Source organism: Podarcis raffonei, chromosome 2, assembly GCF_027172205.1.
Source record: "Podarcis raffonei isolate rPodRaf1 chromosome 2, rPodRaf1.pri, whole genome shotgun sequence".
NCBI lineage: Eukaryota > Metazoa > Chordata > Lepidosauria > Squamata > Lacertidae > Podarcis > Podarcis raffonei.
In genome coordinates this window covers 52979716-53040663 of record NC_070603.1, presented here as the reverse complement: position 1 = coordinate 53040663, position 60948 = coordinate 52979716, and the positions used below count along the sequence as shown (strand labels likewise).

Below are 60948 nucleotides of genomic sequence, written 5' to 3'. Positions count from 1 at the left end.
CATATTTATAACAGGTTGTGAGGTGAGAACCCCGTTGGGAGATGGCTAGTATGTTGCAAATCAGCAATTCCATGTGTTTCAGTAAATGTCCGAGCAATTTCTGTTGCCAATAAAGTTGCAAAACCCGCAATAACCTACTAAAAGGGTGTGGCCCTTTCCAGGACTGGTCCTCATCCTCATTGTGAAGGGACAGGGTTGCGGACAGCTCAGAAGAGATATATTCACTATACACTAGAAGCAGGTATGCAGAAAATAGATGCATTTAAAATAGCAAATGACTGCTTCCTGCTGTGACAGGATAAAGGCCATTTCACCATTATGTTTCAAATGTGTACACCTACGATTCTTTTAAATGTATGGTGAAATATGTAAAGTGTGGATTTGACACCCACCCACACTAACATGTTTATTATACTTAATTCAGCTATTTGGGGAAACATTTTTTATTGCAGAAAACGAAAGGCTGGTCTCGTGTCAACCAGTTTACATTATTTCAACTTCAGAATCCAAAATGCTGTGTCTCAGTAATATCTTCCAAAACTTCGGGAAATGGAGGTTGCAAAAATGAAAGACCTTGCTAGATTGTTTCTTATACAGCAACTCTATTCTAATAATGATGGGAAAACTTGAACTGGTTTATGGGCTATCTGCCAATGTTTCTATCAAGAGAGTAAAGCAAGGTTGTATTTTAACACCTGTTGTTTAAACTTTGCACAAACGATACAGTTCAGGAGCTTTTCTCTCTCTCCCCGCCCCCACTGGTGATCAAAAAACCCCAGTGCTTCTTTTTGCAGCTGATATAGCTCATTATCTCAAGTATGGCAAGGCTACTTTCCAAGTTTGGAAACTTCAATCAATTATAGTAAGGCCAAAGTGATGCACAGTTTGCCAAAAGGCATAAGCAGCATAAATGTTTCTTGGTCATTTAATCAAACATCAGTAAATTAAAATTTTAGGGCTTTTTGGGGGGGAAATACAGCATACCCATTTAGACACAAATAAAAGTTTCATCTGCCCATTCATTGGGGGCCTTTTGTTTGCTACAATCATGTTTTTGCTGATAAAATGGTATCTCATCTGGGCAGCAAAATTTGCTGGGCAGATGAATTTGATACAATTCCCATTGGTTTTGTGTATCTTGTGGTCTCATATAGTCTACTTGGTGCATTACCTAGAAGCAGCTCTTCCTTCTGTAAAAGGACACATAAATAATTCAGCCTAAACTAGGTGGGGGGGGGGGACAACTTCCAGTAGTATCATGTCAATGCCTATTTTAAAAATTCAATTTTTAGATCTGCAGCATTAAGAAGGCTGGGCATAATTTGGGGACTGTTTGATGCTATTTAAATTCTCTTGTAAAATAATCTCAGGATGTGTCTGCTCACAAGATCTATGAAGAAGATGCCCAAATAGATTGTGAATACATGAAGCATTCAAAGTCTGCAGTTTCATATGCCTCTTGCAGATACCATCAGGAGGCATCTTCCACATGATGTAAAAGTCAGGCACTTATTGTAATGACACCTACCCTTTGCAACTTTCTGTATTAGGCAAGCACCATCTCGGTTGTCTTTCTGGAATACATTCAAGGCTTTCCTTTTTAAACAAGTCTTTTAAGGGGAGATTATTATCTTAGTCTGTATTCATAGTGGATTTGAAATGGTTTTTATATTTTGCTTTGGGATGTTTCATAAATGAAAAGAAATTGCAGGGGGGGGGATGTACTCACTTCACATTTCAAACAATGGCCAAATAATATCTGACTGGCCTTTTTTAAAAAAAAAACAGGCGAAGAATAATCTTTGTGTATGCACACCAGGTTGACGATATCACTGTATTTTGTATTGCTATTTCTGTAACTCACATAACAAAACATAGGGATAGGGTTTTTGTTTTCCTTTTTAGTTTCCTAGAAGGTAAATCAGATTATTTTAGAACTAAATATGTTGCTGTAAACATGCTGATTACCTGTAAGGGTAGCTCTATTAAGAAGAAGCAATAAAATTGGGAGCCATCTTTCTAATTCAAAACAGTGATTGATTTTGTTTTCAACGCCTTGGCAAACAAGTGACATTTGCAACATTAGCTTTAGTGATCTGAATTTTGAAATTTTGGGTAGCTTTGTTTACATGTATCACGTATGGGATTTAGATTGTAAAGGGGCACTGGCTATAAAAACACAGATGGCTTGGCATTGTAATATAGAATACCACGTAGCTCAAAGCCTCAGCTGTGAACATTCCATAAAAGCTTTCCACTTTCTCCCTAGAGCAGCTTCCAAGTGTGCTTGGGGGATGAAGGAGAAAACCACAAGAACCCAGGCCGGCCTCACCCAGACTTGGCAAAGCTGGCCGAGCTTTTTTCTGCCCCGCCTGCCAAGTCACTCCAGTTTCTGATGCTTTGCATTCTTCTCCTCCGACACGTTGCCACCCCAATTGTCTCACCGCTCATCCAACATTCCATTATTTCGGCATCACACACTGGGCTTCCCTTTGTCCTGATGATTAAGTAGCAGAAGACCAGTAAGTGGAAGCAGGTGACTGAACACTTGGCTGTTTGTTTTTGGCCTAGCTGACATACCGAAGGCTGGCTGTTTAAAAATAGATGCTAAGATGCTGAGTTTGCTGAAGATTCATGCCAAAGTCACATGAGACTCCTGCCAGAGACAGCAGATCTTCCCCAAGTACCAAATTTACAAAATATAAATAGTCAGTATTTGGCTCTACCCCCAGGGTGACATTTGAGCAGCAGCTGAAGGCTTATCCTAACAGCACACTCTCTGTGATTAGTGATGTCTGAAAACAAAGTTCTTTAGGACTATCCCCTATTGTTGGGCTTGATTATGCCTAGGGCTGAGACATTGAAGCTGACACCACTGGGAGGCCAAACTCTCAAAACCATCTCAGGACAACATGACAAAATACTAGAAGGGTTCTGATCTGACTGAAGATGGCAGATTTGCTTATTAAATATATCAGTATCAACGCCATGGAAGCTGCATCTCAAGTATCCAAGGAAAATGGCCAATTGTATTATGGAATTCAAGAATGACTCAGAAAATTCACTAATAATAATAATAATAATAATAATAATAATAATAATAATAATCACATGTTAAGCATGTTAATCTAAGGTAGTACAGAAGACTGTTCTGGTTAACTAGGGCTCCTTCAGGAGCTGTAAGGATAAATGTGAGCATTTTAGCTTATTTCTTATTTAGCAGGTTTGACCCAAGCAAGAAGCAGGGCTAGATGCCAGAGAGAAAGTAGCAAAAGGAGAGAAGATCTGTTGTAGATAGTTCTTTACTAAAACTATTTCCTGGCTTATGATTATACGGAGAACATTACAGGAGTCATAAGATGTGAAACTCATTGGGCTGGATAAAAGAATCATTGTCTAATTTTTAGTACTTCTTTTGAAGCAGAGAATAAAACACTACTGCAGGTCAGATGTTAGTTGTTTCTAGAACAAAGTGGTTTACAACTGTTATCACTAACAGCAATCACATAAATCTGAGCAATATTGGGATATGGCTGTCCTTCAGGACAACAACTGCACTTCATGGCTGGCCAATGATTTGAATTAGAGACACGTGTAGCAAAATGATTTCCACTCTGCCACACTGTTCCTTCATAAAATAATGAAGTAAAAAAGGAATAGTGGTTATGTCACAATGCTGAAGAGCTCAAAATAACAGCTTGAGTAGTCATTGAGTTAAAAGTTTTATTCATTCAACATCTCACATTACAAATATTTAAAAATTATATGCATACTGGTATAAATAGTCATTTGCAAACTATTTAATAACATTAATTTTCCACTAGCACTTCAACAAATGAACTCTCTTAAAAAAGAAACTTGTGTTATAACTTAGAGTAGAACATACAAAAATATGAACTTAATGTGAAAATGACTTTAATAAAAAATGAATTACCCTTATTTAAAATGCTATAATAAATACTACAACCTCCCCATACACAGTAAAAACTATATGGAAATTCAGCCAAGTAGTACAAGTAACTGACATACTTAAATAACTTTTCCTTCTGATAATATGAGCATTACATCGGGGGAAAACATATTAGGGATTAGTAAAAACTAGACACCCACTTGCTAAAAGTTTCACTTCCAAAAAATATAACAAAAGAATCTGATGAAAATTATAAAAACTAATTATACTTTAAATTTTAAAAATATAAAAAATAAAACAGTTGAATACAATATTGTCCCAATTCTTACAATGCTATCAATCACAGTAGCTTTAAAATAAGATAATAAAATAAAGCAAATGACCAAAACCTCTTTTATTCCTTTTTTTAAAAAATAATCTCAAATTTACATTAGTAGAAAGATTGATTTCTGATTCTTTTCTTTAGAAACACCAGCAAGAAAGAGGATTTACTAGAACAGTAGAAAATGACATTTTTAAATGTCTGCAATTAAAAACAAAGAATTACACTGCAAAGATCTTCCAGAAGTCTGAAATAAGTATTGCACATAACTTGAAGTTAACTTGCCACAATTCATCACATTCAAGTTTTAAATCACCTTTTAAAACAGAAGGCTTTAACTCTTCAAGAAACAAAAAAGGGGTGAATTATCAAGTCTTTCCAACAGCATCCTTATAAAACACTAAAGTCATTCACTGCAAGTTTTAGATTTGCTTTCTGCAGAGGTCTGTGTATGGAGAAGTAGATACTATATACCAAAAAAGCACGGGGCAGTGGGGGTTCCTTTACATATAAAATAATCAGAAACACTTTATTTTACATTGCAAAAATAACCATGTAATTACTCTGTAACTACATTGTAAGTACATGGCCAGTGCCATGCTTGTGAGAGAAAATGACATGCTTGTTTACACCCCTTTAAATAAAGTGATACCCTAAGATTTTAAAACTAATTACATGTTAGTTATGCTTGGAGCGACATGGCAACTCCACCCTCCCATGTAATCAGAAGGACATATTATATTAGCACTATCTAGAGTACAGAGTAATATAGATAATCATTTATGCCCTGTAAATTGAAGTGTAACCAAATAATCTGTAAACACGCTTTTCACACAATCACCACAAGTGAATATTAGTAGAATAACATTTTTCTTTTAATATTAGTCATGCATACTAACATTACATGCCCACCACTGGGCAGGCTTGGGTTTATTTCCTTACATATGATTTAAAAGAGCAGACACATCTCTGCAAACACCTAACATCAATTTGTTAAGATTAAAAATGGCTAAACATTCACCAAAAAACATCTGCATTTGTGTATTACTTTTAAAAACCTATTAAGAAGCGGTAGACAATTTGGGATGTTACTTTTAAACTTCTACTCTATGCTTATGCATTAAATTTCAAGGGTCTAAAGACAAACTCTCTCATTTGTCACTTTCATGCTTTTTAAAAATTTCTTTTTAAGTCTCAACTTTACATATAAGTATTTTTTCTTTAAATTATATGTACACCAAATACCTGGTGCTGGGCTAAAGATGTTTAAGCAACATGCTTTCTTTTCTCTGCAAATTCTAAAATAGCATTGCCAGTGCACAACATCCATAATTCAAAATGTATGCAGAGCACTGAAATGTATAAAAAGCAGAATATAAGAAAATAAAATTTATTAAAATTATTTATATTAAAAAATGAAGTATATGAAGATCTCTCAGTAATAAAAGTACAAAAAGCTACTCTTTGCAATATGAAAAATTGAGGTATTGCATAAAGAGATATCCCGTCAGTGAAAAGTGTGCCTAAAAATGCTCACTGTTGGAAAAACAAGATATACAAAAGTAGTGCATAACAAATATACATTATGTGCATGACAAAATAAGTTAGCTACAAAAACACTGTACCGAAATTCAGCAGGTCATGTACAAAGGGAAAAAATTATTATTCAAAGCTACTTCTCAAACAGTGTTATTTCTTGTAATGGTAACCCATCTCACCTGTTCACTGGGTAGGATCGGCACAATAAGACACCCCAAGCCACCTACAAGCATTTAAAAAAATTAAAACGAATATTCCAACTATAATTATGTACTTCAGAGAAAAAGGTCCCTGACAGTCTACAAAAGAGCACTCTCCATTTGCATTTACTGTTGTCAATATTTGCAGGGATTTCATTAAAAGCAGCTCCCTTTCTCTACTTGACGAGTAGACAGCAAATGTCTCCATTTTGACCTTTGGAAAATAACAAGGTATGTTTTATGTGTTGAAAATCAAAACTGCTTCTCAAAGATAATTGGGGAGGGGGAAGGAAAGGGGAGGGAGAGGGCTTACAGAAGAGATTTGCTTTTTTTTGTCTGTAGCTGTGCTAAGGCAAGTCTTTGGTTTAAGAGTCTATGGTGGTACCATGCCAGTTCAGATTGCCAATGGACTGGGTTGTTTTGCACACTGCTACAAAATCATTTCTTAAGAACTGAACTCATTCACTCCTATCAATTTTCTCAGCTTTACAGAGCTCAAGTGACTATATCAAACTAACCAACACCACCCTGTGCTTTAGCTTTAACATCTACTGTGTTCTCACTTATATGGTTCAAACAACCAATGCATTTCTCAGCAAGTTGGTACATTAAAGCCCTGAAATTCTTTATTTTCTTTGCTAAGTTCCAAAAAGAATTATTTATTGAGATTTTCTTACTTGCTCTCTGCTGAAAGACAAGCATATTCTTCTTTGCCAATATGCAATGCATATTCATTCAACCAACAGTGCATAACATTCCTGGAAACAAACTTCACTTTGTCCCTCTTATGCTTTTGATGATCCAATTTCATTCGGAGATTAAAACACATTTACGTCCCAGAGTAAGCCCAGTAAGTAGCCAAATTTTGATTTGTGTGGTTAGAATTAATTACTAGTGTCTTAGAGGTGGGCGGGGGAGGTGGGAATCAAAATCATAATCTTGAGGTATATCTTTAGGTTCTTGTATTTCACGTCAAAATGGAGAGCAAAGGCTGGCCCCTGATTAACATTAGTAAATTAGGATATAGAGTTCTATATAACCATCAAAAATAAAATCTATACATTTGTTCTTCAGGAGAGGACATGCCAGTTCACTAGTTGTCATTACTTTAGCTTTGGTAGGATTTCTAGGGCTGTATTCTGATAATGAAGTTTCTTCTTTAAAAATAATAATAATAATAATAATATAACAACAACATCAACAACAACAAAGAATAAGTGCACTCCCCACCCACCCCCAGTAGTAAATTGACCCAGGATTTACATTCAGGAACTTTTAAAATGTGATTGCTTGGATGAAGAACACAGATCTAAGCTCTGCCTACTCAATTAGTAAAAGTTTGAATGTGGTGGGAAGTCGGAGGCACGGTGAGAAACACGTACTGTGCTAAAAAAATAGCTTCGGAACCCTTAAATAAAACATTTAACTTAATGCTGCTTTAAACCTTGCTCATGCATTTTTGTTGCTTTAAACATGCTCTTTCCTGTTACTAGGTTAACGGCTAACTGTTTCCATTGCTATAAAATCATAGGCGGCAAGAAAACAGGCTTCCCAGAGGTTTGGGCAGGGAAGGGGAGAAGGAAGGGTGGGTTGGACAAAGTGTCAGAATAGATTCATAGTGTTCCTATCTCATGATTACTTTTCATAAAAGTATTCTATTGATTTTGTTATTAGCAATAATTTAATTAAAAAACAAAATACTCTATTGTTTCATTTCTCTTCTCTTAATATTGTTCTCTCTTCCTTCAAGAAAAGATAGCAGGAAAGCAGAGTCCCCCTGGGTAACTAAAGGTAAGAGAACCTGGTTTCCATGCACTGTGTTATCCATATGAATAGCAGTTCCCAATACAGTTTAATGACAAGATTCTACAAAATACCTATATGATTATAGGTCATTCTTTTGTTACACTATTGTTAAGTTACAGACTACAACAGTAGGACATGCTATCTTGAATAAGAGAGAAGAGGAAGGGAGGGCATGGGAATCAGGATAACAGAAGAGTGCACTTATTTTGAGGCCTGCATATGAACACGCTGCAGGAATCACTTAATTCCAGCGGAATGAAATATGTCTCGGGCGATCTCCTCCCTCTTTCACCAGGGGCTTGTGGAATTCCCTGCCAGCGCGTGAATGGATAGCAGCCCAGCAATATTCACAGTAATACTGCAGACAGGTAACGTTAGCACAGAAAAATGGAGCGAATTTTCCACCACAACGGGCCCCCTGACATTCATCACACAGCTGATCATCCAAGACATATGGCTTAACTTCCACCTGTGTTAAAAGAAGGAGAGAGAAAGTTTACACTGCTAGAGTGTCTTCTGTGTAGATTACTGCAATCTAACTGTTAATAAAGATGCCTCAATGAATATTCCACTGTGCCTTAAGAAAACCTCAACTGGAGCAGAGCAAGGATCCAACTAGCCGGGCATCCTGTTGCCAGCAATGGATAACCAGATACCTCCAAGAAACTTACAAACAGGACAGGAAAGCTATAGCTTTCCCTTGTTATATGTCTACCAGTAATTTGGTTTTCATAAGTTGTTTATTAATTATGAAGGTTATTTTATTACTATTATTAAAATTTGTATACTGTCCTATACCTGTAGGTCTCTGAATGTGGAGTGTGACACAGTGGTCAGAGTTCTAGACTAGATCCTCAGAGAGATGGTTTCAAATTTCCACTGAGGCATAAAGCTTACTGAGTAATTGTGCACAAGTCATCTTCTTTGACTCTAACCTAGCTCACAGGGATGCTGTGAGGATAAAATTGAGGGTGTGAGAGAGGAAGCATATATGCTGCCCTGAGATCCTTGGAGGAAGAGCAGGATGAAAATACAACTGCTACTGCTATTATTATTATTATTAATAAAAATATTTTACTAATTGATGCTTAAAGTTATCTATCAATTTGCCGAACCCTCTTTTAAAGCAATCCAGGCTAGTGGTCATCACCATATCTTTGGCAGCATGCTAAGAGACACCATGCAAACCTACAGAAGTCCCCCCCCCCCAGTAATTCTTAGGATGCTTGCACATGTTAAGAATTTGTTTCGTTTTATACAAGACACACCATTATGTAAGTGATGTGTAAGGCAATAATTTGGCAAGGGAGAAAGGAAAGGGGATTTTGATTGTGCTGAAATGTTTGATCGAAGTATCATATTGGGGGAGTTCTGTGTTGCTGGTTAAAAAAGTATTTGTTCCTAACTGGCAGCATGTCAAGTCAATTTTGAACATGTGAAAGTATTTTTTAATTAAAGTTACTGAGGTGCCCCATAAGAACAAGTGATTGAGGAGTTTTGCTGAAATAAAACCATTTAATATTTGCTTAAGCCTCACTACTGGGAAGAGACCATTGAAACAACACAAGAAGGGATATCTGTGATTGGATCTCTTCAGGATTGTTGGTTTTATTTTAAAAGGCCTGATCTGGATCTGAAATACAGCACAGGGAAAAAAGGCTTTAATTCTCCCCCCACCCCCACCCCCATTTTCTTAATAGCTATGGGGTGGAGTGGGGGGGAGCAATTTGGATTATTTGCCATGCAGAGCAAAACATACAGTAACCATATGTCAGGCTGATGGTAGTATTAGGGGGACAATCTGAAGTGGGAAAAGGAAGGAAATTGGTCTTACCATGAATTTCTGTTTGAAGAGTGGACTGGCAGACATTCGGTTAACAGGATAATTCCTCTAGTTAACGAATGTCCACCAGTCCACTCATGCAAATAGGGAGGGGAAGAGATGCTTAAAAAAACCAATGTTCCCTCCACTGCCTGATTCAGTTCCTTCCACCAACTAAATTTACTATTAAAAAGGGAGTCAGTCCAATCATGGATCTTGTGTCATCTTGTCTTTTTGCACCGTTTCAAGGATTTTAAAAATATTTGAATGTTGAACAGCACTGTTTCCTAAACAATGTTAAGAAGTGTGCATAAACAACTCCTTATTTCATTGAATATGTTTTAGACAGAAATATATTTCAGAGGCTGTAGTGATATTTGCTTTAAATTGAGTTTTATAAAAACATGTGTGTGTGTGTGTGTGTGTGTGTGTGTGTGGTTGAGACAGCATTAAATGCTTACAAATGTCAAAGTCTAGATTTTCACACAAAAAGAGAGGCACAACATGATCCAGATATCTTCACTGACTACAGTACACACTGACTGTCTGGATTTGCCAAACAAATGGGTGTCACTGCTATCACCAACTGTGGTAGCCCCCACTGAATGCCCTACTGAAGGGGTCTAAATTTAGATTTCCTCCCTCGGGGGGGGGGGAACTCCTCTTAGATGACTGGTGCTGTTAAAACTGACAGTGGCTGCATCGGAAGCTGTCTTGCAAATCTGGCTTGTTTGGAAGTCATTAGTCATAGTCCCTGCTTCACATGTAACTGGAAACCATGGTCTGTTTTTGCCACTCATGTGAAGAGTAGAACAAAGTGACAGCAAAGGACATATCCTAGTTTATTAAACTGGGATCTGATTGTGCAAAAGTGGCGAGTCTGACTTGCATCTGTGGCTCCATTCCCCAAGGGGGAAGTGCACACACAGATGCAGATTCTGGACATGAAAATCCAGCAAGGGGAACGGCTTTTCTGCAAAGGGGACTCAGTCTAGAAAGGATCTGCATATGCCTAGATCTGCTGGAGGACATGGACAGGAATGTTTTCATTTCCTGCTCAGATTTCAGGTACCTTTTGCTAGCAACAGTAAATCTAACCTGTATGCCATTACTGTGTATGAGAAATTGAAACATGACAGCTCTTCTAAACTCGGAGAAGGACCAGGCACCACAAATCAATATGCACAATATGCACAATTTGCTTTTTCTCCCTAAAAATCCAATCAAGTAAATCATGGTTTTCAAATTGCTGAGTCACAAAACCCCAGAAGAAAACATGTAAAATGGCTAAGAAACAGTAAAACAATACAACAGTGACAGAGCTGGCTCACAAGATCTTACACCACAACAAAATACTGCCTGTTCCTTATTCCTAACTCTTTCTTCCTCACCATGTGAATGACACAGCACAATGAAAATATCAGAAAATATCTGTCTGACATTAACCCGGAAGTAACTGCAAGGGTGGCTGAGTTTTTATAAATAGTATCTCTCAGGGTGGTGAATAGCACTATTTAGCAGGAAGAAACTCCAACGAAAATTCTCATTATTACATATTTTTACATGGCTGTTTATTTGTATATATTTTAAAATTTTATATGTGGATGTTTTATGATGGCCTATATTTGTAATGCCTAATAAAGGTTTGGCGAATGAAGGAAGGATGACAATGAGCTACATACAGGGAAATATGGACATAAGCTATTTTTGCTTTTGTTGGCATGTGCTGTGAACATATGTTATTAAGAAGCCAGCACTAACATCAACATAAAATGATGATTGCATATTGTTGCTGTGTAACCTGCACTGAATTAAAACAGGACTCGGAGAGACTCACACAAATTCTGTAGAAATGAATGCAAATAGTGCAGCAGTTTGCATTCTACTGTCATAAACCAATTGACCATTCTACTTCCAGCACATAGGCAGGGGTGAAAAAGAGGCCAACAGCAAAGCAAGTCATGCAGAGGTAACAGGATAACATTAGGAACACAGGCTTATGCTGTGCTACAGGAAATTTCTCTGAAGGGAACAACAGTTTTAGAAGGTGCCAGAAGGCATTAAAAAGCCAATGTTAAACTAGATCCCCCCACCTCCGGATCTCTGGGATGATGGAGGGGCTTTGTGGTATAGCTTTTTTGTGTGTGGTATGGCTTTTTTATGCATGTATGCTAGGAATACAGGGAAGATAATATTTTCCATTTAATACATTTTCTCCTGCCACACACGGGCACTTATATGGAATTAAACCCATGAAATAATGCTGAGTAATACACAGAATGTGCTCTAGCCCTTACCCGTTTATCTATCTCTCCATGTTGCAGCTGAACAAAGCGGGCACTGATAGCAGCTATGTAACTCTGTTGATTAGAAAATGCAACACGCCCAGCTCCTTTTGGGTACTTCAGCTCAGGATCTGTGTCAATTCCAGCATAGCAAACTCCTCCATACAGCCGGTCCATTATCATTGCAAGCTCCACTAAAATAAAGTAGTAACAAATGATTTACCCAGATATTTTATATACATAACTTCTCTTTCTAGACCCTAGGCAAAAGCATGTTTATTTGTACTCTTCTATCTGGAAATAATTGGAGTGTCAGCAAAAGTTAAATTTAGCAAGCACTGGCATACTTCTACAATAGAAATAAGGACACAATGTTCTCTCACAGCAGTAAGGCAGCTTGGATAGAATCAACGAGCCACTGCACTTGTTTTTGCATACCATACCTGCCCGTAAGGGTCGTGGAACTCCTCCTACAAAAATGGTTTTCCGCGGGTCTAGAGGCTGTGAGCCATCCATCACAAAGTCACTATCACTAAGATTCCAAGGCCGGATTTGAACCTACAAGCAGAAGATGAGACTTTACCACTCACAATTCAAGTTGACAGTCGAATTATCCCACCACCACCCTGCCCTGCAGCATGCACATCATTAAGATGCTACAACAACAGTGTTTCCTGCATGTCACATCCATGGGATTTTAGAGGCTACTTTCCTAGCAATCATTCTTATCTAGTCAAGCAATAACAAAGCCAGGTTTCACATATGGAATTTCTGAAGCAGGAGCGCAATAGGCTACCAGGGTGGAGAGAGGGCACTCCTCAAGGAAGCAGCTTGCACAGTCCACACATCTGTCTAAGAAAGATGAACAACCATGTCCTTTACTCAGATATGGCTCAGTCATCACAACAAGCCTCTGTCCACACATTAAATTATTCAGATGTTAAGGACTGAGGGGAGGGAGATGCACAGTGTGTGCGCGTGTGCGCGCACACACACACAAGTGCATTACTTGTGACAAATGGGCTAGTCCTCAGCGTTTCCCTAGAACAGATAAAGAGCCACATCCAGCCAGTGGCCCCTACTCCTGCCATGCAGACCAACGATTATAGGTGGGTAGGGGTGCCCACCCATCAATCACCTGACATAATATGGCAACTGTAAAGCATCTTGCTGTAACCTCCAGTCAGCTGGTTGATAGTTATAGCAAGGCCCATTGAAGTCTATTTGCAGACATGTTTGGATTCATACTGAAGTGGGAGTTAGATCTCCGCTTGTGAGAAAATAGATTAAGTGGGTCATAGTATAGGAGGGTCTCTTTGGGGATGGGGCTATGCTGGAGATCAGATATGAAACATGTGGGATTTGGCCCCAAATCAGGTTAGTAAAGACTAGCCAAGTTTGGCCTAATGCCTGCTATTCTTTATTCTGGAATAATTATCTCGACACCAACCCAAAGAAAAGTGCACATTTATTGAAAAATAATGGTAGTATGTGCTCACGTAGAAAGAAAGCATGTATTGCCAACCTATGCCTTGTGAAAATGTAGCACTTATGCACCCAATTTCTGTGTACATCTTCTTCCAAATTACACATACCTGACAATTCCACTTACCGGTTTGTCTTTAATTGTGGGACTGGAAACACACAGATAGAGTTTTCCATCCTCTTCAATACATGCATCAATCAAAGCCTGCACAGAGCTTTCATCTTGGAACAGCAAAAATGCATATCCTATGTAGATAAAGAAACAGAGGCAAGTGTTGCAAAAATTCTGTGAGATTCTGAGCATTGAAGTTATCTACTTAGGCTCCACATGACCAAGATGAACGAATCCTTAGCCCATATTTGGGGAATATGAAGATTTTTTGGAGAAGCAGTTGGAAAAGCTCTGATCTAAACAAATTGCTTTTATTAATAAGAGTGGGAGCAGGCTTCAAGAGCCAAAGCTTCCTACATTTCTTGGCCACAACTTCAATGGCAAACTCCCTATACAGTTGTATGTTGTAACACATAAGCTTTTGTCATTCAAAGTGAAAGATTTAAGTGGAACAAGGAACAGGGCGTGAGGGGAGAGAAGTTAAAGCAAAGATGGAGAACCTATGGCTCTCTAGGAATGGTATTCAACTAAGTTTAATTCAAACTGGGCTTGTTAAAATAAATGGGCATAACTTAGTCAAGTTGATTCATTTCAGTGAATCTACTCTGAGTAAAATGTAGCTGAACACCCCCCCCAGATGTTGGGCTACAGCTCCTATTATCCCTGGCCACTGGCTATGCTAACAGGGGGCTAATGACAGTTGGAGTCCAGTAACATTTGGAGGGCCACAGATTCCCTATTTCTGGATTAAATAAACCAAGTAATTTACTGAATGAGAGCAGAAATAAAAATAATCTTAAACTATGACTAAATAGAGCACTCTTATCTACAGCCCATGCAAGAAGATCAAATGCATCCATTCTTAAGGAAATTAGTGCTGAGTGTTCACTGGAAGGACAGATTGTGAAGCTGAGGCTCCAGTACTTTGGCCACCTCATGAGAAGAGAAGACTCCCTGGAGAAGACCCTGATGTTGGGAAAGATTGAGGGCACAAGGAGAAGGGGACGACAGAGAACGAGATGGTTGGACAGTGTTCTCAAAGCTACAAACATGAGTCTGACCAAACTGCGGGAGGCAGTGGAAGACAGGAGTGCCTGGCGTGCTCTGGTCCATGGGGTCACGAAGAGTCGGACACGACTAAACGACTAAACAACAACAAATCTACAGCCCAACTAAAGTATTCAAAGTACAACAGGGTCTTAGAGCAATAGCAGCAATGAAGAACAATTTCAAAAAAACAAAAGGTACAGAGAAGAATACTAAAAAATAAATAAATCCATAATCTGCAACTTTACTGTGCCCACATAATAGTAAAATATTGTGTATGTTAGTGGATTGTGTTGGGCTTGAACCAAGAGAGCCAGGTTCAAATCCCAGCTCAGTTGTGAAGTTCAATAGGTGAAACAAGATGTCACCAGATCACAGTTAACCTGCGCTCTTCTGAGGAAGGACAGGACACAATGTAACATATAAACATATAAACATATATGTAACATATAAAATACTAAGTGTTACCTTTAGGAGGAAAATAGGACTTGCTTTCAGCCTTGTGAGGCCAATCCACAATCAAAGGGCCAAAGCGGCGAAAGCTAGCGGTGATCTCATCTGCAGGTCAGAGGGAAAAGCAAGTATTAAAACACCACATCATACAGTGATTTCAGGTTAAGTTGGTAATAACACTTTGGTCTAGCCTACAAGTATTTTCTGTAACGCTAACAGACAGAGAGCTGATGATATTTTTATTGTTTAAAGGGAAGGTTTGACAAGTCAAAACATATGTCTAATAATGAAGAAAACAGTTCAGATACTGAAGCTGTGTGTTTTAGATTACAAATAAAGATTTGCAGCAAGCCACTCAAAGGAGCGAAATCACTGAACCTAAACAGCTACCAGATCCTAGCTTCAGGCATTCTCCCACAGCTAGCGTGCAGAGTCTGAATCAGAGTGTTGAGCAGTCTGCTCTGCAAGCTGCTTTGCAAAACGCTGGGAGAAAGAGAAAAGAATATCACACGGTCTAGTCATGCCTGCTCACATCACATGTTTATGCCACATCTGTGCACATTATCTGAGCTTGACCTCCGACTAACTTCGGCAGGGCTTCTAGAAAGCAGTTATGTAATAGCCATAGAGACGAAGATGCAGACAGTATGCACAGAACACATTAACAGAAAGCAATTGCTGCAGCCATTTCAAAGCCTCCTTCCATTTCAAAATTCAGATCAGGTGACTTACATACTGGCTAATATTACACAAATCTAACTACTGTACAGCTCATGCTAACAATAGCAGATAGAGAATTCTTAAAGTCAGTCTAATTTTAAAACAAACTCATAATTAAAGCTATTTAAAGGAAGAAAATTTAGTGTTTTTCTATAACACAGTATCTGAATAAATAAAATATATGTGATCTACCCACTTCCATTCATTTACTATTTTCCTTAAATCCCTCTCAAACTATCCTCTGGATTGCAACATGTGTCAGGATTTCTTTTCCCAAAAGCAAATGATCTCTGACCCAGTCACAAGCCTCCCAGATACTTTCATATGCATGCAAGCAACAGAGGTGCTAAAGAGATATTGGGACATTGCTAGCAGCTTACTAAGAACTGTTTTTCCAAATTAACAGAATTTGAAAATAGTATTTTAGGGTTAGCTATCCCAAAGAAAGTAATGTAAATTATTGTTAAAAATGAGGCATTATTTTGTTCTTATAACTAATTACCTAGAGGGATCTATTATTTATTTATTATCAACTAACTGCCTTCTACACAAATGTTTCAAGGCAATGCACAATAAAAATAGCAAAAAGCAATGAAAAACAACATATATATTTTAAAAGCCAAAACCAACCATGAACAATACAAAATAGATACCCATGGCAGAGACCCATTCAGCTAAAGAAACTCATCCATGGTTGTCCATCTACTTAAACCCTGTTTTCAAATGAAAGCCTATACTGCAATAACTCTCACCCTATTAGGCACACCCCCAACAGTGTTCATTATGCTTAAAACAGATTTGAGGTGTAGAAATAATTCATTCCCCCTGTGAAATATACAGTTGTTACAAAAAGGCAGTGCCTTGTGTATTGCTCCCTAAAACAATCGAAGCACTGCACTCCACGTCTAAGTCAGACACTGATCTAAATTTGTGCCTGTATTGATGGCTTTAACATAAAGTCTTAAGCACAGCCATCTCCAAAATAAAAGACCTTCATAAAGAGTTTTATGATGTCATTCAACATAATATGCAACTAACGGAACTAGATGGAAAGAAAACCTATCGCATGAGCTGTCCAGCTCATAACTCCTTATCCTCACAGTTCATAACCCAGCAGCTTGCATATTTGGCAGCTCATAGCTTAGGTAATTATTTTCACAGCCCCCCAAAAATTGCACATAGCCAAGACATGAGGGTCCACCCCTCCCACGTGTCACAATTAAGCCTTGGTCCTTATGGTTAATGTGGGTATTCTTGGCTATACTGATGTCCAAGTATACCTTCATCAATATCAGGTGGCAAACCACCTACAAACACCTTGCGGGAGTACCGTTCCACTCGCTCGCCATTCTGGTGGGAAAAGCAGTGTGGTGATCCCAAGCCACTATGGAGCGTCTGATCCCCACGTCCATCATCCAAAAACCCATCTTCCATTGGGAACAGTGAAGACTGACCTACAATGGAAAAGAGGGGGAAAATGCAAAACATACTAACAGAAGAAAGTTCTATTTGGATAGATACAATTATTTCATTAATATTAACTGCTACATCAGACATGTCAGAGCATTTTTCCTTCTGCATACATAATTAACAGTAACATTAACTACATGTCTTTCTTACTCCTACAGCCTGACCTCTTGGGTATATGAAGATGCCCTGTTAATACTATCTATGAAACAAAATAGGAAAACTTCATCTTAATATTATTTATTAATTCAATATTTTTTTCCTGTCAACTGTTATGCAGGCAGCTCAAGGTAATGTACCATAATATAATACAAGCACAATCAAAATCATTAAATGGCTAACCTCTACCGTCAATATATCCCCCAATTCTCTTCTCAACACACACCAAACTGAATATTTTTCAAACATATGCTGCAAATAAATGCTTTATCAAATATATTAAGAATAATTTTGGTGCCTTTCCCCAATACCGTATGAAGAATGCTGTGGAATTGCAAGTTGCAAGATTTCAGCTACCCCCATATAACTGCATAGTTCAGATGAAATATCCCACATCTAATTTACACTTTAATCTCAGAGACTTGAAATCATGAACAGTCACAATGTGACAGTAGTAATAAAATATCCTACCAAACAAATACTCCCCTCCCCAAATCTGAAATTCTTTAGCCCTAGTTTTTACTGACACAGTAAACCAACTAATGCTGTAACTCTTCCTGGAAGTATGAGTTTCATAGGTCTCATAATGCTTGGCATACAGCATCACATAATTGTTAGGTTATTAGACTAATGCTGGGAAGACCTTGGAGCAGTCTCTCTCTCTTAGCCTAACCTACCTCACAAGGCTGCTTTGAGGATAAAATGGGGAAGGAATAACAATGCATGCCTCATTGAACTTCAGGAGGAAAGGCAGAATAAAAACTTAATACTTGCCCCTCAACCTTGAAGCAAGTATTACTGTCACCCCTGAACTCTTCTTCAGCTCAGGTTTTATTGTTATCTATAGAATAATTCCTCTTCCATCCAATCAGACTCTCAAACTTCTACGCACCCCCTTCTTACCCACTAGCCTATTCCCAAACTTCCTCCTGTGAGCAGCCAGCCAAATTTATTTGCAAAAATCACTGGTCATCACAAAAGTATAGAAATATACCACCAAAATGAATATTGACCTCAAACATTATTGAAGTCCTTCCCTTCATCCCCAATGGTGGTATCAGCAAGGAAAGAAGGTTTCCTTCTTCTACCTTCGTAGGTACCTGTGCCACAATTAACCCCTGGAAAATCATTTTTTCCAGTGCCTACCAACATTGTTGTTGGGAAAACTACATTTCCCTGATTTTGTTATGAGAAGGAGGGAAAGGAAGAGAGAGACGCCCCTCCTTTGCTTTTCCCTGCAGCTTGCTACCACTACTGCCTGAGCCAGAACACCACTAGTAGATGAGTAAAATCCAGTAAACAAAGGGTAGTTGGCTTAGAAATAAACTGGTTACTTCTCAGCTTATTTCCTAGCCAACATGAAACAAGTTGAGGCTCATTCATCAGTCTTGGCTGTGCCACTACATACGAGAAGTAAGAACTTATGCAATTGTGTGTTTTTCCATATAAGAAAAGTCCCCACACATATAAGATTAGCATGTCAGGGGGAAAGGTTATAGCCTAGCCTTACCCCTAATATGCCAGCTTTCAATGTACAATGATGTTTTTGCAGAGGAAGCATTTGGTTCTGTGACTCTTCACTCTTTCAGACTGAAGTGATATAGTCCAGGTACAGATGTATCACCACAGACCGATGTAGACTCTAGGTGGTTTTGTTTCCTAATAGTAACCAGTACCTTGATGTTATACAAGATTAATGGATTATCTAGGAAAGCCATGTTTCAAGAATCATTCTGCTATTAATTATGTAGGGGTCTCCTTGCTATGGTACTTACTGCATATGTTACTGTGAAAGTGGTACTTTGTTTCATACCGCTTAACATTCATATAGACAAAACTGATCACTTTAGCACCTGACTTCCTGTATCATTTCAAGACAGGCTGGAAACTTGTGTTTCTGGCTAGTGTTCCAGTTTCTTTTATATTAACATTCACACGGAAGGAAAAAATGTGTTACAATCCCTTTTTGATGAAACATCACAGTGCAGTTTTATTTAGAGTACACCAAGATGGTTGAAAACATTGTTCCTTATATACTGAATATGGCAAGCTACACATATTGTCATTGGCACTGTCATGCTTTCCTCTCTGTGATCATTCAACAAGGGCAGCAACAGGAATGTCATAGGTTCCTTTTGACATGGGAAGTGGCAAATCTAAGGTTCTTGGCTGAAGGGCTAAAGGGCATATCAGTGTAAGAAGATCTGTCTCCTCCTCTCAAACGCCTCACCTCTCTAATCAAGGGGTGCCCCCAGAAGTCAAACATGTCAATAAAATCTGAGTCACTAATAAACAGTGAACCAGTTTACCACAACCTATCAAAAAAATACGACTCCTGTTTAGAAGATGAGCACAACAATATTAATCCCATTATCATTACCAGCATTCTAGAACATTTGCTTTCTAATGTAATGATCTGAAACCCACTGAAAGGGATGAATTCTCTTTGAAAACTAAATTTGCAGACCCTTTTCCTGGACTACATATAGCCACTCTTCCTTTTCTTTAGCATTAACTCTCCTTACTACTCTATTCTTATTGCAGAAATGCTTCCCTCACCCCAAGCAAGAAAGTGTTGAAGAAGCTAAGCAAAGTGGCATGTATTCATGGTTATTTACTCAACATGCAAGTTCAGAGGATGAAGTCCGAGCAATGCAGTTCCCTCATTCCACAAAGCACCTAAGTGACTTAATTGCCAGGATCCATTTTCACAAATGACATGAAACTCCCCCCAACTTCAAATTATGATTGCTAGTGCCCCCAACCCAAGTTAGGGAAGTTTTTAGTGTGTGATGTATTGTGCTTTTACTAATTTTTGTTGGGAGCTGCCCAGAGTGGCTGGGGCAATCCAGTCAGATGGATGACATATTATTTATTAATTAATTATTATTATTATTATTATTATTATTATTATTATTATTATTATTATGATGATGATGAAGCAGCAGCTGAGGAGCTCTTCAAAACACACAATTACAGTTCCAAGGCTCCAGGCACCTCTCAGACACAGAGATTTTTAGCGTGTTCACAAGAGAGAACCAGAAAAGCAATCTGATTCCACAAGGGCACACTATTTAAGAAGCAGTATTAAATCACCCATGACAGAGTACATATGATAACCATTGTCTTTTTCCTATTACAGTGCATCATGGCCAAAGTCACCTTTGAAAAATAGACCTGGAGCCCAAGTCACTTAGGTGCTTTTCTAAGCAACAACCACCCACACCCACACATAAGGTCAGACCTATATATATATTATATAGTCTACACTGTAGTAACACTGATTGACGCCTCCTCATCCCCATGCCTCAGTATAACTATCCTAATTCTGCCTAGGTAGTCTTAATTTTGGGAGCCACTACATTAAGTTACTAAAGGTTACCACAGCATGCAAATTGAGGAAGCCTGGCTTTTTTAAAAAAAACTGCTTCCAGACCTCCTTACAGAAGCAGATTGTGCATTAGCTGTGCCATGAGACATTTTAAACATCAGAAAATTAAAGAGGAATGTTGTTACCTCGCCTTCTCCCATATGTCCTTGCTGCATGTCAAATGAGAAGAAAAACAGCCTTTCAAACATTGTTAAATATATATATATATATATTGTTTCACCTCCCTTATGATTGCTCAGTGGTTCTTAGGCTTTAATGCGCTGCAGACCACATAAGAAACCTTCCACCCATACCCACATCTTTTGTCACTGGGTACACAACAACACGACAGAAGCTAGCAAAGAGATCTCATTTTGAAAACTCACTCTTTAGCTGCTTTGTGCTCACTAGTGCACCCTGCAGATCTGCAACTTTATTAGTAGTGACTGTTTCTCTCATGTTGCTAGGACACTGCATCTTTCGACTTCAGTTCTAGCATTCTGCGTGTTTCCTCCATACCATGACATTTGGTTACAAGGTACCACCCTCCCCAGTGAAAAATTTACACAGGAAAAACTGACAGGACCAATCAAACACCATGACATCAAAGACAGGAAGGTCAATGTCTAAGGGCCTACAACTCCCAGTTTAGCCCCACATCTAGCAAGTCACTTGTAAGCACATGATCAATTGGGATAAACCAATGCAGGACTCTGTAGATTAGGTATGAGGCATCAAAACTGGTTGCTTTCTACCTACATCTATTGCACTCCCTCTGTTATTTGTCAGCTATGGCCATCGAGAATAAATTGCTCCAATACTCTAGCTTCTCAATGCTGCCAGTGAAGAAGAAAAATACAGCTATGCTATAGCTTTTCGAGTTAAAAAGCTTCACACATCAACAAACACCTCATGCACAGAGCAGCAACCAGCAGCATTCTTTTTTACCTATTAAACCCAGAAACAAGATTACATCCCCCTAATTTCCAGAACAAGGGATAGTCCATTAGGCAGAGAGCATCATATGTCACATTATATCGTATTCAACACTCAGTATTAGGAACATACAGCAAAGCTTACAACCCACTATTTAAGAACCACTTGTATTGACTCTGAGGGTTCAGGCATTTCATCAACAAAAAATAGAAAATATGAACCCTGCAAAACATTTGTTTTTGTTTTCCTAAAAGATTTGTTACTTTTGTTCCCGATATCTCCACTCCCAACACGTTTACTTGACCAACTCTCTCCACAGAACAGAGCTTTTGCCAGTGGCTCTTCTCGCCTATATCCTCTCTTCACTCCTTTCAAACAAATTAAAATACCCCTCAGTCACACAGGGTCTGATGAGGCAAAACTGGCAGCATGTTCAGAGGGCTGGAGCTAGAAAGGGGTGATAACTGTACAGTGGACAGTCAACACTCAGTATCAACATACTGGAAAGGAAGGTCTTGACAATAATTCCTGCTAAACATCAAGTATTTCATTGTTTATAAAACCAGAAAGGCCTAGGGTGTTTCTGTAATTACTGAAGTAAAAAATCTAGCTACACTACTCTGCCTTGTGTTTGCCTGACAGAGCCTCAAGTGTTTTCAGAGCATTCCCTGCCTAAAAAGCTATAAAGTTCTGCTTGTGGTCTATAACTGGCTAACAAAACCAAATATACAACACAACTTTCCTTGTTTGGTACACTGACGAGCTGGTCAACATAGCTGCAATTCCTAGTGAGGCCCATGAGAGTGATGCTGAATTGGCAGACTCCCTGTTCTGTCACTTATGTGTCACAAAGAGTCTGGTTTTGACATAAATGGTACCAAGAAAATAATACAGACTTGCAGTAGGTTTTCCTGCTGCAGATTTCCAAGCTGTCTCTAACACAGATTTCTCACAGAAACCACAGCCAAACACTACAACTTTAAAAACTCATTTAAATATATGTAGACCTATTCATGTATGTATTGAAATACAGTGACATTTGTCAAAACAAAAAATTTTTTTCCTTCCAGTAGCACCTTAAAGACCAACTAAGTTAGTTCTTGGTATGAGCTTTCGTGTGCATGCACACTTCTTCAACACGGCTACCTTTCTGTAACAGTGACATTTGTGTCATCCACATTGATATTATCTAGACAATGCTATAGTGATTCTCAAACCATTCCTGAGATGAAGATGATGTTATCCCTGTTTCATATATTTCAAAAAGTTTTAGATGTTTCTGACTCAAGCACAGACTGAAGTTTCAGCTAGAGGCAGAGCACAAGTGCATCGCCCCAGTGGTAATCTTCACAGGGTGCTTAAATTTGACAGATTAAGACGGGGTGGGAAAGCTCAGTCTGCAGGGCAAATTAGGCCTGCTGTGGTCCTAATTCAGCCCACAAGACCCATTTGAATGGGCTGTGGTGCATAATGTGCTCCCGATTGTTCTTCTGTAAAAGGGGTTTGCATTCAGTGCCTTTAAATTTGATGCCAAAGGAAAGCCCTAATGGGATTAGTTCCATTTGGAAGCTCCTGAGTGGACCCATCCCTGCTGAAATTGGGGCTTGCATTGAGCACTGAATTTAAACTCAGCACTGAAAGCAAGCCCTGCTTTAATCAGCTCCACTCAGGGGCTCTATATCAGAGTCCCTGAGCAGAACAGATCCCTGCTGAAAGTGGGACTTGTATTCAGCACTGAATTTAAACTAAACTGTGCCTTGAAATTCAAGCCGGGGCTCCAAAAGAAGAATTAAGAGGGCACTTAAAAGTATTTGCCAAATTCTTCCTTTGAAAGTGATATCACACACCTGATATCACCCAATGTCATCTAAGTGTCACGGGTGGTCCCACCTACGTGTCAAAAGTAATAAGCAATGGGTGGGCCACTTCTGGATCTAGCCTAGCAAAAGATTCCCGCACTGTTGCGCTGGGTGATCCTTGTGGTCCCTTCCAACTCTACAGTTCTATGATTCTATAGCCACACCCTATTTTCTGAAGCATTTTCCAGTATTTTTGTTACACACTTGAGAGAAGTCTACTACTTTATAAGTGCCCCAGTTCACTTTACATAAAATATGTCTTTCATCAAAGGAGCCGAAAAGCAGAGAAAGATTGCTTCTAAAACCTTTATAGAAAAAATTTGTCTGGATGAAAATCAAGTGATTTTAGTGCCAATTTACACAGCTTCCTTTGTTGACAAACCTAACTTTCATTGCTAGATTTCCCTCAATCCTAATTTGAAACTACACGAATGGCTCACAGCTGGGGAAATAGTCTGTAACTTCATCCCCAACCCCATTCACTGTGCCAGAAAACTGCAATCCTGTTATACTCATTGCTAAAAATTCATTTACCTCTCTGTAATGAAGAACACTTTATTATCTGCCCACTGTGGAAGCAGAACCATTCTAAGAATATTTATAGACATATATTTGTTAGTATCTGAAGGTAGCTGCCTTTCCAAAAGAAAGTCATCATCGCTGCATCCAGGTATTAACTGTAATGGGTACAGAGTTCTAGAATAGAATTTGAGAAACTGATGTTTCTGCTAACCTTTCCAAAAGTAGTGATAACTCCCATTCCAGCTTCTACTCTTCATTTATCTAGGACCAACAATTAAAGGCCTCTATGGAAGGAAGAACTGACACGATTCCTGTTTGTAGGGCTCTGGATACAAAAGACAGGCGAGAGATGAAAGAAGATAAGTTTGACCAACACATGGGGGGTGGGGGGAGATAAAGTTGTGGCTGCAGACAGTACAGTACAGGAAAACAGGAGGGTAGGATGGTCCTGCTTTGCAGGAGAAGCAGGTTCTCCGGAAAGGAGAACTTTGATAGAAGGCAAGGATGACTGTCATAGGCAGTTGGAGCTCACTTCCCCAAAACGTTACCTGAAACATTATGTAATACTACACCCATCAATGCTGTTACACCAATATTTCCTGCTGCAAACAAACTGTAAAAGGAAAGACGCGTGGCATATAACACCTGCCTAAACATGCCAGGGAGCCCCAACTGAGCCACATCTCCCTAATATATTTGGAGGAGTGTTTGCATAAGTCCCCAAGTTTGATCCCTACCGTACACAATTCAAAATAATTCCAGATATCAAGAGGTGGGGAAACTGTCTGCCTCAGACATCAGTAAACCAGTGCTGCTGGAGTGACAAATACAAATGAGGTTGACCAATGGTCTGCTTCCGTAAGGCAGCTTCATTTGTTCACAAACTGTTAAGGATGTGTGCTGGTCACACTGTAAGAACAAAAGAAGAGCCTTGCCAGGTCAGAACAAAAGCTTATGTACTCTGGCATTCTATTCTCAAGGTGGCCAACCAGATGCCTATGGGAAACCCTTGTGTATCCCAAGAAAAGATGATTACTCTGTAAAGTGTGGAGCTGCTTGTGATATGAAGTTCTTGAGGTCAAGGGAATGATGATTAAACTGACAAAAGAAATTATAAAACCACCAAGAACCATTCAATCAAGGAAAAATCTATAGGATCTCATATTTACCTGCTAACAGTTTACTGATTCCCATTAAGTTTCCATTTTTCAACACTATTTACAAACCAAAGTGGCAACACATTTGTTGTTAAACCAAAAATTCCTGTACAGTTTATTCTGTAATTACTTTCATAAATTTTGTAAACTAGGGAACATAAGCTAAAATGCTTAACCTGATCTACTAGAATGCAAGAAAAGAATGGCCTAAGTGGATCACAGCAACAATGATCCATCTAATCCAGCACTTTGTAACTGGTCAGATGCCATAGGAAAGTTCACAAGCAGTTCATGAAGATGGCAACTACCCCGTATTTGTTAAGCAGATAGAATACCCATTTTTCATTAGTTACTACTGCTAATAGTCATTGATGTATCTAATCTCCATTAACTTGTCTAGACCTTTAAAAGAGAGAGAGAGCAAGAGAACCATCTAAGCTAGGAGCCTTCATCACATATTGAAACAATGAATGCTCTAAGCTGAAATGTGTGCTAAGAAACAGTTTCTCTGAACCTACCAGCAAACTTCTTCTTCCAAACTTCAGCTGAAATACCCCAGTGCTTGCTGGGCAGCAGTCACAGGAGCAGTCCTTATGAGGCCTGTCAGGCCCCACCCCAGGCCAGGTGCAGAGAGGTATCAAAAGCCAAGCCTCTAAAGGTCATTAGCACTTTACTAAAGCTCAGGAAACTACTGGGATCCAACAGGTGGTTCAAATTGGTGTGTGTTCCTGGTGGCTGATGTTGCATATTGACCTAAGATTTTCAATGTGCTTCTATACTCTAAATTTTGAGTGCAGTACTTGAAAATCACCCAGTTACAAATTGAGCCAACTATCAACCATAAATACTGAGAATCTTGATGGTATTGAATCAGCTTCTGTACTTTGTAGTCAACTGTAGGCAAAATTGTTCCTGGGGCAGCTACAATTAGAGAGAACAAAGAATAACTCAAGCAGTAAGGAATTTGCGAGCATCACTGTATTGCTCTGATCTGAGTGAAAGAAACCTACATGCTACAACATAAAATATCCAACACAAATTTTGCTTAACCTGGTCCAGCACTTAAGAACAGCAAATAAAGTTCCGATCCCTCAAATTCATTCATGACAAATTGTCCAAACCCCTTCTTACATTTACAGCATCAGAAGAGAAAGATCAATTCATGCATGGGACACTAATGTGAGAAAGTGGCTCATGTGCAGCTAATGTGAATGAGATTAGCTCACATGAAGTTAATGTAAGAAATAGCAATGACAAAGCGGTTGGAAGGGCTAGATTGTGAAATACCTGAAGTTTGAGGTATACTACAAAACAGAACCCAAATTATTTATAAAAGAAAAAACAATAAATCCAGCCACAGTTACAACCTTTCAGTAACAACCTGTTTGTAATTTCTCTGGGTAGCAGTCTGATTAGGAAACTTTACTTATAAAATCAGTAACTTTATTCAGGGTGGCTGTAAACACACTGTTCAGATTACCAAAAATATTAAATCTTACATGCATATGCACAATACAAACTTACATAGGCTTTCACAATATCAGACAGACATTATGGAATGGTTTGTTTCTAAGATGGCCGATTCTCAGGAAACAAAAATAAAGAAAAGTTACTTTTCTTTAAAAAAATTAAATGAGCCAAGAAATGTTGTTGAATGGCAAAATAAATTGTAGAATTCTCCTCTTTGTGCTGACATTTAACAACCAGATTAAATGTGTATATATGGAACACTAAACCAACAGGATAGGGCAGATTATAAATGTAATTATCATTAAAATTATAAATAAAAACATGTAGGGTATTTTAAATTTAATTTTACCTCTTGTACCAGGTCCTGGAAGCCACTCAATAACAGGTCTAGAGTTGCTGCCATAACCAACTATTCTACAGCATTGTCATTTAAGGTATCTAGAAATTTTAGTTCTTTGTCTTTGAATTAGACAGGTGCATGCTCTTTTTTTTAATATGGTTTCCCATCATGATACAATAACTCAATGTAATCAGTAGCTGCAAATTGGTCAACCCTTTTCTTATGGCTCTCAAATTAAGAGAGTACCTCATTTTGAAGGAAACAACTCCAGTTTGGATTCCAATTCCCATCAGCTCCAACCAGTGACCTGTGATAATGTGGTTTGTACTCAAAAATATTTGGAGGGTACCACACTGGGGAAGGCTGTCCTATTCCAATAAAGATGAGCTAAGTTTTGAAGAGCTGAGGTATATATAAACACGGGTTGGAAACTGAGCTTAAGGTGAAACAAAGGTTAACTGCACATTACAGTGATGCAGTGAGCAACATGTATAAGGGCTGCTTAATAAATGGGGGGGAGTTCATTTGTCCACTGCCTAAGCAGAAGAGACACCCCCAAACTCTTTAAAATGTTATTTCTGACTTAGGAGCTGTGAATATTGAAACACTGGCCAGAAATAGGGCATCTAGAAGAACTGAAATATATATTAATTAATGTTTCATTTAGTTTTCTTTGCGCATCCCCACCCCACCACAACCTAAAAGACCACTGCAGGGCAATGATGGAAGAGGATATACTATAGCACTAGCTATGGTAGAATAGTCAACATGACTGTCCAGCAATAGTGTTGCCATAATAAAAAGATGGACACAGCTCCCAGTGGGCTTTGTTGCATATACTGTTTCTTTGGTAGGTGTTTGCAGGATAATCCAGTACTTCAGCACTAAGTTCCAACACTTTAGGCAGTGTTCCTGTAAACTCCTACTGTCTGAAATACTGCATCATGTGGTGTGGTGTATAGTGATAAAAGAGACAAAATGATGCAAGGGTGTATGGTAACGTGAACTCTTAAAAAAGCACTTTAAAAACATGTTGAACACTTTGTCTTTTCCTCACAAAGGAGGCCAAGGCACTGGCCATGAAAGAGGTTGGTGCTCTCATCCCCTCCTCAGGTAAGTTCTCCCTGTTCCTACTTCAGTTCCCGCTGTCACCACTGTACACAACCAAACCTACACTAATTCCTGGGCATAATGTGGCAGGTGAGAACCAAGGTGGAGTCACAAGGTGAGTGGCAGCAAATCCAAAGGACAACCACAGTAGGCTAAGGGGATGGGAGGCTCTTATCTCACAAGTTCTCTGCTTCAGAACTTTGGCAGTTCCCTACCTGTCATCTCCATCTTTTTGCTCACTCTGGTGCAGTTGCCACTACTGGCCCTGTGCTCACGCAACACTGTCACAGCTCCAGGTAGAGTACTCATCATGGGGCTGTTCTGAATGTACCTGTATGTCTGAACTCCCAGAACATATTCCAAACAAGTCTCTCCAGAATCACTTCATCCTTTGCTCATTTAAATAACAAGCCTCACTATATGCAAAACTAAACTTCAGATGGAATGTTCAATATACAGCTTTACAAGTAATCAGCTTATACTATGATTGTGCAATAAACTAATGCTTATTTAATATTTTTATTTTACTTAATACCTATTTAATTAAAAAAACCCAGACAACTTTGTAGCAGGAATTGAAATTTATTTAAAGCTTTGAATGTCAATAGTCATCCAACACTTGGCTTAAAGGAGGGTGGGGAGGTAAGCTTACAATTCAGAAATAAAAATTCTTGAGTTTCCAAGTTTGAACTTGGTTTGCTGTAAAATGAAGTGACACTGATAATTCCATTGTAAGAAAATGAGAGAGATTGTGTCTTTATCTACAAGTTATCAAGTTAATTAGAACAGATCTACAAATGCTCCCAGGAAGGCAGACCCCAAAGACAGAAGTGTGTGATCACAGAATTAAATACAGCAGCTGAAATTTGCCCAGTCCAGCTGAATGCTAACTAAATACCAGGTTAGGTGAGATAGAAACTTTAATAGTTCCTCAAATGACTCTGTGGAAAGACGGAACCGCCAAATAGCTTCAAATACTGCTGTATAAGCAATCAAGCACTGATGTTGCACAGCAGTGCAGCCGGCAGCCATAAGAAACTGTAAAAATAAATGCCCACAAAATGGCATTGGCATGTAAGTAGGCCTTTATTGCTTTGTCACTCATGATGTCACTAGCAACAGCCATTGCAATAGCAACATTTGGCCATTGCAATTGCAGTTCTGTGGTGTGATGGATAAAGGCTGATATATCACATTGAGAGTACGTTCCGAGAAAAGGAAACAACTTCTAAAACAGAAGTCTTTCCATGAAGAAAGTATTGCAGCTATTGAGCAACAAATAGATAAGAACTGCACAATCATTGCTCTAATAAATTCATGTGAAGGAAGGCCCTCAAGAGTCCTGTTTCTGCCTATACCCAGCACTGGGGAAGAAAGACTTAGCTTGAGATAAAGGGAGCTTTGTGAGCTCTCTGTAAATTGTATTTCTCATTGAGATGACTTTGTCTAATTCACTCAGTTTCAACTTAGAACTCCCTTGCCCCTTTTTTGGAACTTTTCAGCAGACCTTTGGGAAGTGAAATGGCTAACTGGTAAAGTATCTGCCTTGCATGCAAAAGGTCTCAGGCTTTATCCTCAGCACCTCCAGGTACAGCTGTGAATGCCCTATGCCTGAAACCATGGAAAGCTTCTGCCAGTTAGTCTAGGCAACACTGAGCTAGGTGGATCAGTTGTCTGACTCAGTACAAGTTGGCCTCCTATGTTTCTTTGTAAGTTGTTTTATAAGTCTGGAGCTTGCAACCACCACATCGACATCAAGCCAAATAAGGAAACCAGAACCAGAAACATAATCAGTGCATTTATTTCAGTTAGTTTTCATACTATCCAAAAAGGTAAATCAGACCAGCATGAAAACATAAAAGAAATTAATTTTGAAAAAGAGACACTAAGAAAAAAGGATCTATTAACTATGTCATTTCTAATGACCTCAAAATGAAGTTTGTTACACAGTCAATTCTCTTCTTTGTGACAGTGGCATCCTCTGGCACAGACTTTGAAATTCTTCAGACACCAGAAGGGAAAAGTAGGTTTCATCATAGAAGCAGTTTCTTTCTTCACAAGCTATTGTACCGTGGTTATTGCTCAATGACCTTGGCGGATTCTTGCTGCTATTTTGGGTCTATTCATTCTTTTGATGTGTCATTTTTCAAAAATGAGGCTTACATTTTTTGGTTTCACTGAAGTGAAGGAGAGCACCTCCAATGTCCTCTCATGCAGAGGTCTCTAAGTAAGACACATTTAACTGAACTCCCGCAAAGTAGATTGGAGCCAAATGACAATTCAATAGCAACATTCGTTAAGAAGTTGTCCAAAATACTGAGGGGTATGCTACTGTCAGGTAGAAAATGCATTATAAAAGCCAATTGCCATTTCATAAATGCTACCTTAAGAGTTAAGTGATGCCACACCTTGAAGACATAGGATTCATTGAAAGGGCTGAATGAGCACTTTACCTCAGACAAGCCTTCTAAAACCTCAAGGGTGGGGGATCTTAGGCCCTTTTCCTTTAAAGTTGGAAACTGCACTCCATAGCACAGACGGCTTATAAAATTCTTCTGGTTCAAAAGAGGTTCGCCATAAATGAGAAAGGGGAACTGCTATTTGAGAAAAACAATTCCAAAGCTTCCTTGGTATGCAAAGCTAATCGCAGTTCTCTGGATACAAGCCACCCTCACTAAGTCCAGATAATAAAGCCTACCTTTTGTTTACTACAGTGTCAAGCAGTCCCATTGTCAATTTTTATTTTATTATTATTTTGCCAACTAGCAAAATCCAAAATACATTTTTTTCACTTTTAGGTCCAGCAACTTGCATGTCCCTCTTAAGCACTGACTGCAGTATATAATTGTTGTTTGAATAAAACTTTAAAGACATTCATAGCAAACAATGTAGGGTTATTTGCTAAATTACGCACAATACATGTCACGATCTCAAGGTGGCAATCTAAGTTTAGGTATGAGAAGAACATATTGCATATATTTCTCTTTTCACCTAGAAGGCAGGCTAAATGGCTAAATGGCTTCAAAAATTCCAGAAATGTTACACCTCTACTTTCAGCTAGAATCAAAAGCAGGCATAGGCAAACTCGGCCCTCCAGATGTTTTGGGACTACAACTCCCATCATCCCTAGCTAACAGGACCAGTGGTCAGGGATGATGGGAGTTGTAGTCCCTAAACATCTGGAGGGCTGAGTTTGCCTATGCCTGATCAAAAGTATCAACTTCCCAATCAGACGACTTCTTCATTCTCCTAAATCTTTTGAAAGTTAACCCCATCAAACACATGTTCTACGTTCCCCTCCCTTCCCAGTCCACCCCACCCCACCTTCTACATTTAACATATTTACAGTTCTGTTATTGCCAAAGTCATTTTCTTGTTTCTCTACTCATACTTTGCAGAAGCTTGTTCTGCTGAAAGTCCAGCACTCATCTTATCCCATACCACACAAGCACCTCCTACATGCATTTTTACACAAGTGCCCCACTTTCTCTTTGCTTTCCAAGAGAACCACCTACTACTGAAACGGATGAAAATGAACAACAATGACAGAGGACACAAAAGCCTTCTTCAGGTGTTCTCTATACATGTTAAGTAAACATACAAGAGGGGGCCATGGGGACAAGCACATGTCCCCATCCCCACCAGTTCTTCTGGGTTGGAGGCAGTCTTCTGAAGCTGGAAATCTCCTGCCCTCACTGAGGCTCCCACACATTTTATAAACCTGATTTTCCAATTTGTGGAGGGAAATCAGAAGAATGGCAGGTTTGGTGGTGGTGGAGCTAGTATGCCTGCTTCCATGCCCCCCCCCCAGCATGTTTACTTAACTTGTATAAAATATGCCTTAAGAGGGCTCGAGTTCCATACAGATCCTTCAAGTATCATCAATGAAGGGGGAGAAAATACCAATATACACTCCCCTATCTCCTGAGAATGTACAAAGCTGGTAACCAGTCTGGTTATGTTTTGAACTTTAAAAACTTGGCTTCTTATTAGGCATTACCACCTTAAGTAAGCCACTGGGAGGTTTACAGCCTCTTCAAGCCAAGCGGTCACTTGGCCCTACTCATCTCTCTAAAAACAAGCTCAAATAGTGATTAGTTAGCATTACGTCTTATTTGAAGGAGGCAGCTTACTTTAGAATAACTTCCTTGAATAAGGCTTTATTTTAAGCATAGTTTCAGTGAGCTGTTTATTAGTTGTCCAAAATACTGAATAAGTCACTCATTTGCCTTTGATCTTGCACACTAGTGGCTGTGGCTTTCTGAAAGCTCCGTCAAAGGATGTTCAACAAGTCAGTGGTTGCCGTTTTACTGCAAATGGACACATGTGACTCCAACCTCAAGAGAAGTCCTCAAACCACAAAACCTTCACACAGAAAGTGTTCCAAGCATAATAGGCACTTCAGAAAAATCAGCAAATCTACAGAAAAAATAATGGGCCCATCATAGAAATAAATGAAGGGAGAGTTTAAATCATTCCTTTACTTCACTCCTCATACTCTATCTAAATAGGGGTGTTTTTTTCCTTTTGAAAATTTGTATTGATTTATCAAAAACATATGGGCAAACTAACGCATAACCATACAAGCAATAATGAAACCATACATGGAGCAGATTCAGTATAAAAACAGAGGTGCAGTTACATATAACCAAGTCTTTAAGCTGAGTCTGTATCAACCAACCACATCAAGGAGTGAGTCATGGGAGGGGTACTTATACGGTGCTCCCAATTTAGATAATATAAAAATGGAGACTAGGCTGCATCAAAACTGTTCAATTTGGTTTTGCCACAGACTACACTCTATCAACATTCAGATAAAGCAATGTTCCATACATTAGAAAACCAAGGGGTTTGCATAAAAATCTAGAATTTCTTCATATTACAAAATTATTACATGGCAGCTGTGTTGCAATACATGCAACAGCCTCTCTAATTAATGCAGAAAGTAATGTGCTGTAGCTTGCTGCACACAGCACTTAATGTCACCCAACTAGCTTTTGAGTCAGCATTTTGCAACTTGAAAAAGACAGACTAAGAAGACATAAGGCACGCTGAAGCTCTGAACTTCTTTGTGACACAGTCTTCTTGTCACCAAAATTTCTTTTTCTTGCATATAAGAGGTGGACTAAGAAAACACAAGCAGAATGTTTCTGCATCCTCCTATTTATAGATTTTGCTTGCTGCTTCAAGAAAGCTTCCACTATTATTTAACATATTATACTGGGGCCTTCCCATAGTTTGCCATTACTTTACCATTCTAGTTGTAAGTGGCACCATTTTATTTTAATACTGGAAGAGAAAAGTGAGGTGTTATAGAAATCTTATCCTCAATGATCAAAGTACATAAAAACACTGTACAGTAGTTGTCTTAGCAGTTTAATATGATGCAACCAGCTGGGCTTGATACATTTAATGTACCTCCTACAATAACCTAATCTGCTCTCATTAATACTGTCACCACTTTATCTTCATAGATTTTAAGAATGGAACAGGAAAACCAATAACTAACATATATATATATATATATATATATATATATATATATATATATATATATAAATAATATATTATATTATATTTTATATATATATATATATATATATATATATATATATATATAATGACTTCATCTAAAAGCAAGATAATTTTTTATTCTTCCTCAACATGATTAACCTAAGTATTTCGCCATTTTAAGAGCACTTCATGACTTTGCTTTGGTTTCTTTTAACTAACCTCACACAACAGTGTGAAAGCTTAGCAGAGCTGAATACTTAATCCCAAATTCACAGGTATATTAATCAACCGACGGTTAGTAACTTGGAAAGATTGTGGGGTTATTATTATTCATTATTAATGTTAATAACAGTTTGATTTATTACTCATACATCACCCTAAGGTCTCAGGGCAGGGTACAACAATATAAAATACAGTACAATATTTAAAAGAGTTTAATCAAAAAAATAGGGTTATGGTAGATAAAAAATAGATTATTATGGATAGCTCGACAAAAACATTAACTCAGTGTGTAGTGTTAAAAAAGAGGAAAATTCCAGGCAAAGCATTGACAAGAAGACTATCAGTATCATAATGTCATTCTATAAAATCTCTGGTGTGGCTGGATTTGAAATCCATAGTACCCCATAGTACATAAATGGATTCAATGCAAAATGGGCAACCAAAGTGATGAAGCGGGTTAGGGCACTTTCCCTACAAGGAATGACTAACACACTTGGGACTTTTCGGTTTAGTAACATCTAAAGGTTTTTTGGGGGGTTTTGAAACAGGCTTATAAACATTAGACCTTTAATCTCAGGGTCATGGAATCAAGCCCCATGTTTGGTAAAAGATTCCTTCATTGCAGTGTGTTGCACTAGATGACACTTGTGGTTCCTTCCCTACTCTACAATTCAATGAGTGTATGGCATGAAGAAGGTGTATAGAGAAAACGTGTCCTCCCACTCTCATAATGCTAGAAATTGGGAGTCACCCAATGAAACTGGCAGTAGATTCAGGACAGGCAAGATAAAGCACATCTTTACACAATGCATAATTGATGGATTCACTACCACAAGATGTGGTTACCAACACTAGCTTTAGATTACTTTAAATGAGGATTTTGTAAAATCATTCAGGATAGATCTATCAGTAGCTATCAGCCAGGGTGGCTAAGTGGAAGATTCATTTTCGTAAACAATATTCCACTGAATACCCATTAAGAGGGATGGACACATGAGAGGCCTATTGCATCCACGCCTTGTTTGATGACTTGCTGGAGGCATCTGGTTGATCACTCTGGAAAACAGGATGCTAAACTAAATGAAGGCTTGATCTGATCCAGCAGGGCTCTTCTTATGTTTTTATTATACCACTATCCTCCTTCAGTTAATCAACTTCTTCCTGCCCTACTTCCAGGCAACTGATGACCATTTGAGACTATGCAGTATATTTTATTATAGGGAAGAAAGTATAGTCTGATTCATTATTATTGCCATCTCAAATAACTGTAGTGAGGAGGAGGAGAAGCATGTTTCTCTGTGTCAAGTTCAGTCCATGAAAGTCAAATCTCTCATAAAGGAAATGCAATTAAGTCTCTAGAGAAAGACTTCTGCAGACACTCTTGTGGATATAAATATCATACTGAAAATGACAGCTGCTCAAGGCAGGCAAATAATGGAGGATTCAGGAAGGTGGTCAACAAAAACAAAGTTGCCTAACATTTGACCATAGTTTAGAGGACAATTGTTTGGGTAGTATAACTCACTGTCTCTGCTAAAATACAAAAGTGCAGTACTTAAAAAACAAAACAAAAAAAACATTCCAGGAAGAAAAAACAAGCAAATATGCTTCTTTAGGAGGCTATTGATACACATTTACCCCCAAACAAAAATCCCCTCTATATACAGGAAGGTGCCCTATACCAAAACATACTATTGATCCATCTAACTCAGTGCTGTCTACACCAACTGGCAGCACCTCTCCAGGGTTTAAGAGACAGGGAGTACTCCCTACCTGCTATGAATTGAATCTGGACCTTCTACACACAAAACATTCTCAACCTCAAAGCTATGGTTCTTCCCTATACAGACAAAAAAAGTCTGCAGTCTTCTGGGGTTATTGTGCTTACAATGTCTCAAAAAAAATAAGAGGGAAGCAGTCTCATTGCTCTTCAAAATTCACCTACAATAACCAGAAAAACATACCCTTTTGCAGCTATCACTTAATAGTGACTTACCCCAAGGTGAACCAACACCACAGCTTCCTACACACGTTTTGTTTTCTTCAGCTTTTAATTATTCAATTGGGTATACATTTTAAAAGCTGAACGTAGGCTACTGTCTCTTCTTGCTAGGCAAACACATTTGAGAGAACAGGAGTGTATGTATGAGAGCTCACGAGAACTTTGGGTAACAATCCTGATTTCTAATCTTAGCCAAGAGATTTGAACAGGTCACAGAATCACACACTCTTTTCCAAGATCTACATTTCATACAGCAGGGATGAGAATTCGGCAGCCTCCAAGTGGTTGTTGGATTACAACTCCCATCATCCCAACCATGGGTGGGGCTGACATCTGGAGGGTTAGCAGTTCCCCATCCCTGTCATACAGTAATTTCTCCAACCCTTTCTCATAACCCATTATCATGGCTAGGTATTAAATTGCATCAACCTAACCAGTGTTTCTACCACAATCAACATTTTGAAGCAGTTCTGCAAACCATAGGCACAATGGGAACCTTGGTTAACATGAAACAGTGTTAAGGTCAGTGCCGATGTAGTTATTAACCATAATGATAGAGGCAGGAAAAGAGAATTCTCACGAGAGAGAAGGCAGCTCACAAGTTTGTGGCCCATTCCCAGGAACTACTGGCCAACTTAATTCATCCACCAACCATTTATTCCATGTTATTATATGGTTTTATGCTAATTTTTCTCCTGGTGCAACTTTTATATTAATTGATTTGGTTGACTGTATTCATATTTTATTTATCTGAAATCTGTGAACTGCCTAAGGGACATGATTAATTGGGTAGTATATGTGACAAAAATACATTAAAGATTTTTTTAAAAAAGTTCTTCTTTAGTTGCTAGTTCGTTCCCTCTCAACGTTTACAGGCTTTCAGCTCCTGCAAGTCAGTGGTGCTTGGATCCAGAGGCAATGGTGGGAAGAACAATGGATGTGACCTGAGTATGGTAGGCTGCATTCCAGCCACACAAAAGTCAGAGGCTTCTACATTCCAGTTAGCCAGGAAGAGGCATGATCACAGTTCAATGACATATTCCTGCTAACCAGAATCACCCAAAGAGGGGCTGTGGCTTGGGAGAGTCCCACAGTCCACTATTAGGGCCTGGGATTCTCTATCCCTGACCTTAAGGCAATAGCCACTGAGGAAAAGAATAATTATCGTGTCTTCAGCCTGCCTACAATCAACTCTAGCTTTCTTTGCTTGTTTCAAGGAGTACTTCAAATTTTTCAGTGGTCAAAGTCTGACATTATGCATGATTACTTCTTATGTGATGAATGTAACATGCAGCCAAGCACTCAGTCAGATATTAATTGAGCTATCTGTGCTACCATTATCCGGTGTGCCAATCCAATTTCATGGGATTCAGAATGTTTTCTAGAGTTATAGTGTGAGCCTATTTTTAAAACTTCACAAGCAACAAAGGCTTCTGCCAATTATCTCACATTTGAAAGGAAATGCCACCTTGAAAAATAACTTGTAGTATACAGAAATATTTATATCCCCATTTACCCAGTAATGAGTTGATGAATAGCTTTACAGAGTCGCATCTTACATCTTTTTGGGATGCTTATTGAAAAAAACAACCTATGAAGAGTTACAGTAAATAGCCTCTTCAAAGCGTGCAATGACAAAATAGCACAACTGAACTATAATAAATATTTCACATTAAATAGCTAAAATGCATACATGGAAAGTTAAGAACCTTGACAGCAATTCTATTTTAGATTATGTCTATTTGGAAGCCAATTAACCTAGATTACTTATTTATGAAAGGAAACCATGTCCCTTTTCTGCAGTTCTTATCAGGATGAAGCACCTAAAAGTACACAGAATATTTCCCAGACCAAGCAGTTCTGATCGCTATGACAAGGTGACCACAGACTCAGTTAAGTAATACACTGACACAGTTTGCATGCAATGCTAAGCCAACCCATGGCTAAAGACGAATGTGTAAGCATATATGTATTCGCAGCAAAGATGGCAGCAACTTCACTCCTCTGGTCATCCTACTGCCATGCTTCCTGGAGCAAAGCCATGGTCTGGCATGGCATCACATCCAAATCAAGGCTCATGGTGGTTTGTGTTCCCCAGACAAACCATGAGCTGTAAGTCCCATCCCCCCCCGCACCCAAACAAACCATTAGCTACAGCTTATGGTTTGTCTGGAGCAAGACAAATCACAAGCCCAGGTTCAGATGTAATGCTAAGCCAAACCATGGTTAAGCTCCAGGCAGTGTGGCAGCAGGCAAAGCAGGCACACAAATGAGGCAGGGTGAAGCAGCTGCCTCAGGTGGCAGAAATGCAAGAGGCAGCACCCAGCCTGCCCCACTGCTTCTGCCACCACTGGAACGCCCCACTCTCACCTAGTTTCGGCGAGAGTGGGGAGTTCCACCACTCTGCTTTGCTGCTGGTCTCGCTCTGCCCCTGGGGGCAGAAGGAGGCCTGCGGAAAAGTTCGCTGCAGGGCAGGGAGTCTCAGCAAGGGGGGAAATCCCTTCCTACATCCCTCCAAGGGGGCGGCAGTAGGGCATTTACCAAAATCACCAAAATGCTTTGGGCTGCCCCTGGAAGCAGGAGGACCAGGGGAGGTATGAAGCAGCTGCAATTTTTGCTACAAGTAGTCACAGGATCACACATTCATGTTTAGCCATGGTTTGGCTTAGTGTTATTTGCAAACCAGGCCATTAGCCAGCTGTGGATACTCAAATGAGGAAGTGAAAGTTATCTGAACCAAATTCAGAGGTACTCCTCCCAAGAAGCAAGGTACAGAAGATACAGTCCTTGGAAAGGCTCTGAAACCCAACAACATTATTATGTAACTGAAATCAAACAATAATGTATGTTCGTTGCTACTGTTCAAGGCATGGGAGTTGCCTAGTTACACCACACCACTTGCTAAATTGTGTTTTCTATAAGCTGGTTCCACCCAGCATAATGTAAGTTATATACTTGATATCAGTATAAGCCTGCAAGGTAATTAATTACAAAGATAGGACATTTTTGTACTTGCACATGAGGCAACATGGTTATATATTAAGATTCTATTTCACATAGTTTAAGGCCATGGCGCAGGAAGCTAAATGAAACTGGATTTGGCTCTCTTCTCTTTGAGGAAAGACCATACCTGCTGCTCAGGTCCCCCATATGTTTCACCTGGATAATTTATTCTCCACCCTGAATAGCTATTTAGGTTTGGTGACAGTGGTAGCTACTGCTTTCACCCCAGAAGTGGGTAGAAGCAACTCTGGGTAGCCACTGTGTCAAGCATTTTGGGATTCTTTGTGACAAGAAGAACTATTAAAGGGTAAGTTAATTCCATTACTACCAGAAACCTAGACAATAGAAGAAATTTACTTTCCAGGAAGGCCGTAAATCTGCTCTAGCCATGCCAAGGCCAGTGATGAACTAGAGCAAAAGCCTTGGACAAAGTAGATAAATAAGGGAGTCTGACACATAAAACCCCGAGACATGTAAGTTAAGATTATTGCTTAAGCACTGACCCTAAACAAGACAAATGTATTGCTTAACATGCTGCTTCTAGGAGGTTGTACGTTAATATATTTCAGGTATGTTTTGATTCAAACCATTTTCAGAACAGAAGAATGGTTATTTATGTGACCTCATCAATTCCTCAAGCTGTACCATTTTCAGCTGATAAAAGCATTGTTCATTTTGTCAGGCAGCAGACATTTATTAATTTATTCTCTACATCCTGAGTAGGCAGTATGTGTACCCACTAAGATGTTTCTGACAAAGTTTTCAATGTCAAAGTGTCATTGTCAGAATTTACAAGATTTCAGCAGTGAATTGGGACTAGGAGTATCAACCATTCTGCATAATGCACAGATTAACTGGAGTCTGCAGGAACACAAAATGCTCAATGACAACAGATAATTTTGTCATCACATATGCCAGAGTTTAAAAGATTTCGAATCAGCTCCAAGTCTGAACAATGGGGAGTCAGGACACTTCTATATCCCTAATTACTAGTAGTATAGTTCCCCATTGTTGAGGCCTCAGCCTGCTCTTGGGCCTGGGTTGTTCCTAGGAACACTTGAGCCAATCCATGTAATGGGAAATATAGCTACCACGGTCAAAGAGGCTACCATATCACCAGGCCTAGGAGCAGAGATGGAACATGGGAACTACCTTTCCCATAATTCCAAGAGTCATTGAAAAGAAGTTAATTATGGAGTGGAACCAGTGCATTTGGCCCGTCCTAAGTTAAATGGTCCTTAAACTTCAATTCAGGGGCAAATTCTGCACCATCTTGTTCTGTAGGTGTATCACAATATAGAGGAACCACAATGAAACAACACTGAGCGGCATCTTCATCCAAACCAAAATTCATCACTTCTGTAACTTATATGCTTAGCTCACTTTTTCCACCAGCTTACCAGACAGACAGTACATACACAGCTCTAGGGCTAGGTCAGTTGGTTACCTTGTACTCCAACAAAACCCCTAATATTCAAAGGACTCTTGTACATTATATCTATGGTATAACAGGATTGCCCAAGACTGTAAAATACTGAGGAAAATAGGCAAACAGGGTAGGTGCATTTTACATATCTTCAGATAAGGCTTCAATTTTAAATCACATTTTAAAAGTGTTACTAATCTGAAGCCACTTCAGAAAGCAATGTTGGAAAACATGGCCTGTGTTTTTAAGAGGTATTATGCCAAGGAGGCCATTAAGCACACACAAATGTTTTACTGACGGCTTCCACTTGAAGCAAAAGAAAAAGGAGGTCCAGAGTCTGGACAAACTAACAAATAGGAGGGGGAAGTAACTGCTTTAGCTATTCTATAAATACTTGAACTTCATACTTTGTGCAAGTATGTCAGCCTAATTATTTATTGCAGGAAAAGAGTAATCCAAGTTTACCTTTCAGTGAATCACTTTCAGCTCTCATTATGTCAATTAGCGAGTTCTCCAGTGAATGCATGTCAAAAGTTCTCGTGCGATCCTGCAAGTAAAACACAAATACCAGTTTAAAGAGAATGCTACTAAGAACTACCCAGAAACCTTTTTAAATCAGATTTTTTTAAAGCAGCAATTTAATAAAATACTCCAAATCAGCTTATATTGATTAGAGTAAAGCAAACTATTAATGATTTGGAGAACAGTTTGTAAGCACTGGAGGCTGCAGCATTTACTGAAGTTAAGTGGGTATACACCAGATCAGTCCCTTGGAGCACAATAATTTTGAAACAAAAGTACTGTTACTTCAAGTTAGGAAGTCAAGGTTATCTGAACCTAATTAAGAGGTACTCCTACCAAGAAACAAAATACTGTACAGAATATATAATGTCTGCATCATTTGAATAAATATTTTTCATATGTGGCATAAAAACTGCTTTAATGCAATTTAGTTTGATTTAATATTTGCATGCCACCTTTGCAACGAAGTTGAGCTCAAAATGGCTCACAATAACAAAGCATTAAAAACAAGTGAACAGCATTTTGATCAATACAATCATATCAAATACACAATAAGTAAGGCAAAATCAGTTCTACAAATAATGCAGTTCAAAACAACCTCATATTTTTAAAAAATCCAAAAATATTTTTTTTCAGTATTTAAGGCAAATCAAGACCTAGTGAAAAGCATTTCAGAATTCACTGTCACTAAATGATGACCTTAAATATGTTGTGTGTTTTAGACAACACTTTCTCTCATATAAAAAATCCCACTACTTTTAGGGATCTCCAATAGGCTACCTTTCCATGGATAATTAGATACGTGTACCCAAAATGGGGATTTTCCAATGTAGTATGGCAGCTCTGGAATACTTTTTTTGGGAGGCCTCCAAGGCTACATCATATGGTGTTAGCTGTCAACTGAACACTTGCTTATTTTAGAATACATTTTAGTTCTCAAGTCTCAACATGGATAGTTTTGCTGTCACTGTATGTAATTATATTGATATTTTGCATTGAATTTTTGCTGTGTGTTTTGTTAGGTTGTTGTAAACTACCTTAAGCACATTCAGGATGGAAATGGGGTTTAAATATCCAAAATATATTGAAGCAAATTTAAGACAGTCAAGAGCTACCACCAGTCCTGTTTGGAAAGTAGAATCACAATATGCGAATAATAAACAAAATAATAAAAATATAACCCTATCTGATGCAAGGCCATGTTTGCCAAATTTCATCAGCTTGACACGTCAAATGCCGATTTAAAACCACAGACTTCAAGCCTCAGTAAAAGTAGTTTCATAAAACAATTATATTTAGTTCTTTATGCAATTAGAGTAAAACATAACTAGTTATGCATTTCCAAACACTCATATTGATATAAACGAAGTGGTGAAATAGTCCAAGTGGGAAACATTCTCATTGAGCTAAATTTTTAGTCTCCTACATTTCTTATCTTTTTCTTTTATTTTTTTACTCTACTGATAGGATATATTGATGCTTGTATCCCCCCCACGTTATACAAAGGTATAAATAATTCTTTTTAAATCTGAAGCATTTTTAAATATTACAAACAACTTTTTATGACCATAATCTCAAAACCATCCTCTTAGCATTTAAAACCCAAAGAGCTCGTCGATTTACTTGAAATGCAGCAGTGCAGTACATAATGTCATTTGCTCTGTGCTATACAGTTATCAGTAGTTTCTGGTCAGATGCAGTTCAATAAAAACTGCAAGTCATGGAATTCTACTTACTTCAAATATTGGTATTCCACATTACCTAGTGTTCCAGATAACAAGAGTACACTGCATATGTTGAAATTCCATTCAGTGTCGTGAGACCAACATTGGAATTAACATAGATATTTAACTGAGGCACAATGACTTGCAGTGTAGACATTACCATGTTGTCATCTGTAACACACTTCCCAAGTATTTCTCACATACAATAGCCAAAACCATCACTTAGCACGTACTTTCATATTTCACTCTTGAGCGAAACAACAAATACCCAACTAAACAGAAAGTTCAACGTTGTGTCATCTGGAGGAGGTAGAGCACTCTGGAGGAGCCAGCCGCTGATGCTGCAAAGTGCAGCATGCATGACGTACATCACATGCATGCGACATGAAACCGGGCCCCCTCAACAATATCCAACAAATATTCAGAGGGGTGAAGACACCTCCCCCCCCCAAGTTGGCATGTCTGCTAAGATGTGCCCATTGTTTTATATTTCAAATTTCTCATTGTTGTTTTAATGGGTATAACATTAGTCCCAAGTAGTCTACTTAAACTCACCTACCTAAAAAATTAAAATAAAAAATGTTTCTGCCCTAAAGGAAACTATTGTGAACTTACTCTGGACATGGGATTAGCAACAAGGCTTTGTTTAACTATGCACACGAGCCCTGCTTGCAGTTCTTTGCTCCCTAACATTGAGGTCAAGCTGTAATTTTCCAAAGTCAGTAGAGACATGCCAAGTTAAATACCAGCTCATCTCTTACACCCATTTTCAAGAGGCCAGGTAAGTAATAAAAGCATGGCAATCCAACAGTAGAATTATATTTTTAAAATATAATTCTCCATCAAAACTTGCTTTACTCCCCAACAAGGGAAAAGATGAAAAGTAAATTGTTAAGTCAATGCTTGAAGCAACAGACCTTGTTGATGCTGAGCTTTGCTAGTATACACAGTTTTCGAGTTTAAAATGCATATCCTTCTCAATTTCTTACCATCTTATTTCCTTACTGTCTCCCTAGGATCAGGTGAAAATGAGAAAGGTCTATGTATCTGCACACTGATGACTATATAGCCCAGATCTCAAAACTGGAGATTTCCAGCTTCAGCTTCAACTGTGTCCGTTCACCCAGAGTTTTTATGTAGATGCTTAAGCAGAACAAGAAAAGAACCCTGCAGGCGACTCGCCACAGGGAGAAACAGTAGCTGCCCCAGCATCATTTTCTGAGCCCTGTCTCAGAAGGAATAAGCAGAGCCTACTTAACAGTGCACCCAAGCCCTACCCCCTTGGTCAATGGTACTGATTGTGACTGAAAAGTCCAGACAGGAACACAGTCCACCTTCCATCTTCTGATGTAAATAATCCACAAAAGTGATAAAGGCTGTTTCCAGTCCCAAAGCAGGCTGAAACCTCAGATTGAAATAGCTTACCTTAAAGTAATAAGAATTTATCTTATTTTATATGCACATTCTTTTGCTCTCATCTCATAGAAACAACTTTCAGAAGTAATACAATATTTCAGGTTATCTAGAGAGATTAACTTGTGTTTTGCAAGTTAATCACTGGGCCCTTTATGGGCAAGTTCAATGATGCCAAAGTTTTTTTTAAAGCTATAGAAGAAACATGCACACAGGACAATATACTGCAATTGCATATAAGGAAAGTTTTGGGAAAGTCCAATGGTGAATAGAGCTAAACATATTTTTAGCATTACAGGATCCTAACAGACCTAGAAGGAGGTCATTCCCTTTAGATATGTTCATACTTAAAAGTAAATTCATAGCTGGAAAGCAAGCCAATGGAACATCAACGCTTATATTCCCATTAGAGAAGATAATGTGGCTTACTGTACAATTTTGGACTTTGACTAGATTGTGATCAGCATGTTCTAAAGTCAGAAAGAAGGAACAGAAGGAAGTCAAAAACTTGTGAAAAATAGAGGAGAGCTCTATTGGTCCCTAATACCTGTCACTCAAATGGAGGAGCCTACACAGGTTCCATCTTCTCAACCAGGAAATATAACCTTAGGTCACCCATGGTAAAAAAAAAAATGCAACAAGTTATCTCACAAAACAACAAAGAGAGACTATAAAAGCATGGTCCACATTCCAAGGCAATGCATAATTTTTAAGAACATTTTTAAAATGCTCATTTTCCATTTTAGTTAGAACGCTACTTACTCTTATCATATATGCTAAGTACAGTGGAGCACTCATGGGTTCTGCTGTGGGTCAGCAGAGCTCATGGCTGAGACAGACATTATCCTCCCATTTAATATAAGCAGGGTACTGACAATACTATTCAAACTGACAGCACTTGCAAGTTTCTGCACCAGCCAAAACTCACGCGATTGAGCAAAAAAATACCTATTTAATTTTGAACATCAAACATTAGAACAGAACATTAAGGAAAGGTTTGGAGCTCTTTGGAATTAGTCATCCAGTTGTCATAATTAATGAGTTGTGAGCATCAAGTAGGTGTGATGCCAGTTTTAGACCTGCCACATCTTGCAACAGTATCTGCATTCATGTATCAAGAAAAGTTATGAAGACATTCAAGTCACTGTGTAAAAACACAGGGAGATCCAGGAAAGCATAGCTTTGACAAGTGAGCATTTCTTACATCCTGTTTCAGCAGACATATACTTAAAAACCAATGAGAGTCTGACCATTCTTAGGAGATACAAGAAATTCCTATGAGATGAACTCAGCAGGCTTTCACCAAACCTAACTTACATATGGATACAATGACTGGGTAAGAAGATAGGTGCTGTGCAGGTTCACTCTACATGACTTACAGGAACTAATGTCTATTTTTACAGACTTTTGACTTCACACTGCTCCTTCTTATTTAATTTAAAGCACATAATCTCATCATATTCTGAACTATTCTGCCACCTCCCACCTCTAAGAAGATCTCAACCTATTTTCTTTTCTTGTCAAAGGGAGGCTGACATGTCTATAGTTACTGGTATTCTTCCATAACAATTTCTTAATATTCTGTATAGACAGATCACTTCACATCTTTCCAGGAGGATTCTTCATATTTAATCAATTCTTCATATTTAATCAATTAAGCTGCTATATGCACAGTTCTGAAATAAAACATGCATTATGGCCAAGAAGAAATAGAATACAGTATGTCCCTGCTACCCAATTCAAGAAAAGTTGCTTCACACTTGCAAAGGATGGGTCCATCCATATGCAGAGTGGGTGGTCATGCTTTCTGCTAGTTAAGAAGGAGTATGTCTGAAGACATCTGATAGGCATGCAACTAGGAGCCTAAAGCCTTGTCCACACTTCCACTTGTCCCATGCCCAGCTCAGAAAATGATTTGTGCTTTGGCAAAACCATGCTTAATCATGTTTCACTAGAGGTACAAGTAAGGACTAATAATAATAAAAAAAAATCAACCACTAAGGGTACAAAGAAGAAACCAAGAATCAACCCCAACTCTTAAACAGAAGTAGGTTTTCATTTTGGGAGTAGTTTCCCCCACTGCAACATGCAGTTAAAAGGAGATGTGCAAGTCAGGTGCAATTCTACTTTCTGTCTCATGTTTTAACAGTCAAAAACAAAATCCATTTATCTCTGTGAAGCAAATGTTTGCTTCATTGCGGGAGGGGTGCTCAGGGGTAGGGCACCAATTTTTTTAACCCTAGGAGAGCTGCTGCTAGCTGGAGTAGATAGGGCTTAATATGCCAATGCAGAGCTTCGTGTGTTCATTCTGAAGTGGTACAGTACAAGAGGACTACCATACAACATGGCTCTTACTTCTTTTTCTATATAATAGGAACAGTGTGCTCTTGCCCAGGTCCCCTGGAAATTGAGCCACTTTTCTCCAGCCAAAGGACAATTTCTTCTGGGGTTGTTTGTATTCTGGTGTGGATGGGGAAGTACAAAAACAGATGCAATGTTTGTCAAGTATGAGGAGTGGTTGCATAGCTTCCCTTTAAAATAAACACAAATTGGCTCTATTGGGGGGAATGAAAACAATGGCCATTGCCCTCCGCCAATATCCCATTGGACACCACATCAAGTCACTGTGCTAACCTCAAAATACCTATATGAATGAATTAATCAAGTCTGATGACTATATGGGCATAATAAATAAGTAAACAGATGACCAGCAGCACAATAAAGCATGAGCACTTGTGCTTATTTACCGCAGTTTGCTATAATGTATCTGTAGTTTTACTTTAACAGGTGGTTCAAAGGATACTGAATTGGAAAGTCTACAAAGAACAAGCAAGTAATTGTGCTAATAAGAGCCTGACTAATAAAGATTACATTACTAAATAACTGCTTTCTACCACTAAAGAATAGAAGGCTGTCAACCGATAAGGAAATAGCAGCTGTTTCTCAGAGACATACCAGTATCATCATGCATTTTGTACATTTAGTCAAGATGCAAGACACTTCTAAGTAATTAATTAAACCTCACGTTTTAAAAAAGATTTTTGTAAAACTAAACACTGATGGTAGTAATCATCAGATATTTGCTTAATATACACTAAAGGATGTCAGTTAATATTCTGCACTGTGCTATAACTTCATTTGAAAGAGAAAAGAATGGTTGGTGTCTTTCCTCAAGGTTGAAATCATTTTGAAACATGTGCCATTGCTTATCAGCCTCCAAAAGGACAAGGGGACATATTTTAATGCAGAGATTGCACAACTGAGCCAAATTTGCAGGAGTTCTTGCTCCACACACTGGTACCAATCCATAACTTCCATTTTAAAATTATGTGGATGTGCGCACCATGTGCATACACACACACACACCAGCTTGAATCATACTTCAGATGACAGAAAGGCTCTCTTTAAAAGAGAAAAAACCTGAAAGCACTATTAAAGACTGCATACTCCTGAGGTTTGCCGCATACAGAGCATGCATTGTGATACTCTTGAACATATTAGAAATAAGAGTCACAAATAATTATGACACATCTCTGCTTTCAAGAAGCTTTGGTGCAAACACAACTTTAGAACTTCAGCAATTTTTCCTGCAGCAGGCAGTGAAATCTTGTTCTGGATTCAGGCAGAGTGCTTGCACTTTCAAAACTAAACCTGTCATCATCTGTGTTCCACAAGCACAGCAATACTTAAAATGGGAGATCCCTTCCAGTGCTCATTTGATGGGAGGGTTGGGCGGCCCTTAATGAAATCCACAGGCTCTACTCTCTGAATCTCTCCACTTTTAGCCAAATAGACAAATAACGTCTCCAAAAGTTTTTAAAAATAGTCACTATTAAGATGTCACATATGGTAAGGATTCTGGACCCCTGTAATTCAAGAAGTGGCACTAGGTTCTGCAGTTGTATAAAAATTCAGTGGTGCAAGAACATAAAATTATGACATCTACTTTTTGTGTAACCCCTTGCACCATATGGCGTCCCTATGCTTGTACGATTTCATTCTACTCTTACTAGGTAGAACATGCATACACACAGACTAAGGGTCACGATGTGTCACAGTTTGCACCCATATCACCTGATAGTTACTGCTGAATGTTTCTATATTGTGTTTCCCAGGGTGAGGCAATCTAATCCATAAATTGCCAACATGAATGCCAAACACTGTAGAATCAAAAGCCTGTCTGGGTGTGACAAACTTGCTTGTAGCAAAGGCTGTGGTGTGTCTTTTAAAGTGAGAGTTCTTTGAAGATTAAGGCTTCAGTAACAATGTTTGCTGATGATGTAAGCAATTTAATTGAAGCATTGTTTAAAGAATAAGCATATGTTAACTCATCATATTTTATGCACTGCTCCTGTACATATAAACACACCTGAATTTAAAAACAAGTCTTGGGTTTCTGAAACTTATCTAAAAACTATTATTTAAATAATCCTTATCACCTAAGAGGTATCCTAGATAAGTGGTTCTTCCTCACTCATGTCTACCACTCTGAAAAATGCAGGAAAAGGAGAGGAGCAAAAGGAATATAAATATTTCGTTTTACAGAGCAGAAAGACTGCTTCAGCCCCTCTCGCCATGGTTGGTACATTGTCTTTACCATTATGTTCTACCTTCCTTCTACAGCTCTTTCAATGACATGATTTTAAATAGAGGTTCTTAAATGCACTGAAGTTTTGGCTATATTAAAGAAGGGGAAAAAAATATTGCAAAAGCCTTTATTGCTTAAGCAAAAACCGTCTAACTCTTGCTGAACAACTTTTGAGTTTTATGAGTTGGAGTGACTTGTACATGTTCTCCCAGACTGGTTCTAGGTAAATCTTGCACATGTATAGCCAGTTGCGGTTTTTTTTTTTTTTTTTAATGCACTGAATCCAATTTGGGCCTGTTTGGGAAGTGCAGAAAACAAATGCTGTCCCCTGTTGTCCTCCTAGCTCCTTGCTGTCCATCAGAGTAACTGGTTTATTTACATGAATATGAGAATCATTCCAAAACTTCCTTATAAAGGCCACTTGAAAACCCTGATGCCAGGAAGTGATTCAAGGATAGGAAAATTAAGAACAAATGAGATAAAAATTCTAAATCTGTTTTCACAACTCTTGATTCAAATTATGAGATTTTATCATATAGTCACAGCAGGAGAAAACCATCAACACTTTGCTAGCTGTTGAGAAACCACTTGTGTGAAAGCAGCCCTACAGATTTTAGTGGAGTTACCCAGGGAAAAGATCAGAATCTGAACTTTTGTTTGAAATGTCTTAACAGCAAGAAGTCTATGAGTATGTTTAACAGATGTATTTTCAGTTAATAGATTCAAGATATTTCAATAATCTGCTCTAATGTAAGCCAAGTATATAGAATTGCATTCTTTTTATCATCAATAATATATCTTCCTATCTCAACCTTAACTTTCTTTATTGCTAAACAGGCAAGGTGTCCCACTTTTATGAAGAAGTACACAGAAGAAAATCTTTGTAAACATGAGGGCAGAGCAACAGCAAAAAGCAGTTGCTATGACCAAGTCTATTATACTGCTGACTTCAAACAGTGACACAATGGAAAATAAGACAATGAGATCTTTAAAAGACAATAAGACACCAGGAGTGCAATCTTATACTCAGAAATAAGCTCCACTTAGTTCAGTGGAACATCCACAAAAATAACGCATCATTGCCAACTTTCTCCTCAGATGTCCAAATAGTTGCCTTATTGTGCAAGATAAAATTCTATTTAAAAATAACTTATTATTCTTCAATGAATAATAAGCTAACACTACACTCACAGGATTTTAAAAAGGTTTTAAATCAATGTGAAAATTAAATTAATCTTTAGTTGAATCACTCAGCCTCCATTTTCTGCTAAATGGTATGATCTTGTGTGCCTTTCTTAAAAAAGGAAATATCGCAAAGAGATGGCATGTAGTATTATATTATTAATAATATCCTGCTTTCTCACATAGTTTATCTAGCATTTTCAAATGTTCAAAGTGCTTTGCATACATTTTCTCAGTAAAAGTATATTGCATTGACAGCTGCATTGTATTTTGAGAATTACAAGCAGGTCATATTACAGAATCTAGTCAACATTATTCTGGCCAGGACATTATTTCTACAACCATAATGATGTTTTTGCTTTTACAGCATGCTTACAAACAAATACGGAGCGATCACTTACCTTTCTGTCTATTATCCACCACTGTGTTTTTGCAAGACCAGGCTCCAGCATTTGAAGCAGGCCTAACAACGTAAATAATCTCCCATTGCCACAAGTAATCTCCCATTCTACCAGGCCAGAAATACTATGCACTGGCATGTCAAATGCATGCATACCCTTTATAGTTTAAAAGACTACTGGCAAAAGGGAGAGTGAGCCACATGCACTCACTCTATTGCTCCCTGCTGCATTTCTGGATTCAAACTGCACTGCAGGTTACACTGGCTCTGTGTGCAGCTTTCTTCTCCCTTTGTGTCTTTAGAGACCAGAACTAAGATAACAGTGAGCCACAAGCACAGCTCATATTGCTCTGTGTTGTATTTTTTGGTTGAGAAACCACAGAAGGACAATTCACACTATTATACAGACCTTTAACCACCACCATGTGGGCAGACAGACAAACAGGAAAGCCAGCCCATCCACGTCCAGCTACTACCCGCCCCCCCCCCGGCCTGCATATCTATTCATTAGGGCAGAATTGGTACTGGCTACAGCTGAGAAATAACCTGCTTTAAAGTGTCTGGGCACATTTATTTGCAACCCGGGTCTATAGGTCTGCTTCAGTTGAAGCAGACCAAACGTTGCTTTACACTGCTGCAGACATAATGGCGTCCTACCCTAATAAGATGGCACTAGGGATATCCTCGATATCCAACCAGGGATATCCCCAAGAATCATAATTAGTTGCATACATTGTATGAGCTTTCACACTTCCAGGAATCCCTCCTAAGTTCAAAAATGCTGCATTGTGGAACTGGTTGTGTTCCGATCTCCTCCCCAGCAGCACAGTACGGGAACTCTCATACAGCAATGCAGCATCCCATCCAGGAAAACAGTGATGCAGCAATGCCAACAGCTGTTACTAGGGGCAGGACTGGATTATGTCACCGGACATACATTTTGGCATCACATTAATATCAACAGTCAAGCACTTGGTCCTTATGTACTGCTATACTGTTCAAGGTGGGTAGAATTTGATTTGTTCTCAAGTGCCCTTAAAGCATCAAATCCTTATTCCTAATTTGTGACAGAAGAATTTAGGCCTATGTGCTTATAATTAAGAGACCCGAGTCTAACACTCTGACCACTGGACTATTATCCAGAGTGCATGTTAACAGCCAGTTACCATCCTCCTGTTTACAGTACCCTAGATTTATACATAATGTCATGATGAACTGCAGCATAGGTGAATATATATAATTAAACTACGTTCCTGTAAAATATCTACATAAACATTAAAGCCAACATCCTTCAGAAAGAAAGCCAGCTCTGTACTTCTAACAGAGGCTCTTTCGCTATAAGAGAAAATCCCTCAAGGATATGGATTTTGTATTTCAAAAGGCATTCAGATGAGACTAAAAAGAGATTCTGCACTTATTATATTTATATAAACATTGCAAAACCCCTCTTTATAGAAGAGCCGACTTATATTAGGAAGCTACTTGTGTATGGATATATTAAAATAGCAAGAGGTCACCCAGTGAATGGGTTAGTCACGATCAAGTAACACTGCCATCTATTTAAGCCATTTTGTTATAGCTGCCAAGATAGTTTGTGTGTAGTGATACTAAACATGGGCCCAAGAAGATTCTGGCAATTATAGGTCCAGAGACAGCCCTGATTTGATGTATTTAGGGCCTTTCATTTATGTAAAGCTTTGCAAACACACTTTATATTGCACATTTTGTTTTGAATTGCGTATACCTTGCATGCTTACTTGAACAAGGAGGGTCAACTCATTTATTTTTTAGTTATTTGTGCAAAGAAAAAAAGCATTATGGATTTTATACTAGAAAAGGTAAATGTCCAAGATTATATTAAAATTCATAAGAGGATTTGCTTGAGTGCTAGGTTCTTCTTTTGAAGTCCTGCTCTTGTCTTGCTCATCACAGAACTCAAGCAGTGCCAAACTGGAAACCATTTCATTAAAATACCTTTCTTTTGCTAGGCACAAGAAAACATCAGACTTGGTCTTGCCATGGCCTTCTATTTACTGCTTAAGTAAACAGACAACAACCTACTGCCACAAATTATTTTTGACCACAATACAATATAAGAAAAGCATGTGTCAAGATACAGACCATAGCCCCAAGAGCAGCAACCCAAAAATGGTGTGCCAGTACACCAACAGAAAATTTCCAGCTCTGACATTCATAGATTTGAGGCCTTAACTACAGGAGTAAGGACACGGTCTTATTCTGTCACAGTGTAGCTACGTTGTCACAGTACAGAATGAATTAAACAGGAAGTCAGAGCTTGCTGCAGTGACAGTGCTAGTGCTAATGGTTTCCAAGGTTAAATTTGGTCTTCTACACGAACCTTTTATACACTTCCAGTCTGAAAAATTATTTCAAGACTTCTGGCTATACAGCATGAACTAAAAAGTCTCATTAATGATAGTACTTTTACCAGAGAACTGCATGCAAGAGAATACAAGAACTTCCACTTCTCTGTGCAGTATAACTAGATTATAAAATATATTTAGATCTTTAAGACTGTATTTAAGTCAAGTATAGGTTTCTTCTGATCTACCGGTTTTCCTATCACAAATTACAACAAAACTAGGTCACACCATGTTTTTTGCTTATACCATGCCTAGAAATGCAACAAAAATTTTGCAATCTTTGCTTTTTCACATACTACCCATGAATCCTTAGGTTTCAAAATCCTCTTTATAAAAAAAATTAAACCCACCAAGCTTAATCACAAATTCCAAAATAAAAAATAAAATTGCCATTGTCCAGATTTTCACTGATTACATAGCTGGCTGTTTTTAATAGTAATTAACCTTCAGAAACTGGAGACAAATTCCCAATACATTTTAAGCACACAGCCTCTTTCCTGATAACATATGGCCTCATTTGAACAGCATAGGCCAATGTCTGAAGCGAGTCTATATCTATTTTTAGTAATGACTTATAATCTACCAAAATCTATTGCCCTTGCTGGAGGAGATCAGCTCAACATTTTGTAAGAAAACTGTAAATCCCAGTGGACTATTTTTTTTTTTAACAGATGCATTCCTATTGAACGGAGAAATTTCACAAAGCCATAGGCATATTTTCCGATAGTCCAGTTTTAGGATCCAGTACTTGTGTACTGAAAACATAATGCTATTGCCATATGGTAAAAAGGGGGGGGGGATTCCATTTCAGCTGCTCAGTTTTTTTAGGACTTATCCACCCCACAAAAGAATTATTTCAATAATCACTCTTGCAACTGTTTTATTGATCAGGTGCATTAACTTGACAGCAAACTACCTATATAACAGATGCACTCTTAGGCTATAGTTACTTCTCTGACAAACACTATACGGAACATTCATGATTCAGAGATGAGCAATCGTGAAGCCTGAAATGTCAAAGGATAAACTATATACAAGAGGTGTATTTTTAAAATTAAGTCCTCAGCTCTAATAATAGAAACCATGCAAAAACAACAGAGTCTTGCTATTTCTGCAACCATTTAACACATTTATGAATAATCTATTTAGTATTAGTAGAATAATCTCACCTGAAAGGGAAAGATATTGTCAGCTCTGTTCAAACTGTCTTCCATCCAAGATTTTGGAGCAAAAGCGGAGCTGGGCCGTGCATACTTCTGCAACTGGATATGATTACTTGGGAAATTCTTCTTCAGGGGTGAGATGGAGTTCAGGGGTGTGATTCCTCCATTCAGTCCCCTGCGGTGGTCTCGCCCTTGGGACCCTCCCCACCCACCATATCCACCACCGCCACCGGGACTCCATGAAGAAGACGGTGTAGGTGATGGGCTTTGGTAGCTGCTCCATGGAGAAGGTGGTTTGTTAAGATTATTAGCAAGATGAGGCAGTTGATTAAAAGCAGCATTTCTATGCGTAAATGGAGGTGGATGAGGGCTTGCAGGAGACCTTCTCTGTTGTTGATGCTGATTGTGATGATGCTGAAAATGGGGGTGATGAGGGTGGTGTTGAGAGAGGGGTCCAATCTGAGGGGAAAAACTACCCCCAAAGCCAGGACTGACATGATGTGGAAAATTCTGAAACAGCAGAGCACCATTATTAGCTGAAGCGGGAGGAACCCCTCCCTGATGGAAGAAACTCGCATCTTCATTGATTATTGTTGAAGAAGAAGGAGCTATAGCTGCTGACCAGTTACTGAAACCAGTCAGAGAAGATGCTGTAGATGTCAAGGGCTGGCTTGAAGTACCCAGCCCTGTAGCCTCTTGATAATCAAATCCTGTTAACACTGGCGATTCTATTCTTATTTTCTCCTTCCCATTGCCGTTCTCGGAAGAATTATCCCCCTGGTTTTCTTCAGATTTAGATTTCTCTGATTCAGGCAGCATGCCTGCTTCCTGACTTTGACTAGGGGAAAGCTGCTGTTTTTCTAGGGAGTCTTGCTTTTCCTGTTGCTGAGTTTTAGATTTTTCAGACCCCAGAATCTCATCCTGAATGTTATGGGCAGCTGGAGCAGGAAAGAGCCAAGCTGACCCAGCACTACTGCCATTGGCAGCTGTGTTATTTATAAAAGCAGCGGGGCTGGGGGTTGCATTTTGATGGTGGTGCGGAGGCTGCAGATGTGGATGAAATCTGACTGGAAAAGCTGACTTATTCCCGGTGTTGTTTTGCACTAACACGCCAAACCCGTAATCCCCCATTTATTTTATTTAGGATTTTAATTCCGCCTGGAAAGAAAAAACAAAACAAAACTTTAAAATGTTTTTGTTCTTCTACTAAAGCAAGATAATTGAAAATTACTACAGATCTTTCACCTCCCCCTTCTTTCCCACCTACCCACTTGAGATATCTGATTTGGATATTATTCCTGGAATCTTATTAATGAGATCACTTAAAATATTGACATGGATAGACTTGTGTTCACTTCCTTCAAATATCCAGAAGGAATAGAAAGTAAATCTTTGGTTAACAAAATAATAGGTTTCCTTTTTTTCTAAAAGGAAATGCACAAGAATGGAGTGGGGATGAAAGAAAGCTCCTGGGAATTCTTTTTTAAAAAGATTTTTAAAAAACTTTTTTGCCTTAACAGCCGCTTCAACCTGCCCATGTACACATTAATGGAAACAATACCATGACATCTGGTGCTCCTCACTCCTTCACAGCTCCAAAAATATATTTAAATCTGGAATAATTTAATAAATTCTATATAATCTAATATATATCTGTGTTCTATTCTAACAGTCTTTGCTGCTAAAAATCTGAAATTTTTACCTCAAGATTTCAATGGTGGAGCAAGTTGTACAGGAGAGCTTTCCCCACCCCCCCAACCTGTGCTGCTACTGCCTTTGCCTTGTAGGACTATATGTATAATATGCTCTATGCGGATGCCCTTCTGACAAGTCCTTTCCATATAAAGCAGGGGAGGGTGCGAGGATTTGTTCCTGTTTTAATCTCTAGATATCTGCATTCACTGCGTGTTGTGTGTATGTGTACGGACTGAGTTGTGCAGGAGGAGGGTGGATTCTTGTTGTTGCTGCCGCTGGTTGGGTGGGTTCCTGGTTGCTGCTTTTCCGAGCTCGCTTCCTATTATGATCCGATATTTGTGTGTCCTTCAGATGAATCCTGGCTGCCTGCAGAGGAAAATTTTCACCTCAGAAAAATCAGCAGTCAAGTGTTTGGAGGGGGGACGGGGGTTGAAATAAGTATATCTGGCGAGCAGAGTTTAGGCATTTTAAAGCCATCAGCAGAATAATTTATTGTGCGACAGCGGGGGGGGGGGGGAGATCGGGCTCAGATCCTTGGACTGAGAATATTTAGAAAGCGGGGGGTGGGGTGGGGAGGGTTGGAGAGAAGAGAGACGAACCTCTTTCGAAGGTGGGGGAAGGTGAGGAGGAAAATATAGGGCTGATGCCGCCCTTGCTCCCTCAGAAGGGGGGGGGGAGAATGAAAGAGAGCAGGGATTTCACCCCCACCCCCGCAGAAGGACTTTTACCTCAGGAGGGGCGCAGTCTCCGGCGGGGAGGGGATGGCGTTGGCGGGGGGCCGGGCTCCTCTCTCCCCCATGGGAGCCGGTTTCTCAAGGGAGGGAGGGTCACGAGGATCGCTGGGTGGCGAAAGAGCAGGGAGGGGCGATATCAAGCCTGGCTCCGGAGGGTGGAGGAGGAGGCGGCGAGGGAGGCGGCGGTGGCGGTGGCGGCTCCCAGGGGTCCTGCCTTTCCTCCCGCTGCTGATGCTCCGGGGCTGCGGCGGCTGCTGCTGAGGCTGCGGCTGCTTCTCCTCCGCCTCGGCTCCTCCCGGCGTCGTTCTTTTCCCCTCATGTAACACAACTGTTTCTCGGGCGGGAGGACCGGGGGGGGGCTCCTGTTTAGTCACGAGGCGCTGGGCTACTCTGTCGATCCGCCGGTTCGCCACTCCGGCCCGGCCGCCTCAGCCGCCGCCGCCGCCACCGTCGTCGTCGTCGTCTCCACAGGACCGAGCCTCCGATCGAAATGACAACCAGCTGGAGACAGGCAGCGCGGCACTTCCGGTTCAGAGAAGCCACGCCTCTCCCCCCCCCGTCTCTCCCTCTCTCTCCCTTCTCTGGCAGCGGCCACGCCCCTCCCTCTCCTCCTCAGCAGCTAGGCCGCCTCTCCCTAAGCCAAAAGAGGGACTGCGGGAGTCGGCAGCCCTTTTGGATGAGGGCAGAAATTGTTCGGCGCAGCGGCCATCTTTGTTTTGGGCAGTTTTCTTTTCCTCAGAGCGAACCAAGGCGGACATGTTGGTTTAGGTCGGGGAAACTCCCGTGACAGGTGAAATTATAGTTGGCCTCGCTTAAACAGCCATTTTTGAATATGGCAGATGTTAAGGTTTTATCATTGGTTAAAGGGCTCACTGAAGATTGGCTTGTTTTATGTGCTGGAAATTAAAGCTGCATCACACACACATATATGCATTTATATATCTTTATGTATGTATTAAGTATGTGTGTGAAAGAGAAAGAGACAGGTGCAGGTTTAATTTCCAGCACATATAGATGCAGAGTTTTTATTCGAATAGGTCGCTTAAATATATATAGGCGACCACGTATTCGAAGAAGAACTCTGCATCGAAGTTAAGAGAGAGGTTGACCCTAGTTTAAGTCGTGAGACAGGTAGAAAATGCTCTTTTTAAGGCTTTTTTAAAGAACAGTTTTCATTTCAGGTCACCCCACAGGAGCATGTTGTACGTTTCGCCTTCCATGACAGTTCATGTTTCTCCTTCGGCCTTTGCTCGAGGCAATGAGGAAGTTTAAACTGCAAGGATCTTGAGAATACCTCGATAAAAACCATTTTGCTGGAAATACTAAGCTTCCTCTCCTGCGGGGACTTTGGGGAGAGTGCAGAAAGGGTGAAGAAGAAAAGACTCGTTGGGGGGAGAGACTGTCGATCTCTTCCAGGTGCCAATTTTTACTGCAAGAAGGTGCAAACCAAATGAGACAGAAAGGATTTGGCTAAGCACCAGTGAGCGCTCTGTGAACCCACAGAACAGGCCAGACCCAACTACGTCCTTATGGATGTTGCATCAACAGAAAACCAAAGGGCACCTCCTTTGCTGTGTGGGTGTGTTTGGTCCCACTTGGTGATAACCGTACTTTTCAGCTAACCAAACATTCCCTTATGGACCGACCTCTCATGCCCCCCGCATGTCTCCGCAACACGAAAAGGCACATGTTTACACATACGTACCAAAGACGGAAATCGCCGTTGGCAGCTTAACAATTTACTTATAAATCCTATCCAGGGTTAACGCCTCTCTGTGCTGTCGCTGAAAAGACGGCTTGAAACTTGCGAGGGCCAGGGTTCCTTTAAATGCCAGCACGCCTTTGTCGGTGCGTTAGGGTGATCAAAGATTAGCCATGGCGACGGGCGGCATGACTTTCAAACTTATACGTGGCTCTTGCCACCCGCAGGGCCGGGCTGCGCCCTCCTCGCCGGATCTGGCAGAAAACCCAGGCTGCTTCTGCCCCTGAGCGCATCTGCAGCGTCGGCAACCCCGGATGCAAGCAGGAAGGCGGCGGGGCTGGGATCCGCAAAAGGGAGCCGGGAGAGAGCGCCCACCACTAGGCTGGGGTTGCAAGATGGGGAGGGCGAGAGGCAGCCTGAAGGTGGCAGGAAGAGGAGACGAGGGCCGTCTGTTTGGGGGTACAAGCCTTGCCACTGCTCCAAACCCCTCGGAGGAGCTGGAGGGCAATGCTACCTTGTCGTTAGGAAAGCTAGCGGGAGAAACTCTCCTTCTGACCCGAAAGAAAGGAGGAAGCAGGAACGGAAAGGACGGGGGAAGGGGGAGGGAAGAGACCCTTGAAAGGGCAGTTCGTGCCTTACCTACTGGCTCTTGCGAAAGAGACCAGTGGGACCGAGGAGGTGGCGGGGGAGCATGGCCTCCGTGGCAAGCCCCTCCGAGGGTTGCCGGGAGACACACCTGCTAGCCCAGAGAGAGGAGGAGCCGGCTCCTGGCAGCCCTCGGGGCAGGGAGTGAGGGACCGATCTCAGCCAAGGCACCATCTGCTCGGAAGAAGAGAGTAGGGACCCCTCCTAGTGCAGACAGCTAAGGTGAGGGAGGGGGGGTGGCTCACCAAGGGAAGCCATCGGGGGAATGTAAAGGGGGCAAAAACACATTTGACTAAGGCATCGCTAGCCAGTGCTTCTGTTGAGTGAGGTGCATGGATGGATCCCCCTGACCCGATCACAAGGACGAAGTATGTCGTTGTCACTCAAGGGAGGTTGAGTGCAAAGAAATGTGACTTTACACGCTACCTCTGACTGCATGGACAGTAATCCTAGCCTTAAGAGAAATTAGAAACGTCTTCAATGATGAGCATTTAGTAGGCCACAAGGAAGCTGTCACCCCTGGGCATAGTGAAGGGTGGGCAAGGTGGGCAGCGCCCCCCCATAAAGTAAATAAATAAAAATGCTTAACTAACTGACCAAACACATCAAAGATAGCTCAGTTCTGCCCCCCAAAACATTGATCCTCCCTCCCCCCATAAATCCTGGCTATGCCATGCCAGTGCTGTCACCCTGATTATAATGACAAAAATATAAACGTTGAGAGCAGGGATCTCCCCTTTGCACTGCATAAACAAAGTGGAGCATTTAAGGTTGCAGTTCTAAGGGCAGCAGGGACTTTAAGTGGTATAATTTATGTTTTGCATGCTGTAGGTTCCAAGTTCAATCTCTTATCTCCAAAGGACCAAACAGCCCATGATGGTCCAGAGTTCTGCCTGCAATCGTACCTACAAAGCTAATACTTGTCAATACTGAGCCAAATAGTCTGACCTACAGCTTCCTATGCTGTTATTTGGATGTAAGCTGCATTGAATACAGTAGAGCAGTGGATTCCCCCAGCCCCCCCCATATAAATTGCAAATTTAAACATGTATGTGCAAAAGATAAAATTAAACACATGATCTTCAAGCAATTTTGAAAAAGTCTTCCATTTCTGGAGATAAAAAACCCGAATATTCTGGTACCAAATTTATTCATCCAAATGTTGGAAGACATCACATTTACTGGATAACAATTCCGCCGCTGCATTTTATGACCTGGTATTTTTCACCCAGAAATAATTCCCATATTCAAAAAGTGGCAATACACTCAGATTTATTTAAATAACAGTTCTTACATATAGGAGCAAGACTTGCACACAAAAATTAACAAATATACAGTGGAGTTTTCATCCTCTTGTTGCAGCATGAAAGCCGAGTTCCAAGCAGTATGTTGTGTAGGAGTTTTGTGTAAGAAAGCAATTCTCATATGTTCTGGTTTCTAAAAATGGTAAAACCAGACTGCAGCACACTCTTGCTTTTCCTACAAAAAGGATCCTTGCACTGCTATCCTATGCACAATTAATTGAGAGTAAATCCCATTGACCTCATCAAGATTTACTTTCAATAAAACATTTGCTGGCTTAGGCTGTACATTGTTGCCATCAATGGCAGGACCCGCCCACTGTTGTCCAGCAAAAGCAACTCTAAAGGTTCTTTAAAAGCATCAGATAAAAGTAAATATAAGGCATCATACCTATCATTCATAGCATTCCACATCTATAGCAGGTTTTACAAGCAGCCATTTTGCACTAGCAGTAGCACTTGCTTACCCTAAAATCCTTGACCTGCTCCTGCACCACCACCCCCTGCTTCACCAACAATATGCAATTTATTACTGTTCAATTTTCAAAGGTTCTTACCTGACTTGGTACAGTTAGGGTTCTTCCAGATGACCCGTTTGTTGAGCATTCAGCTTGATTTGTTTGTGGAAAGATTAGGTGACATTGGCTATTTGATGAGCATTCATTCTGATTTGCTCGCAGTGATGTCAAGGCAGATGTAATCCCACATCCAGTGCATTTTCCCATTACTTTCCTTATTGCAAAAAGTCCAGTCTTTTGAGGAAGAGGATTTACTGCACACTGCTATATTAGTGCAACCTGAATTTGCTGGTATGCGATTGAATCCCACCCAAAAATAATTGACAAACTGGAAGTGCCCTTACTAAATACCACCACATAAGTAGTAAATCATATTTTGATTTGGCCTTTACGTCTATTTTTCACCATATTTTCAGAAGATAAATCACAAGTGACAGCAGGGAAGTGCAATATTGGTTGGGTGTGAATCTCAGTGTGTGTTTAGTCTCCCCAAGGCCACCTGTATCTCCTACAATTCTCCATCCGCCTTCACATGCCAATCCAAATGGAAAGTTCACAACTCCTTTGCTCATTTCATAACTTCTGTTACACCATCTTAGCCACTGCTTTAAAAAACACACACCCTGCACTCTTATGCATTTTTGTCATTTTGATTACTTTGACTGATCTATCACTATGGCTAAAGTGTCTGAGGCTGAACTCAGTGGCCCTTACTTCTA

The 60948-nt window shown here is 39.6% G+C and overlaps 1 protein-coding gene across 4 annotated transcripts; it reads right to left on the bottom strand.

The window, feature by feature from the left end:
• Positions 1-3709: 3709 nt before the first annotated feature.
• CPEB4 (cytoplasmic polyadenylation element binding protein 4) lies at positions 3710-56548 on the bottom strand. 4 transcript variants are annotated; one of them, XM_053376625.1, is made up of 11 exons: positions 56058-56545; positions 55337-55695; positions 53641-54792; positions 40724-40805; positions 20844-20867; positions 16982-17155; positions 14997-15086; positions 13497-13615; positions 12328-12442; positions 11897-12078; positions 3710-8246 (listed from the first exon to the last, which is right to left on the bottom strand). In XM_053376625.1, the coding sequence occupies exons 3-11, from the start codon at positions 54763-54765 to the stop codon at positions 8019-8021; spliced, it is 2139 nt and encodes a 712-aa protein (XP_053232600.1). In that variant the 5' UTR covers positions 54766-54792; positions 55337-55695; positions 56058-56545; the 3' UTR covers positions 3710-8018. The 4 variants fall into 4 exon arrangements, with proteins under 4 accessions (XP_053232600.1, XP_053232599.1, XP_053232601.1 ...); XM_053376624.1 differs by having other exon boundaries at positions 53641-55695; XM_053376626.1 differs by lacking the exon at positions 20844-20867 and having other exon boundaries at positions 53641-55695; positions 56058-56544.
• Between the last annotated feature and the right edge of the window lie 4400 nt (positions 56549-60948).

Coding starts and splice junctions, on each gene's coding strand:
- CPEB4 (XM_053376624.1), bottom strand. CDS start 54,765: ATGGGGGATTACGGGTTTGGCGTGTTAGTGCAAAACAACACCGGGAAT. Junction 15,087..16,981: donor GCCACCTGATATTGATGAAG/GTATACTTGGAC, acceptor TCTGACCTGCAG/ATGAGATCACCGCTAGCTTT. Junction 12,079..12,327: donor TCCACGACCCTTACGGGCAG/GTATGGTATGCA, acceptor ACTTTATTTTAG/TGGAGCTTGCAATGATAATG.